We start from the raw sequence: 72089 nt of genomic DNA on the forward strand, positions 1-72089 counted from the left end.
GGTGGGGCTGTGGAAGAATACTCACCTGGAACTTCTTCCAAGGCTATTTAAGCCACGCCCGGACAGCCACACGTGCTTCGCGTTGTTCTGCATCCCAGCAGCTGAACGCTCACCGTGTCTGCTCCTGCACCTGGACTCCAGCCACGCCCACCTCGAACCTGGAACACCTGTAAGGAAAGAAGAGAAAGGTGAAAACCAAGAACTTATTCAACCTTCTTACCTGCATCCGGAATCTTCACGCCAGCATTCCTGAAGGAAGACTTCCATTTAAAAGCACCGCGTTGCTCGCTGTAGCGCCGCGCTTCACTCACCTGTTCCCGAGACGCCGCCCGGCTCCATCGCGGCTCTCAGCACCGGTCGCCACATCTCTGCACCTAGGGGAGAGAAGAAGAGACAAAAGGTGAGCAAGGGAACACAAGAGGAAAGCCGAATTGTCAGCCATATTACTTACCGGCTTTTCTTGGTGAACCATTCCACATCTCGGGTCGGCGCCGCATCTTTGGCAGGTACCGCACCCCGGCCCCTATGGGGAAAGGACAAAAGACATTACTGGGGAATTATAAAGACATTTAGAGGGGTCGCCCTCATCACTAACTCACCTGATTTTACCACCGGAAATTTAACCCCTCAACGCATCGCCTTTGTTCTGCACCTGAAATAAAGGACAGATCACAGGTTAGGAAAAACAACATAAAAGGAGGCTCACACTTGAACGTTTGCATCTTCATACTTACGGCGTATCGCTCAGAAAAGTCAAGTGGATTTGCCAGCGCCATTCTGAAAACCAGTGAAGTAACTGGACGAACGCGCGCCCCTGCACCAGAAGCAGGATGGAGAGTTCATCCTTCCAAACCATAAGGTGAGCTTAAACCGGGGGTTTTGGAGGAAGTCAGAGAAGAACGAAGGGGGAAAGGGGGGAGCAAGCACACTATTCAGCAGACAGTTAATCCCCTTTCTCATCTGCAGAAGGATATTCCTACGGGCCAGACAAGCAAGATTTGGGGGTCCTGTTCAATCGGTGGTCCGAATTTTGCGCATCACGCTTGAAGAGGCCACAGCAACCCAGACCAGACCAGCGCCTCCGTGGGAGCCAGGTGAGCGTTACAAAATGTATTACTACCGGTCTCCACAAGTGCCCCAGGAGAAGCAACCTGCTTCAAACAGCCCCATGAATTCACGAGATGCCTATCTCTTACAACAATGAGCTCTCCAGTTCACCAGGGATCATATCTTTTCTTGCCCTCTAGCACTTGAGCCATCTGCAAACTGACCACAGCTACCCCATTGATCAACTTGAAAATACTGTTCCCCAACTGCTAACGAAGGCTTTGCTAGCCTTTGCCATGATTGCGAAAACACCCTTCTGATTAATCCACAATGTGGAGAACTATGACACACAGAGCAATTGTCATGGTGCAGGCACCCAAAACCCTGAACCTGGTGGGGCCATCCCGGACTTTGGCCCCCCTGGGTGCTTATCAGGCCCCAACCAGGCTCACCTGGACTCAGTCCTGGCACCGCTGGCGCCAGGCTCATGGAGGTGTTAGTTACATGGTCCATTGACTTGGCTCTGAGAGGCTGAGCCATTCAGTTCAGGGTGTGGCCTGGAACTACTTAACCTGAGAGAAGGGATACAGAGAAGAGGACTATTTTCTTGGAACTACTTGCTAGGCTATTTAAACCGCACCCAACAATCTGAACACGCTTCGCGTTATTCTGCACTCCTGCAGTGTAACGCTCACCATGTCAGATCAGTTCTTGCTTCCTTCTTCCACGCCCGTCCAGAGTCTTCCATCCATCGGCACCTGCAAACAGAAAACAGGAGTTATTTAAGCATCGAAGGCCTTACCTGCAGTACATCCAGATCTCATCTCCTGCTTTCCCACGGACCGCCGCATCTGCAGAACAGAACGATAAGCACCCTCTCGGGTAACTACTCACCTGATCAGCTCGCTCCAGGAACCCAGGAACTTCATCGGACAGTTCTTCACTCAGCAGCGCGCTGCAGCTCGACACCGCCACACGGATCTTCTATTCTTCGTCCTGGACTTGCGCCCTACCTGCTGAACAGAAAAGGACAAACAGGTTAGTCGCACATAGCAAAGGAAAGCTACAGAGGTGAACATTCGCGCGCCCAGAGCAGCGCTATACTTACCAGCAGGAATCCTGAGCATCATTGTCAGGGGGGTCATCCATCATCCGAAGGTCGCTTAACGCCACACCTGTAAAACAATAGCGGACATTAGCTATCTTGAACAGAAAGACTTAAAGGCAGTCATTCCAAGCAGTTATTGGAATAGCGACTTACCTGCTTACTCCCGGGCCTTCTACTTCAGCAACTTCCTTTGAATCAGTGACGTAACTCGATCCAGGAAAGACTGTGAACCGCGCCCCTGCCAGAGTGTGCAGGACAGAGAGCTCGCCTATTACAAAACAGAGGTGAGCCAGAAGAAGTGAAGGATTGACCGGAAGGAGGTGAAACCACTGACCAGCTCCCTTCGGTAGCTAATATCTTGTTTCGACTTGCAGGCTATCATCTCCTGAAGCAAGGACTAAGGGGAGACGCAAGCTAGCATCACCAGCCAAGCAGAGCAGCATCAGGACATACAACACCCTACGCACACGAGCACCCCCTGGTGGAGACCAGGTGAGCGTGACAGAACGCGAAGCCTACATAAAATTCTCTACCTGGGCGTCATGGAAACCTCGAAACTGATCAGCTAGCTCAGCTTTTGGGGGAACTCAGGGCTGAGGTCCAATCGGCTAGACAGGAAACCAATGCCTTACGAAGAGAACTGATTGTAGCCAAGGAGCGCACCAACAATCTCGCCAGACAGCTGCTCCAGTCACAGGTGGGGCAGACGCCGCAACCCGGGGTGGGGTCAGCGGTACCCCCCGCATCAAGCAATCCGGTTCAGGTGGTCCTCCCAGGAACTGTACCCTTGGCACCCCCAGAACGATTCGCTGGGGATCCGAAAAGGTATGCAGTGTTTATGAACCAGTGCCGTCTACATTTTCTATGCAGGCCAGGAGCCTTTCCAAACGACCAGTCCAAAGTGGCTTTTGTACTTTCATATCTTAGCAGCAGTGCTGCTGACTGGTCTGTACCGCTGGTCAGTCGGGATGATCCCATTTTGCGAGACTTCCAAAGATTCCAATTGGATATGGAGAAGCTGTTTGCCCGGCGTTGTCAAGGTCAGGCAATAGATAATGAGCTCTAGTCTTTGCGTCAGGGCAATCAGGATTTGTTAACATACATTGCAACCTTCAACAGACTGGTTGTTTAAACTGATTGGCCGGACGACAAGAGAAAAACGCTTTTTTACCGTGGTCTGAGAGGGGAGTTAAAGGACGTTTTAGCTCAAGTAGTGAACCCGCCAAGGGACTGTGCTAAGTACATAGACTTGGTAGTCCAGCTCAATAACAGACTGCAGAACCGTAAGGCAGATCGTGCTAGAATTGATTCTAGAGTATTTGTGCGCCCCAAGGAGATTGCCTTCAGGACCACTGATGTGTCAGAACCCATGCAAATTGGGGGAGTACGGGGGCTGTTAACCAAGGCCGAAAGGGATAGGAGAAGACAACAACAGTTGTATTTATATTGTGGTTCAGCCAGCCATGTTCTCAGAGAATGCCCAGTGAAGCCACCCAAAAAGGCAGTAGGAGTCGCCGGTAAGGTTGAAACAGAGTCTGAACCGGAAAACTTCTCCGCCCGGCAGGCTTAGAGGTCCGCTTGCCGAATCCGAAGGTCACTTAATGCCGAGCGAAAAGAAGGACTCCCAGACCCCGCACCTAGTTTTGCCTATGGTCCTTATAAACCACGAGCAACCGTCTCGAATGCATGCAGTCAGAGCATACATCGACAGTGGAGCCATTGGAAATTATATGAATCAAGAATTGGCTTCAAGGATGAACCTTTCCCTTTGCGAAAAGGCAACAACAGACTTAGTCACCACAGTCGACAGAACTGAAATAGCTTTGGGTCCAGTAACACACTCTACGGCTGGGATGACTCTTTTGTGCCAAGACGGTCATCGGGAAACCATAGTGTTTGATATAATCAAGGCCCCACAATTTCAGATAATTCTGGGTATGCCTTGGTTGGAATCACACAATCCTTGCATAGACTGTCGTGCCAAGAGTCTGCCCTTCTCAGTCGACTGTGTTCAGACTTGTTATCCAACTAAAGGACCTTTGGTCACTGGAGCGACAACGATCATGAAACCAACCAACTCGCTACCTCTGGTATATCAAGACTATCAGGATGTATTCCAAAAGGATCAAGCCAACACACTGCCCCCTCGCAGGTCGTATGACTGCCAGATCGACCTAGTACCAGGAGCACCGATTCCGTGCGGTTGAATCTATGCTCTCACAGAACCAGAGAACCTGCATTTGAGAAAATATTTAGACCAGTATCTGGCAAACGGTTTCATCCGCCCATCCAAGTCCCCGGCGGCCTCACCGTTATTCTTCGTGCCTAAAAAGGAAGGTGACCTTAGGACTTGCATCAACTACCACGCATTGAATCAGGTCACTGTTAAAAACCGTTACCTGTTGCCTCTGATTCCTGACTTATTGGATCAAGTTAAAGATGCCCGGATTTACACCAAGTTAGACCTCCGTGGAGCTTACCACCTGGTGCGGATCAGGAAAGGGGACGAATGGAAGACCGCTTTCCGCACCAAATACAGACTATTTGAATACCAGGTGATGCCTTATGGCCTTTGCAACGCCCGAGCGGCGTTCCAATATTTCATGAACGATGTTTTGCGAGAAATGATTGATGTGTATGTCGTAGTATACTTCGACGACATTCTGGTATACTCCCGTTCAGAGCAAGAACATGTGAAACATGTCCAACAGTTTTGGACAAACTTCGACAACACAAGCTATTTGCAAAGTTGGAGAAATGTCTTTTCCATGTTACTGAGGTTGAGTTCCTCGGATTTGTTCCAACTCCTCATGGTGTGTGCATGGATTCACGAAAGGTGGATGCCATTCTCAACTGGCCATCGCCAACCTCGATTAAATGAGTTCAGAGTATGCTCGGATTTGCAAACTTCTATCAGCGCTTCATTCCAGGATTCTCACAACTATTGCACCCCATCACCACTCTGTTGCGCAAAAACAAGTGTTTTCAATGGTCCGAAGAAGCTGAAAAAGCCTTCCAGGAACTAAAACAAAGATTCATCTCAGCCCCGATCTTGAAACACCCTCGTCCAGATCTACCGTACGTGGTCGAAACGGATGCTTCCAGTTTGGCAATGGGCACAGTCCTTTCACAAAGGGATGCTGAAACGGGTCAACTGCACCCGGTAGCCTTTTGGTCACGGAAATGTACGGCTCCCGAGCTGAACTACGCAATTACGGACAAGGAACTGTTAGCCATCAAGGCCTTCAAAGCCTGGCGACATTACCTCCTCGGAGCTAGACACACCATCACAGTAATTATCGATCATCGCAATTTACAGTACTTGAAGGTGGCAAAAGCCCGATCATCTCGTCAACTCCGATGGGCATTATTTTTTGCGGAGTTTGACTTTGTAATTACCCACCGACTTGGCTGTCGAAATGGCAAGGCAGACACACTGTCCCGTATAGGAGTAGACGAGGAAAACGCCAATACCGACCCAGTGCCTATCATTCCTGGTGAGAAGATTCTTGGGATTACTACGTCTCTAACATTAGAAGACGTTCAAGAGAGTATCTCTCATCTCATGGATTCCAACACCCTAAAGGATTGGCCGACCAAAAGTCCTCACCATTCGGTCACTAACCAACTACGCTGTTTTCGAGGACGTCTCTATCTACCCAGCAGGGAACTTCAGGAAAAAGTCATCTCACATTACCATGACTCATTAGTAAAAGGTCACCCTGGAATTACAAAAACTGAGGGCAAGGTCAAATGACAATTTTGGTGGCCAACATAGCGTAAGGACATCAAGCAGTTTGTGCTATCCTGTGGAGTTTGCGCTCAAAACAAGGCCCAAAAGAAAAAATCACCAGGCCTGCTTCAGCCATTAGACATTCCACCAATGCCTTGGCATACACTATCTCTTGATTTTATAATAGACCTTCCTCCGAGTAACGGATTCAACACAATTTTAGTAGTGGTGGTTTTGTTTTCAAAAATGGCCCACTTCATTCCGTTAAAAGGACTACCCTCAGCTTCAATTCTAGCTAAAGTATTTCTGGAACAGATTGTCTGAATTCATGGATTCCCTTCCATTCTGATCTCAGACCGTGGCAGCCAGTTTATCTCACGCTTCTGGAAGAAGTGTTGCGAATTAGCTCAAATCGACATAAGACTTTCCACCAGTCCCATCTCCAAACCGATGGTTAAACAGAGAGAACAAACCAGACCTTGGAGCAATATATCAGGTGCATGTTACATCAAACTGAAGGCAGCTGGAAGGATGGTTTATGGATCACCGAGTATGCCTATAACAACTCACTCCATTCCAGCACAGGTCAAAGTCATTCTATACAATCTACGGGTTACACCCACAAACTTCCAACCTTGACCCGCCACAACTTCTGGAAATGCCAGCTGTGAAAAGTTTGTACTCTACCATCTCCCAAGCCTTCAAACAAGCAACAGATCATCTAAGGCAGGCTAAGGAAAGGTACAAGAAATCAGCCGACGCACATAGAAGTGAAGTTCCAAGTTATCAGGTTGGGGATGAAGTCTGGTTGGCGTCAAAGCACATACCCGTTAAAGGGCCTTGTACCTTCAATCCCAGATATTTGGGTCCGTATACCATCAAGGCCATAATCAATCCAGTAGCTATGAAATTGGACTTACCCCCGCACATGAAAATTCATCCAGTGTTCCACGTCTCACTTTTGAAACCGGTGCAACCTGGAACACGAGTTGTGAAACCACCAAAACCGGTCACAGTGAACGGAGAACCCGAGTTTGAGGTTAAAGAGATTCTGGACTCAAAAATCACCAAATCAAAACTCTTTTACTTGATAGACTGGAAAGGGTACGGACCGCATGAAAGGTCATGGGAACCTAGCGAGAATGTACATGCTCCACGGTTATTGAAAAGGTTCCACCGTAATCACCCAAACAAACAGGGACCAATGAGTGGTTCAGCCATTAAGGGGGATTTGCGGGGGAGTGCTGTCAGGGTGCAGGCACCCACAACCCTGAAACTGGCGGGGCCATCCCAGACTTTGGCCCCCTTGGGGGCTTATCAGGCCCCAGCCAGGCTCACCTGGACTCAGTCGTGGCACCGCTGGCGCCAGGCTCATGGAGGTGTTAGTTACATGGACCACTGACTTGGCTCTGAGAGGCTGAGCCATTCAGTTCAGGGTGTGGCCTGGAACTACTTTACCTGAGAGAAGGGATACGGAGAAGAGGACTATTTTCTTGGAACTACTTGCTATGCTATTTAAACCGCACCCAACAATCTGAACACGCTTCGCGTTATTCTGCACTCCTGCAGCGTAACGCTCACCGTGTCAGATCAGTTCTTGCTTCCTTCTTCCACGCCCGTCCAGAGTCTTCCATCCATCGGCACTTGTGAAAAGAAAACAGGAGTTATTTAAGCATCGAAGGCCTTACCTGCAGTACATCCAGATCTCATCTCCTGCTTTCCCACGGACCGCCGCATCTGCAGAACAGAACGAAAAGCACCCTCTCGGGTAACTACTCACCTGATCTGCCCGCTCCAGGAACTTAATTGGACAGTTCTTCACTCAGCAGCGCCCCGCAGCTCGACACCGCCAAACGGATCTTCTATTCTTCGTCCTAGACTCGCGCTGTACCTGCTGAACAGAAAAGGACAAACAGGTCAGTCGCACGTAGCAAAGGAAAGCTACAGAGGCAAACATTTGCACGCCCAGCACAGCGCTATACTTACCAACAGGAATCCTGAGCATCATTGTCAGGAGGGTCATCCATCCGAAGGTCACTTAATGCCGCACCTGTAAGACAATAATGGACATTAGTTATCTTGAACAGAAAGACTTAAAGGCAGTCATTCCAAGCAGTTATTGGAATAGCGACTTACCTGCTTACTCCCGGGCCTTCTACTTCAGCAACTTCCTTCGGATCAGTGTCGTAACTCGATCCAGGAAAGACTGTGAACTGCACCCCTGCCAGAGTGTGCAGGACAGAGAGCTCGCCCATTAAAAAACAGAGGTGAGCCAGAAGAAGTGAAGGATAGACCGGAAGGAGGTGAAACCACTGACCAGCTGCCTTCGGTAGCTAATATCTTGTTTCGACTTGCAGGCTATCATCTCCTGAAGCAAGGACTAAGGGGAGATGCAAGCTAGCATTGCCAGCCAAGCAGAGCAGCATCAGGACAGACGACACCCTACGCACACGAGCACGCCCCCGTGGAGACCAGGTGAGCGTGACAGCAATCGCACCTCATATATTTCATATCTTTTACAAAATTTGAAAAACACTTCTCATACATGTACATCCATTATGTGTGCATTTTATACCTATTATGATCTCCTATCATGAGCGCCATTCATACAGCTAAACTCCATGTGCACATATTGATTGCCTGCTTTACCTGAGTGTGGAGGGGCCGTCGGTGAGAAAAATGTTTCATAATTCTGTTTCAGCTCACGGGCAAACTTACAAATGTATCGCCTCTACACAAAATAACACAAAGTAACCTAAATGTAACACTTATCCCATTCACCATAAATAATGTATTATTTGTAGCAATTTGCGAAAGTGACAGAAATGACAATGATGACATGTCCTCTGTCAGTGCTATGGCGCGCAAAGTTCAAATTTTTCGAATTTCCCAACATTTCCCCCTTTAGTTAATCCATTAACTAACAAACCAATTTCCAAATTATCAATCTCATTATTTTTATGGAACAAATCTTAACATCCGTTTTTCCCCATAATCTTCCGCTAGACAACCACAATTTGACTCATCATTAGTTCGGCAATCTACCCATTGTTCTAAACATTTATTCCAACCTGGGGAAGGACAGAAACCCCCCTTCAATCATTCCAAAATCAGTTTGAGTGCCCATGTGAAGATAATTGGTCCTATACATAGCTTTAAAAGGGGTTACAAGAAACAATACAGTACTCCTAGGCATCAAAGACATAACTGATAAGGACAGAAAAGTGCTAGAGAAAAAACCAAAACAGGTCAAAGTACTTTTAAGATTATGTTAATCCACGACTGCATCCATCCAAGGGAAAAGAGAAACTTGTAAGTAACCGAATCTTAACAGGTTTCTCAAGCTCCTTGAGCCATGTCAAGAGATTCATATATTTTCTCCAAACTTTTCCACATGCCAAATTAGTGTGTGCCACCTTTTCTTCAGAGAGTACCACGATCACTCCAGCCTTGCAACTCATTACCCCTTGCTCCCATTTGTTGTTCGCGAGTATCAGACACTCAAGGTTAAGCTGCAGTCTTTGCATACAACAAGCATCTTGACGATCTTCCCAGTTGAATTTCAACATTCTTCATCGAACGGAAGGACAGAAGCTGCTACATATTGCCCCTGAAACTGCCCTCGAACCCTGCATAGGGATAGGTGCACCAGACAATGTGCATCTGCCACTTCTACCTCATCAGGAATAAATAATCTAGGAACACCAGAGGCATGTGGAGTGAGGGAGCAAATGTAACATGATTCAGTTACTCTCTCCCTTCCCACTCTCTTCATGTGCTGGTACTATATATTATCAGCTGCAAAACTGTGTGTGTCATTTACAGTTTCCAAAGTCCCATCAGAATCATCAGATGCAAAATCAATTTCGAAACTTTGTTGGATTTTGAATAGTACGTCCATTGTACCCAAATGTCCCAATGTTTCCCCGTACACATTTTTTGTCCAACACATATGACCCAAAAAGAAAAAAGAAAAGAACTCTATAAATTGCTGAACACATTGTCCTTCTACAACCAATTCCTATTAAAACAAGTCTAAATTTTAAGACAATTTATAAAAAAGACAATTTGTTCAAACAATTCTTAGGTTTTGTACGCTCTCCTCCCCCCTGTCAGCTGGAATGAACCGTGATTCCTTAGATTCTACTTAACTTAATTATTAGTCGCTTAATTATTAGTCGACTCCTATTCCTCCGGTGTCAGTGGTGGCATACGGGCGTCCCTCCGAATATCGTGGAGATGTACCCTAGATTTGATGCCTTTCACTCTTACAGCCGTAGGAGTGGAGAAGATGATTGTATGGGGTCTGTGAAATCGATGGTCGTTCCAGCGACGGGCAAAAGAGCGGACATACACCCTCACCCTAGGGAGTAACAATGGATGCTGATGCTTGTTTGGTCCCATGCCGCCTTCAATATTGTTTTGCTGATGAGATGCAGTTACCTGTCACTCTTGGTTAAAGCCTTAAGAGATTCCCCAAATTAATTTTCCTGAATTTATGCTGACTTATGTGCATCAGTCCCTATGCATGTGGGTGAGAGAGGTGTAAACATTGTACGACCTGTCACCACCTCATGGGGACTAAGTTGGTGATCCTTTCCAGGCTTATTCCATAAACAAAATAGTGCTAAGGGAAGGCAGTACAGCCATGACGTATGCAAATCATACACATGTTTGACAATTGAGTTTTCAACAAGCCATTGAGACACTCCACAATCTCATTGGCCTGAGGGTGGTACACCGAGCACAACCTTTGCCGTATTCCCAAAAGTGAAGTAATTCCAGTGAACAGAGCATTAAAGAAGTGAGTCCCATTATCGGACCTTAACACTTCACAAATATCCCATTGCTGAAATACGTCCATTACCAAGAATCGGCTGCTGATTTGGCATCAGTGTGCACGCAGGGTACAGCCTCAGGCCATAGTGAAAATGGACCCACAACCACAATTAAATAACTATAGGTGCCACACCTTTGTACCATATCTATGAAATCAACATTTCATTCCTTAAAAGGACCTATATTACTGATCTGATATATCCTGATATAACCTAATAAAGGAACTTCCTGAGAAAATGTAGGCTGCCTCCAGAAGTACAAGTTATTTCAGTTCCTCATCTCTATTAGGCAAGCCCGCTAACCTTGATTGATCAATTTACTCGCTTCTGTTGATCTGAATATCGATATCATGTTATTTCATGTTAAGGTCAGACTTCAGTAAGTTGGCTTTCTTACAAAAGCAGTACAACTATAGGCCAAGTAAATCTTTAGTATAGGGAAGTTGATCATCAAGGGAGAAACAAGTACACTGAGGAGGGGTGAAAATATTTCTGAAATAAAAGGACCTTCTTAAGGTGTTCTGAGTCTAAAATAAACATATTTTCATTGGTTGGAATCCCTATATCTGTGATCGCGTTGATCCTATCCCTGCTCACCAAACTTGTTAATTAAAGGAGGGAGTGGGGCCCCATGGACTCTTATCGTTCCAGAACATAGACATCAACATCCTCTGTATGATATTGTCTGGCAGGCTGACTGGAGTAGTATCTAGTTGAGTGAAAGGAGACCAAGCTGGTGGCATCAAACAGAAGAATGCATCTCTGTATACTATTCCCTACCATGACTGAATGAATAATAGTATTGGGCAGTATGCAGGAGCAAGTAAAAATGTAAAAATATCCAGAAAGGTTTGATCCAGCAGATTGGTATTATATGTTGAAGGGTTTTGGTTTAGGAAATAAGCGCCTCACCACAATGACCCGGTGTCAAGGTTTAGGGTCGACAAGGTTATTTTGCTGGAATGTTCAATAGAGTTGGCAGCAGAGTACTGCTGGGGCATAATAGACATATTTAACAATTTGTCATCAACATTCTCTTATATAGGCACGATTCCCCAGAAAAATATGACTCTAAATATTGAATGTTTTTCGATGGTTTCCCGGGCTGCTAACTTATTGTAAATAATTGTCAATGTACCCCTGTCTATTGTGGGACACTACACAATTAGATGACCTCTAAATTAGTCTCAGTTAGGACCATTACATATCTGGGGGTCTTGGTTAGATGACATTTGGAATGCAGCACTGCAGCAGCAGCAGCATTATTGTTTCCTATGCTAATGTTGGAGTACCCCGGCAACAAAGATGTAATTACTAAGTTTGGAACAATCTTACCACAGGTCACTTAAGTAAAAAAATCCCCTAAGTGCATGGGGTGAATCCACCCGAGGGTAAATCACATTATCACAACAGTGGATGGATATATCCTTTTCGTTCGCACCAATCGTACTTCTAAACTAAGGCAGTCCCACAGGAAGAACTTGAATACCCCTGTAATCAGCTGTCCTAGGTCACGCTGATGTTCCGCCTGTCTAATAATGTCAAAAATGTCCTCTGTAGAAGCACTATGCCCAACCAGTACTCCCTCCTCCTTCTCCTCACCTGACTCTTCAGTACTAAATAAATGCTTCTTTTCTTTCGTTCTTCGTGATATCTTCTTCTTTTGGAAGAGGTACGGCCTTCGCCGGATGGAAGCCACAGTGTCGCTGTACTAAGCACAGCTGACAGAGGACCCCCGCCCGGGAACGCCAGGGGCAAGAGGAAAAAGCCAAAGGCTGAAAAAACCTCTTGTACAAGTCTGGCAGCTTGGTAGTAGGTAGCAGTGAAGCAGAAGGATTCTGGGAGTTTGAGTCCAGTAATTCCAGTGGGAATCCTTAAGGTGAGTCGGGATTCTAAACAGACACAGCGAGGTTCCAAGAAGAAGTCCAAAGAAATGCAAAGGAGCTTGCTGGTAAGTGTAACAAAAGGACCGGTACTTGTAACGTGAGAAAACGCTACAATCAAGAGAGAAAGAAGACCACGGAGGGCCGAGGTTAGCGAGAGAAAGTAATAAATAAAGCCGCGTAGAAAAGCGGTAGCACAAACCCACTGACCGGAAAGAGCGGATCACCTCACAGAGTATAAGAGACCCGGAGGAAACGGAGAGGCAAGAAGAGGAAGATAAGTAAAGACCTGAAGCCGGAGAGACAGATAAACCGCAGTACCGAGCGGAAACCGAGGAGAGCACAAGGCGAGAAAAGAGAAAGCAAGGAGGACCGGCTGGGACTGGGTAAAGAGACTGTGGGGACGCGAGGGCATCCTGGAGGAAAGGAAAGACAGGAAAGAGAGGCGGCAGCTGCCGCAAGGGAAAAAAATAGCTAGCGTTGGACCCAAAGCAAAAGCGAAAGCACAGTGGTTGCAACATGCAGGAAAGGCAGGACTAAGAAGGTAAGTGCAGGCACCTGACCTCAAAAGACTAGAGCGTAGCGAGACAGAATGTATAAAGAAACGTGAAGGGAAAGTCAATGGCGGCGAAGTCTCCAGGTATGCCACAGGCACCAAGAAGGCAGGCACGTGACAAATAAGGATAGCTGGAGAGAAAACATCCTTACAACTAAACTGAACCAAAAAATCATATATTTCTTTTTTAAAAGCTTGTTGTACTGAACAAGAGCGCGGTAGAACTGAAATTGTTAAAAGGATACAGTCAAGAAGGGGTGCTTATTCAACTTTTATTCTGCCTTTTTGTCTACCACATCTTATATTTAAAAAGTCCCACTTTGCGGTGCCACCCCTTGTGGTTTGTCACTTCGTAACAAAGTATCCCACTTTTAAAAAAAAAAGATATCTGTAGAGTAGTCAATCGATTGGTTCCGGTGATCAAACAAACACTTTGGTGTCAACCTCTTCAGGACCTAAAACGGAGATCAACACTATGTTGTCTCTGAACACTGTTGGGGTGCTGCAGAAAATTATTGACTACCACCCTCTGCTGCTAATGGACTTAGAAGGGACCAAAACAAAAAGGGACAGGATTTCAACCCTTAACTGGTTGATCTACTCATAGTACCAGTGTTGCCATTTGCATGTCATGAGAACACTTACAGACAGACTACAACAGTCTAGAGCACTTTGGTAGGCTTACGCCGCCTACCTGCTATTATGTCAGATGGGGTCATTCCTATTTTTCAGCATGGCTTGCAGGATCTAGGTCTTATCACTGCCCTGAGTGTTGTCAGATGCCCCTGATTCTCACGGGGACTGTACAGGATCTACCAGTAACCTAAAATGTGAATGCACATAATTATAATCTAATGTGTGCACACAGAGGGAAAATTAGCCTTGAAACAGATTTGTACATTGCCAGTCTTCCAGATCGAGCCAATTGTACACTTATCTTGCCCCTTAAAACACCTTTAGTCATGGCCCAGGGATACAGTAACCTACTATCCCTTGTCACTGTGGTAAATATGCCACTGGCTAGTGGGTGTTTCCCAGGAACCACTTGCATTAGAATGGCTCACAGTTCAATTATTTGTTTTGTCATACATGTGTGCTGTTTAAGCTCCTCAGGCCCCTATTCGTACCGGTTGCCTATTAATCCTCATGTATTATTCTATACCCCTCAAAAGTGGCTGTGTTAGGTCGCTATGGATTGACCAGAGAGAAATCACATCTTGCCATAGGTGGCTTGATTGCCGGAGCCCCAGAACGTTACTCTTTGTGATGTATGGTGTCGCGTTAGTCAGGTAGAAGTCAGGCGAGCATTATATCTTGCATTGCTTTTGGAGGCGCGTGAGGGCGTTATGGACATGCTAGACGGCGGTAGTACGGCACCATCTTGGAATTAGTATGTAATTAGAGTGGTATATTCAATGGCAAGGGGAAAGGGAACACATTCCCATCTCGTATGCATGTGGATATATTGCCTAATAATTTTTATATAGATAATTCATAATCACCTAGCCCTCAGCCCTACAGGCTAGATTATGAATGGTCAATGATAACGTCATGTGGTCTTCGTCCCGTATGTCACAGTGTATTCTAAACAACATCATGTGCATTTGGGGTGCCTTCAAACACAGTTGGAACCAACTACACAACTCTCATGCGCACTTCTTTTGTGCCAGGCTCCCATGAGAGCGTGAACCCAATGGGCACACTAGTGGCAATACTGGTTTCAGCAGCACTCTAGTTATTCTCTGGGCATGCAGAGGCACCATCTTGGTATAGATGTGTCTAGCGTTACCACAATATACCAAGGTGCAACTGGGCTAGGCAACACTTGATTACAATGTTTGGCTAGCTGATCAACTATTTCTCAATGGGCTTGGAGGATAGCTCAGGGGCAACGTGTTTGTCTTGGAAGCAAGACAACGCATAGCAACATAGGTTTGAATCCCGGTCACACTCTTAGAAACTGGTCTTTGGTATTATCAGTGTTATAAAAGAACAATTATAATTATAATGGTAATCTCCCAAGTGCCCCTCTCTCTAGAGCCTGTAACTATTTTGAAGGTAGTGGGCCTCGTTAGGGGTCCGGCATTAACCATGCAAGTTCTACTGGCGGGTTGCTGCCGGACCCGTAATATTGTACCGGCGCCTGACTTCCTGGTGCCACCGGAAGATTACAACTCTGGCGGCCCAGGAAGTCAGGCGCCGGTAAAATGTAAGTCCCCATTCCCATAGAGTCCCATAGTTCTCTCTGGGAATGGGGACACAGAAGCACCTGCACCATTGCTAACGGTGTCAGTGCTTCCGTGACTGGTCTGCCTACCATGGCCGCTGCATCCTGCAGGGTCAGACCTGTCGGTCACAGCGGCCACGCTAGGCAGACTCAAGAGTTTGCCAATCCGGAAACAAGGGTGCCGGTAAGCCCACCAGCACCCTTGTTTCCATATTGGTAAGCTCCTATTGAGGCCAACACTGTCTCATGTTGAGAATCACCTGCCCAGTGTTGATAAATCATGACACTGTATATTCTTGTTCAGTCCATGAGTATCAATCTTTAAGTTGAAAATCCAGCATTGTTCTCGTTTTAACAATATTACTGCAAAATGTCCTCCTCTCATGGGGTTTTTCCAAAATAGTGCATTGCAGTGAATCGCCATAGGGTTGGCCACTAAAAAATGGCTAACAAGAGGGGTAGATGATTTCTTCATCCTGATACAGGATTCATGTGCCAAGATCCCTTTTCTTTTTAGGTCTTATTGTCACGGCCACATATTGCAGCTGGCATGCTCATGTGATCATGTAAATTACACCTGCTAGTTGCAATTAGTGAAAACCCCTTGAATCCAAGGGGTTTTGCATCTAATATTGAGTGTTTTCGATTGCTTGGTTTGTGGACAAGCTGCACATGATCCACATGGTGCATGTCCCGGCAGTCCCTTCTCACTGCACAATTCTCCTTGTGGCGATAACTGATGGTGGTCCAAGTCCGCTGTGTGTACCAGTCTGTCCCTAATGTTTTGTCTTTGCTTGATGATGAATCACGGTTTAGATAGCACAGATTTACCAGTATTTAATATCAGTCACAGGCACTCCTCTTTCCCTCAGAAAGTAGCCAAAGCTCACTCTGCCAGACCCACCAGGACACCATACTCTGACCGCTTACTCCTTCCGAAATTGAAAACTAACCGAATCTGGCAGCTCCAGCTTCCCCTGCCTAGCAGCCAAACAGTGGAACTCCCTCCCCCCGTCACTCAGGGCAGAAAAATCTTACTGGGCATTCCGTGAAGCGTTGAAAACACTGCTCTTTTCCTAAAATCTGTAACGCCTCCTGTACCTGCTCTTTTAACTCAAATGTACTTTATGTCAATGTGCTGATACTGTTACCCAAACTTTTGTATAACAGACCAATTGCTAATAACATGTACGTGTAGCAGAGCCTCGATGCCTCTGGGCTGTTTGTGCGCTATATAAATGAAATAAATAAATAACAATCTCTCTATCTGTATTCTTCCAAACACTGGTGAGAAGCTGAAGACCGCTGTTATCGTTTTGCCACCACTCTCCTTTGGTATTTGTTCAAGAGCAGTTTAACTTGGTATGTTTGGATCCCTTTTGGCAGCTCTTTTCAGTAACCTACGTGGACATCCTCTGTGCATGAGGTGATCTGTAAGTGCCTGGGCTTGCTGCTATACTGACTCACCCCGAACTGGTGCATCTGACCAAAGGTGAGGTGTTAGAACAGTTTTTCTGAAGTCCAACTAAGGGCCTAGTAAAACCATTCAACTGAGGCAGTACAAGACTCCACTCTTAGTATAAGGCTTTACCACCTGAGTTCAGGGTAGCGTAGACAGAGCAGCCAGGCTTATCTTAGGAGGGAGAGAGGGCAGTAGATACAGTACAAGTGAAATTGTAATACAAATGATCCAAAGAAACACTGAAACACTATGTATTGTAAAAATAAAGGATTTATTTATATACAGGTAGGCCCAGATACATCTAGGGGTTAAGTAAGTACTAACATGTTATTTGAAATCACAATAAAAAACACAACACTATACTTGAAAGCGCACAGGCCCAAGTATAAAGCTTATTTGGAACACCCAACAGTAGTTCTAGGGAAGTCAAAACCTTGTTATACACATTTAGTATAGGTCCAGCCTATTCTTTGGGAGTAAAAGAACAATGGTTACTTCAGATTACTTTTGGTAATACAAGGGCAGTAGGCAGTGACTCCTGGAACAAATCAAATAAACAGTCAACTGGACATACTTTTTGGGTGAATAGTGAAACACTTATTCTAGGTGCAGTAGAAACCTAATGAAGTAATATATAATTACAGATGTTTTGGAAATCAGGGAACCCCAGATTGAGGTAAGCAAAAAATCTGGTAACTTGTTTTGGATGGCACACAGCTAACACAAGGTAAGTAAAACGCACATACTTTAACTTCACAATGAAGGGGAAAGTAAAACCTAATGTCACACTTTACTGAATAGTTATTCTAGGTAGGCAACAACCTAATGTAGACTTATGAAGGACAGGCTAGCAGCAAGTCAGGGGAAGCAAGACCCAGTAGGGGGACACTCATACAGTTATCCTAGCAGGACTGACCTGGTGATACCAACAGTTGGAGGACACTCATACAATTAGCCTTCAGGAATTGTCTGGTGAAACCAACACATTACTTTTGTAAAAAGGCACAACCTAATCACAGGAGAGTAAAACACCTTTACATGTACTTTCTTTTAGACTGGCAAAACAGTAGCTAAGGAAGAAAAGATGTTAACCATACTTTTAAGAATAGTGCATCACACATTCAAGATCAGTAAGAACTTTTGTAACTGTTCACTCTTAGAATTACAGTTACCCACCAACTCTTTACAAGTAAGTAAAACACTTGATTTATTTTCTAGGCAGAAGTCCCAATCCCTTCAAAGTCTTTCCCTTATTCTTAGAGCAGGAGTGATCTCAGTGGAAGAAGGGGGGTCACTAGGACTAGTGACCAACAGGCAGTGTTAGAATAAGATATTTAGTAGCAAAAGTCAGAGTTCCTTAGGAAAACTGGGCAAACAGGTGAGTACTTTACTTCTAGGGTTAGAAGAGGGTCCAGGGGCTTCACAGAAGACACTCCAGCAGGATTCTAGCAGTGGGACTGGGTGCACTGGATGAGGGACCTCCCTATCACAGAAAACACCCCAGGACTACACAGAAATCCCAACAAACTTAAGGTAAGTATATACCCAAGCCAACACAGTACCTCAGCAATGAAGAAGAGATTGCAGCAGGAGAACTTCAGGGACTGCCGCCAAATACCCGGTCAGTGGATTCCTTGTTCTGGAGACTGAACACAAGACATCAGAAGGGACTTTGCAATAGGTATCGATGACGAAGGCTCTAGGCAAGATTTCTCTCACGGCTGAATGCGGTTCTGAGGGTTTGGCGCCTTTTCAAGGAGCACAGAAGAAGACTGAAAATCGCAGTTGAATTCTCGTCATTTAAAAGGTCCAGCACTCTTGTGAGGGGACTTTTCAGATTTGATTCTTGTCTATGGAGATACCCCAGGATGCCCACGAAGTTTCCGCGAGATTTGGAATTCGGAAGCCGATGCACCGCACAGTGGCTGGAGGTTCCAGGTTATTGGGGTATTGCAAGACCGCAAGGTCGCAGCAAACCGTGGGGTGGCTCAAAATGCAGGTCTTCTTCAGTCTAGTGGGTCTCACCAGGCTCTGGGTTCGGGTCGTCGTTTTCGTAGACCCCAGGTCGATTGGAAGGAAGGGCTGCAGCAGGCTCCGGTTACATAGCAGGCTCTCCGGTCGCTGGAAATCATTCCCACCGCTTTTCCTTTGTCATCCTCTTCGGTTTTCTGTTCCAATGGTCGACATTACTTCAGCTTCCAGGTTTCCAGTATTTATTAAGAACTACAGCACAACCTCTGCATTCTCTCCCTGCATTTTACAAGAAAGGGGTGTCAGGTTGTCCAATCAGGACAGCCAGCACACCACTGGGATTTGTCCCAGTTGAAGGAAGGTGTAAGACAAAGGATGAGGGAGTTTTGGACTCCTCCCCCACTTCCTGTGCTTACAGACTGACTGGAGCCTGGGTGGGGTGTCCAGGGGACTCCCGCCAAAGACAAAACTCAAGCAAAGGAATTTCCTGCTCTGGATGTCAGGGGAAGGAAAAAGAAACGACAAGAAACACTGAAATGGCAGAAAAAGAAGACAGGGGCCATTTTGGTAAAATGAGCACCCTTAGGTGCCTTTACTGCAGCTGTGATTACAGCCCGCGGTAAAGGTGCACCAAATTAGTAAAAGGTATCACTGCCACCAGCCATTAAAGGTAAGCATGTCACTATAACAGAATTGTTACCGTTTTAATTTGAAAGGGGATACATTGTATCTCCCCAGCACTCCACATAAGGTGGGGTGTGCTGGTTTCGCCGAATAAAATGTAAAAGGGATCCAAAGATGCTTTCTACCCTTGGGAACTGTAGTTCACTCAAGGTTAGCACAAGAAAGTTAAATGGGGAGCCCCTAGGGCAACCCAGCAACAACAGGCACTTATTGCCAATAAGTTGTTAGACATGATAACTTTAAAAAGGCACGATGGAGAGTCTTAAAAATGACACCCATAAAAAGAGTTAAAGATTAGGTGAGTGTGGAAAAAGGTTCCCACTCACTGAGGTATTAATGAAAAATATCCCACTAGAAAAGCAAAAAGTTCTGGAGTTGAACCAGGAAAGGCAGATTTAGCAGCTCTGTGGAAATCTTACCTAACAGGTTATCTCGTAAGACTTGAGGATGATAACTCATATAGTGGAGTAATGAAATTCAGTCTGTGGGTTTTCTGAAGACTGAAGTAGCCGGTGCTAAATCGACTGCTCTAACTTTTATATCTAGAACGTCAATCTCGACCTTACTGTACTGATGGGTGAACTTCAATAAAGGATTATGAACATTAATCCAAGTGAAAAATGTTAATGATTCCTCCAATGGGCCATCAAAGACTAGAAAGACGTCTTTGTAGCCATACCACATCACAATCTGCTGCAGGTAAGGGTTTATGGGTGGATAAATACATTGTCAAGGACTTGATCGCTAGGACACTGCTTACCAGATCCTGGTTGTGAAGAACCTTTCCCTTTCTTCTTGGAGACACTGGAACACGGGTCGTCCAGGATGAACCGAGGTCAGTGCAGGCAGGAGACTCAGACCCCTTCCGTCCCAGACAGGTGTTAACCTAGCAGGGTCAGGGGCTGGTTCCCCACACCACGGACTTTACTGCTTCACGGAATGAACGTGGTGGAAAGGCAATAGAACCGTGAGGGTCCCTCTCGGCCGGGAAGTGCTTGTCAGTCTCCCATGCCCCCTTTAACTTCCCCCATGCTTAAATAATGATGGGTTATACAGGCATTACAGTTAAATATGTGGACACTGTGGACACCATATGTGGCAATGAAGGAAATATTGCACACACTGCTGGTTCATTACCTATTGGTGTAGATAACATATCCAATCTCTGTAATAAAAGATTTTCAAGTTCCCTAAATCTGACTCTCTCTCTTTTACTCAAGCCGTATATAAATTGCATTTCCTCAAAAAGTATCATTTGCCCATCCCGCATTAGACCCCTACTTCCAGGATTTTTTTAGAAATCCAACTACGCCAGTTTAATGTCCTTTTCACAACTTGAAGATAAGGATTGTTCCCAAGAGAGGCTTTGTAATGTAAATGCAATCTCCCATTAAAGTTAGACAAACATGAGACAAGTAGTGGTGGGTAACTTCTCAACTATATTCTACATTTTCCCTATCAAGTAAATGTTATTTAGTTTAAATGGACAAAATATATTTCTTTCTATTGACAACCACATCGGTTCATAAAGTGCTTGAGGTAGCACATAATGAGCTGCTTTTTTTTAACACAAATCCTTTGTAATATTTGTTCAGATCCGGATAACCCAAACCCGCTTTCTGTACACTAGGGAGCAGAATAAACATAGGTATTTTCGGGTTCTTCTTCTCACCCCACAAAAAGTCCTGAAAAACCTGATCGATCATCTTTAAGAATTTTTGGGAAATACTTAGAGGCAATAACTGCATAAAATAAAGAGCTTTTGGTAAGAGCATCATCTTAATCGCGTTGACATTAGCCCAGATACTCAAAGTTAGACGCCCCATTTTCACACATCTCTTTTTAACATATCCATCAACTTATTCAAGTTAAACTCTACAATCTTCTTCAAATCTTTGATCCAATGAATACCTAAATATTTTACATGAGAATCAGACCATTTACAATTCCAATCTGCACAGTCCCCTCTTTTACAAGTGACTTGGGCCCTCATCATGAGTTGGGCGGTATCCCGTTTGAGACACCGCCCAACTTTATTAGCGTTAGCGCCCACCTGGGTAACACCACTGGCAGTAATTGCGCCAAAAATGGGGAATTTTTCCAGCGCGTTTACCCCCAGCTATTGGGGACCATTAAATGCAGCAGTAATACCGTTACCACCGCATTTAAGGGCTACCACCCAACTCGTGATGAGGCCCAGAGAGAGGAAACACATCTGTTTTATCCCAATTTACTTTGTGGCTCAAAAGGCTACCCACCTTTTCAAAAGCATTTTTCAGAGGCATCCTACCCTCTTCTGGATCCGAGAGAATCACCACCATATCATCCCCATAGGAGAGAGTTTTAATCTCCTTTGTTTCAAATCTCAGACCTCTAATTCCTTGCTCACATCATACACATGCCTCAAATGGCTCTAGTGTGATATTAAATAGAAACGGTGACAGAGGGCAGCCCTGTCTCGTGCCCCACCCAAGGATGAACTTCCCTACCTAGTCTAGAATCTAAGGGAAAAAATCCTAGCATGCATAAACTGGCCCTCAAACTAAAGAACAGAGCAATCAAAACAAAATATAAACAACATAAATACAAGATTACCAAATAACCATTTTCTTGGATGACTTTTCCTTTTCCTGGGTAGATCTTGCTCCCTCCAGGAATGTCCAAAGTCACTTTCTACCAAGGAAAAAGAAAGTCTTAAATTAGTTCTTGAAAAGTTCAAAGGAAACTAAGTTCACTCAAACACACAGCCACTCGTAACAATTCCTTCTGTTTGATGAAAAGATTCCCTTTCCAACTTCCACAAAGAAAACAGCACCAATTCCTGGATAACCGCCTTCCAGGAAAGAAGTAATAGACTTCACCACAAAAGTACTTCTGCTTAATACCAACTCCTCTTCTTGTAAACCCAGCAGTGTCTTTAATACAATTTGTCGGGATGCTTCTTCTTAAGGATTGCTCTCTTGTTACCAATTCCCTTCTGCAAATGATACTGTGAGAGCAGACTCCTTTGCCTCAAAGTCTACTACTGCTTCTACTAAATCCAAATAATAATGTTTTGACAAAATTATAGACAACAACAGTACTATTGCTTGTGCTGCAATTTGTGCTGCAACTTGATACCTGTAAAGTATTTAGGCAATTTAAACAAGACTCGTTGACCTCTATGGGTTGGCAAGGCACACTTCTTTCTTTTGTGATGAGAAAGGGCAGCCTCTTTGCCTTTCCTATCAATCTTGCAGCTACCACAAAATCTGTCTTGGCTTCCAGGCTGCTTCTCTCTCTTCAACTTTAACTGTCTCTGCTTCACAGATTAAAGATCAGTTTAGCAAGCACCCAAATCCCTTCCCCAGCTTCATGTACACCTTCTTGTTTCCAGTCGTTACCTCAGAGCTGTATTGCCACTCTTCCAGCCTTGGATAACCTTATCACCCTTGCATCAGAGGACTCTGGGTTCACAACTGAAGAGGAAAAGATCCTCCCCCTCGCTGGTAATAGACAGGTGTAAATGTAATTCTAGGGCATTTGTCCCGCTCTCAAGTCCAACATTGTAAAAGTCAGAAGCATTGTTCATTGAGGCAGCCAGGCTGCCCTTACTATAAGCAGGTATTTTAGAAAATAGGTGACACAACACACATTTATTTAGGACAAGCATAAAACATAAAGACATGCTTACATTGCGCACAACATAATTAACACAGAATATATCGATTTCTGATATAGAATATAGGTCAACAAAAGGCAGCCATTGCATTACAGATGGCTGCAGGCCTCAAAGCCCCATGAAGATTTAGAAGTGTTGAGCAAACAGAAAATATAGTGTCATGTTCAAAAAGTGAGTGCATTGGGCAGAAGCCAGTTTGTAGTGATTCAGCAGTTTAAATGATAGGAATACACAGTCTCTAACAGTGATGGTCAAAGGTTTTTTATAAATAGAATTAGGCAGTGGGTTGAAGCCAATAAGCAAGGCAGGACGACCTTGGGCAGAATTCATTTCCACAACCTGCTTTTTCCAGGTTTAAGGTTGTGAAATATACCTTGTGGTTTAGTGAAATTTGGAAAGCACCTATTCATGATGATTAGCATAAATTCAGCCATTGTGACAGAAAATGATCATGTGTTTCAGGAAGTGCTTATGCCCAATGGAAGTCAAGTGATGTATTTGGCCTTTAAGTAAAGTGACCTATCAAAATAGAAGGTTCATATTAGCATACAATTATTTTGTAATTTTTGCCACACTATAAGTGTTCTCTAAAATGTAAGAAAAGCTGAGACATAATTTTGTCAGCATGTTAGATGGGTGATTAAAACAACATACTCCGGGCTAGTTGGTATCCGTGTCTGTCTTTTGCACATCGTGGGTTCCCTCCCAGGGAGACTGGCAACAGGATACTATCCTAAAAATTGACTCTTTAACACAACAGTTTCAACAACCTTAAAACAATGGTGTTCAATTCTTAATTGGTTTGGTTTCACCTTAGGAAGGCTTTGTCTACTTGTTTGAGCAATTCTTGTTCTCTTTATGACTTCAGCAACTTCTAAAACTTTTAAATAAGTGTTCTGAATGATACAAAAAGCAAGTTTCTCTGTAGAAACACATTTAGGTACATGCAATTTTGTTTTGATGACAAACCTCCAATGTAAAGGTGTGCGTTATGCTTTTATAGGAATCGGGAAACACAGTTTCATATGCACAAACTCGCTTTGATGTTAGATAGCCTCATAACAGTACAGTAAGGTCAACTACTGTTTCTTAAGAGTTCATCAGCAACATTCTCCTCCTTAATAGAATACATGCGACCGTTCGACAACAGTTACAATATAACAATGGGGTAAAAAAGGCTTTCTCTTCATGCAAGCACTTTTGACTTCGGTGAAACAAGCGTGTGATATAATTTGCTTGTTATAGTGACTTCCCATGGCTGTGAAAAACTTTACATGCTTTTACTTAGACACAAGCATCAATTAAGCTAGTTACAGTTACCAGCAAGGTATTCCTGATGATTTGGAGTGCAGAGCTTCATTCACTGCCTCCACAATCACAGCGGGCTGCTTCTACTTCCCAACTCGGTTTCTTCTGCTACTACTGCTACAGGCACTCTTGGGACCCACACCCCTCTACAGCACTGGTGTCTTGATGATGGAGAGTCTTCCTTTCTCCAATTTCCCTCAGCTTGCTTCTGCACACAGGCCTCGGTGGATGCATGACTTCAGCTCTGCTTTGACAGAAATTGAGGCGCACATACAAAGACTGCCAGTTTCTCACAGTCTCTTACAATGCAGCCACAGCCAAACAGGTTTTATGAAGACAGGACCAACTCAGAGCCTGCAGGTGAAATCTGGTCTTCCTTTGCTCCAGCATCCCTTATGTGGTCACACCTCGGAGTAAACTGCCAGCCTCATGCTCTGTTTCTTCTTCTGCTACAACTGCCAATCTTCCAGCTCCTAGTCCAACTTCTTTCTACTGCTTCCTTCCTTTGCAGCCTTTTATGCCCCTGCGGTGGGTTAATTGGCTTTAGGTGCAGACCCTTAAAGCTAATTGCCTGACCTTGCCAAATGCTGTTAGGCCTGCCTGCCTGTCCTTGGCCTCTACATGCCTCTTCAGCCCTCTTCTTCTTCACCGTGCATGAGGGACTCTGGGACATGTAGTCAATTTTTGGGAAATTCAGTTTTCTTCTGAAAAAGTTTTAAGGATGATTCTTCTTCCCTCTATGATATTAGAAGAGGGATTATGGGGTTTAACCTTTTTAGATGGGACAGGAAAGGTTACATTTCCATCATTCCTTTTGGCATACCTTTGGCCTTAGGGAGGATATGGGATTTTATGGGCAAAAAAGACTAGTACTTTGTGTAAAACACTTTGTTGCATTATGCCTTTAGAGTTTACCCTCTCATCCTTGGAATAAGATTGAGATATACCAAAATGACAATACGACAATTCCTCCTCTTGTCTCCTGGCAGAGTACTCCTCTTCAAGGAGAAATACTGTGTCTCACCCAGCTAATTCTCCCCACCGCGCTGGGCCTTGTCTCCACCCAGGTGGCCCTCTGTCAGGGTTAGTTTCCGACCCTGGTCTGTCTGGGACAAGTGGAAAGGAATCAGATGCCGCTTGCCAACCACGATCAAAGCACTTTGTATGCCTGTCATTCGCAAACCCGAAGATGGCGCACAAGCTAATCCTGTTGATCATGTTGTGGCCACGTCCATTGGGCGGGGTGAGTCCGTAATCACAACAAAACACCATTGAATTAGGTAAGCTGCGCATCAAAACTTACTCTGTTGCCCCGATGCTGTGTTTTCATTGCTGTCCTGTGCCATCTCACCTTTCTAGCCTATTTCGCTAATGCTTGCCTTTTTCTTTTATTCTGTTCTTGTTCTCTGGGGCTCCTCTTTTTGTGGATACCTTACCGCTGCCAGATGCACTCATCTGCTATCTTCCTTACCATCATCGATTGGATCCCACGGACCACTGAATCTCAAAGGTTTTTCCCTTCTTTCAAAGGTTTTTTTCCTGGGCCTGGCCTTTCGGGCAGGCTTAGCGCTCTGGTTTCTCGAGAAGCTATGGCTTCCAGAGACGACCGGCCTTTCCTCCACAACTCGCGTTCAACTCACAATACTCAGGTAAGGCGTATGCCTGAAACCCTGCCACAATACACTACGCCCAGGATTGGGATCAGGAAACGTCGGCCATCTCCTGGCCCCCTAGGAGGGGACTTAAGCCAGGGTTTTAGTGGGAGATCTGCAGGATTCTTCACATTATGTTTTGCTTCAAAACCCTTCTCTCTTCATTAAGACAAACAAATCAATTCTCGAAACAATCCTCTTTTCTGTTTTTATTTATGTTCTCACTGAAACAAGTAGGCTGAGTCTTTGTTTGAATATTGCTCTTCTTGTTATCTTGCCAGTCACTGGGTCGAGTATGTTGAGCCGCTGACTGGTTAACACTCTTCTTATATTCTTGTTTTTCACTGGGATGAGTATGATAAGCCCCTGAGTGATTCCCACTTTTCCTATGATCTTTCCATTCACTGGGATGAGTAGGATTACGCCAAACATTATATTAGGTTTTCTGAAACACATAAGTATGACTGTCCCATTTATTTGTCATGCCTGTTTCCCTGGGTCTCCCGCTCTCCCCTTTACCTTTGATGAAATGGGGCTGCATTACTGGGTCAGCATTCTTCCTTGTTTCTGTTCTGTTTTCAGTCAGGACAGCTTCTCGTTTTTCTTCTGCTCTCTCTTGACATGCTTCTATGTCTGTGTGTGGTATAGGCAAAGAAAGGGTTCTTCACTCTCTCCCTTTTGACCACCACCGCTCGCGCTCTGTTCCTTCCTGAGATTCTCTTTGCATTGGCAAACCTGCCCTGCTCTGTTCTCAATGGATAACCTCTCTCCAGACTGTTCGCCAGGTAGTGCACTTCGGGCACTTTGTCTCTCCTGCTCTTTGCTGATGCTTAAAACAGTGTTCTCCCTGAGTTACCAACTTCCCTTTGCCAGCTGGTTTGAAACTCCTGGGTCTCTCCTCCTGGTTCTCCTGGCCTTCCTGCTCATATTACTCCATGTTGGGGCTTCCCCAGCTTCTCAAGATAGTGCTTCCTTTTGTTGATGCAATTTACAAATTATATATATCTACGGTGTCTGGATCACTCCATGCTCGATGCCGGGAACAAAAAATGGAGATTTCTATTTTTTTAAATTAAACCCAGAAGATAGACTTGCTTCTAGACAGGCCTGCATTTTATGCTAATGGGGCATCCTCATTATTTGTAGACTGCAAGCCTATGGGACACTATCACATGTTAAAGAACACATTTTCAATGTGGCAAGCCATCATATCAATATGCCTAAAGTTGCACAGACAGATGAGGCTATGGTATTCGCTGTATTACAATCAGTGTGAATATCTGTTCTCATATTTTCTAACCTTGTATCAGTTCTGGTGCTTATAGATTAAGAAGACACACACACAACTGGAGCCATAATTACTTAGTGATACACCCCAAAGTCTTCTTTGTTTGGTGTTGATCTCCAATTATGTCAGGCTTGAACCTGCTACCTCTATGTGTCCACTAAACAGTGATGTGCAACTTGGGTAAAGAGTTTGCACGCACATTCAGGATATTATACTGTTTAATCATATTTTATTAACTGTGTTAGAATGTAGGTAATAGATTGCACACAAATAAAACCCACATCTTGTCTTTTTGGTACTTCTGCAAAAGTGTCTCCCTAGGAAACGTTTTTGCACACTTACATGTCAGTCAAATTATCGAATGAGTTTTCATGTCCAGATTTTTAAATCGTCCATAGGCAAGGTTTTTCTTGAATGCCTTTGGATGGTACCACTCAAACCAAAGTGAGGCATTTAGGTCAGTAGCTTTTGTATGTACCTTTATTAGGAGGTCGTCATCCATTGTTGTCATTTGAAAATATGGGAAATGAATTTCAGAGTTAATCACAGAATCTGTCAAACTTAATTTGACTATTAACATACCCAACACACGTATTGCTCTCCTTCATATCTCCTGATCAAATCTGGAATATATCATCAATATATTTTTCCAACAGCCTATTTTTATCAGGCCTGCTGCCTGCTCAAAAGGCAATCCTGACTCTCTGTCTGCCCTAAGAAGAGAGCCCACATCCAAGCCTGCATCTCTGCAGCATCTAAAAAAACCGGCTGAACTCTTTAAAATCTGCAAGGAGCTGGCCAATCCTGCTGGCGTCTCTACCTCTCCTGTCCCCACCCAGGCTCTCTGCATGGCCCTGGCTTCTCATTTCATCTCTAAAACCCAGGACATCCTGTCCACTCTATCGTCCTCTCCTCCCTCTCTCTCTCCTCTACCACTGGCCACCCGTGGCCACCAATCCTCTCTCTTTCTCTTCCTTTCCTCTGTTCTCCCCTGATGAGGTTTCTAGACAAGTCTGATCTATGAAATTCTCATCAAAACAGGTTCTTCCCTGTTTTTCCAAAACCATCAAGGACCACATGGACACCCTTGCTTCTGCCCTGGCTGACTTCTGCAACCACTCCTTCCCCACTGGAGCCTTCCCTTCCCCCCTGAAGCACTCTCCTGTGCACTCTCTTCTTAAGAAAACCTCAGCCAACCACTCCTGCCCAGCTAATAATCGCCCGATCTCCACCACTCCTTTCCTGGGCAAACTCCTGGAAAAGCTGGCCATCTCCCAGCTTAATCTTCACACTGAATCTGTCGGTTGTCTCCATGACCATCAGTCTGGTTTCAGAGCAGCCAGAAGAACGGAAACTGCTCTCCTGAAAATCTGTGAAGACCAGCTCTAACTTTGATTCTAATCTCCCTCTGTCCTAATCTTACTCGTTCTCTCTTCTGCCTTTGATACGGTCAACCATGCCATCCTGCTCGATTGTCTCTGTGATAACCTGGGTATCACCGATCAGGCCCTGGCCTGGCTGACCTTGTGTGTTTCTGATCGACCCTCCCAGGTCCAACTTCGGTCCTTCCTTTCCCCTATCTCACTCTCTACCTGTGGTGTTCCCCAGGAGTCTAACCTCTCTCCCTGGCTGTTCAACCAATACCTGTCACCTCTCGCCCACCACATTGCCGCTCTCTGCTCCCACTTTCAGTGCTGTGCGGATGACACTCAGCTCGTTTTCAGGCACCCCTCTGCCACCTCTTCTCTTTCTCTCATCTCTGACTGTCTGTTTGCTGTCCAGGAGTGGTGTGCCGCCAACGATCTCTGCCTTAATGCCAGTAAGACAGAGATTCCCCTCCTTTTCTGTCACTCTCTGGCCGGCCTCCCTTGTCCCTCTCCCTGCTCCCACCTGTGAGGCTAAGAACCTCAGGGTCATCTTCGACTCCACACTCTCCTTTTCTCCTCACATCTCTGACGTTTCTAAGAAGTCAAACTACCAACTGCACATCCTCAGAGGTATTCTTCCTTTCCTCTCCTTCCCCCAGAAGCTCACTGTCTCTTGAGCTCTGGTTCTCTCTAGGCTGGACCACTGCAACTGCCTCTTTCTAAATTTGCCTGCTTCTACTCTCCGTCATCTGCAACTCATCCAGAACAGGACTGCAAGACTTGCCCTTGGCCTCAAGCCCAGGGTTTGTATCTCTCCAGCACTGACATTTCTGCACTGGCTCCCAGTGCGCGATCTCAATGTCACTTGGCCTAGTTGTCTCTGTCCCCCCTTCCTTGCCTCGTCGCACCTTGAAACACTTGTGTATAGGCGCGTTACAAATGCCATATCATATCATATCGTAGAACAGATTCCCTATCATATGAATGTGCTTAGCTTTGAAGCTGCCAACATACATTCTAACCAGACTTAGAGCAAACAGCCCCCTTCGAATTCCAAAATCTGGGGATATCCAGAGAATATCTGTAGATCCATAATAATGGCACAAGACACTTTACTTGCTTAGCTGTACGGTAAATGAAACATTTTTAAGTGAGTCCATTTCTATCCTTTTTAGAATAACTGATGTTACGCCTCCAGATCAATATGGGTTTTTCTTAGCATCTCTAGCTGGAGTAATATCATATGATTTGATTTGATTTGATTTGAGGAACTTGTATAGCACACATGGACGAACCTTATCGTATAGAGGCATAGATGGTAAAGTCAACAAACAATAAGGCATGACAACAAACAGTTAAGAGGGGCCATGTTCTCAAACGGGGAGAAATCACAGAGGCCTTAAGCGGTTCCTCATTCATAAAGAAAGGTTTTGAGAGCACTTTGGAACTGCTGAAGAGAATCAAGGGCTCCGATTTCTCTGCGAATGCTGTTCCACAGCTTTGGGCCACATACAGAAAATCGCCTGTCTCCCCTTGTTACAAAGCGAGATCGAGCAATTTGCAATAACAATTGGTCCCCTGACCATAGCACCCTGGACAGTTGATACCAACTGAGTTTGTTCACTAAATGATGAAGCTTAGCCCTTTAGGCTCTTAAAGCCACCTTAAAGTTTATTCTAGTGGAGGGACTTGCCGAAGCATGGGCAGACCTATTCAGATGACAGACAAGTCTAACGGCTGCATTTTGGGCCTTTTGCAATCTCTGACGCTGCTTTGCCGGAATTCCAGAAAGGAGGCTGTTGCAGTGGTCCAAATGTGAATATACTAATGAACCCATTGCAATAGCATGATCACTACTAGGAATCAATGGCAAGACTTGTCGTAGCAAACGCAGGGAGTAAAACACTGTTCACACTTTGGCACTAACCTGGCTTTCGCTGCCTAGGTTATCCTGCCATATACAGCCCACGTTTTTGATTTTGGGGATGAATTTAATATTGTTCCCCATAAAGTTTGGATTTTGAGGGTTCTTCCCTACGGCAATAAGATGTTTCGGCCCAAATAGGGCGACCTCAGTCTTAGCCGGATTAACCTGCAATTGATTTTCTGACATCCAGAGACTGACTTCTTCAGGACACTGAGGAATGTTTAATCAATATTCCCTATATTGACAAACATCTGGGTGTCATCGGCATAGGAGTAAAAGTTAATTGGATAATTCCTCGGAATGTTCATCAAAGGTCGTAGATAAAGATTAAAGAGCAAAGGGGACAGGGAAGATCCCTGCAGACCACCACAACCCAAGAGAACAGGATCTGACTGATATGCTCCTGTAATATTGCAGGCATATTTAGATTTCTAATGGCTAGTATACTCTAAGTGAAGCATTTTAGACTGTGTATATGATTAATTCTTTCAAATATTGATTTTCGTCGTGTGTTACTTTGTTTGCCTGAAGTGAAGTATTACACGTAGTGGTAGTGTGTGACTGCCGCTCAACCTTACATATATTTTATTGTGATTTTACTTACCTTCTTTACGCCCGCACCCCGACACGTTGCAGGCAGAGTTCTATTGCTGCCTACATTTCCCACGGCACCCTGCGATGCGCTCCCGACTGACATCAGCGGAGTGCACCGCAAGCTATAACTGGCCTGCGTTAGCGTGGTAGAGTGATTATGCCCCTGTAATATTGCAGGCATATGCAGATTTCTAATGGCTAGTATACTCTTAGTGAAGCATTTTAGGCTGTGTATATGATTAATTCTTTTAAATATTGATTTTCGTCGAGTGTTACTTTGTTTGCCTGAAGTAAAGTATTACACTTAGTGGGAGTGTGTGACTGCCACTCAACCTTCCATATATTTTATTGTGATTTTACTTACCTTCTTTTCGCCCGCACGCCGACACGTTGCAGGTACAGTTCTATTGCTGGCTACATTTCCCACGGCACCCTGCGACGTGCTCCCGACTGACATCAGCGGGGCGCGCCGCAGGATGTAACTGGCCCATGTCAGCGTGGTCGAGTGATTATGCTCCTGTAACATTGCAGGCATATTTAGATTTCTAATGACTAGTATACTCTTAATGAAGCATTTTAGACTTTGTATATGATTCATTCTTTTAAATACTGATTTTCGTCGTGTGTAACTTTGTTTGCCTGAAGTGAAGTATTACAATTAGTGGGAGTGTGTGACTGCCGCTCAACTTTCCTTATATTTTATTGTGATTTTACTTATCTTCTTTTTGCCCGCTTGCCGACAGGTTGCAGGCACATTTCTATTACTGCCTACATTTCCCACAGCACCCTGCAACGCGCTCCTGACTGACATCAGCGGGGCGTGCCGCAGGCTATAACTGGCCTACTAGATCTGCAGACTGAAATGCTGGGTATCCTCGAAAAGGGTAAAACAGGTCTACTGATTTTATTAGACCTCTCTGCAGCCTTTGATCTGCTTGATCATAAGAGGCTCCGAGAGGCCTTGGAACTTTCAGGAAACTGCTCACAGGAGGCCAATGAGTGGGTGTCTTCCTTTTTACAAGATGGACAATCCAGGATCATCTGGAGTAACCACGCCTCTTAAACCAAACCAGTGGATTGTGGAGTTCCACAGGGATCCAGCTTCTCTCCCCTGTTATTCAACCTTTATATGCGTTGCCTATGTATGCTGACCCATCTTGGCATATTCTTTACTAATTTCGCTGACGACTCTCAATTAGTCTTTGAACTTAGTGGAGATTATAGGCAAGACAGCGAAAAACTCACAACTATATATAACATCATTGAAGATTGGATGAAGGCTAACTGGATGTGCCTAAATGATACTAAAACAGAGTTAATGATTTTTGGGTCTCCATATGCCAGAAAAAAACTGAGCCCATCATATTCCGCATTTGATATAAAAAATGCACAAATTGTAATATCAGAAAAGGTGAAGACACTTGGAGTCTACCTGCAGGCCTCACTAGGAGCAGAGGACCACACTGCTTACTTGAAAAGAAACTGACAATACCACCAAAAACTTCTCAAAAAAATCAGACCTTTACTGGATCAGAAAAATAGCACCACCATAGCCAGAGCTACGATGCTCTCTCGACTAGACTATGGCAACTGGCAACTCCTTACTCTTGGGCGCAAACAGCAAATGCCTGAAGAAATGCCAAGTGATTTAGAACAATGCCATTAGGGCTATCACGGGCAAATCACGAAGGGAGCATATTACGAGTGACAGAAGAGACCTGCATTGGTTTGCCGTCGAGGAGAGAATCATATTCAAGTCTCTCACTCGAGTCCATCGATGCCTATATGGCAAAGCCCCTGCATACTTAAAAAAGCACTTCCAACGGCATGAACCAATCAGAAACCTGAGATCTTCTGATAAAGGCCTTCTCCAAATAATTCCAGCAAAAAAGATGAAAGGACTAGGCAAGGCCTTCACGAGCAGAAGTGTCCTTAAATGGAACGAACTACCCATGACCTTGCGACTGGAAACAAATTATCCACACTTCAGAAAGCAACTAAAGACTTTCTTATTTAAATAATTTACGGTTAGGTCCCCTTAAACCGTGCATTCTGCCTGAATGGACTTATATGTGTGGTCCGCCACTGTCCCGTACACTGTCTTCTCATGTCCTGTCTTCATGGAATGCGCTCTGATGCCCGTGGGCTGCAGCGCTATACAAATAAATAAATAAATACATGTTTTCTAGAACTATAGACCAATAGCCAGCCCCTCCTGGACCGCAAAGTTTCTGGAAAAAGTAGTTACACGTCAACTGCAGAATTTTGTAGAGCAAGAGCTGATATTAGATACATTTCAGTCTGTCTTTAGACCGAACTTTGGGACAAAAACAGCCTTACTCCCTGTACAGGATGACCTACGAAAGACCACGGACCTGGGTGAGCTCTCCTGATTGGTGATGCTAGACCTGTCTGCGGCCTTTGATATGGTTAATCATACTGCTCTTTTAAGATGTCTACAAGAGGTTGGAAGGATATCTGAACATGCTACACACTGGTTCAGATCTTTCTTGACCGATCGTTATCAGCAAGTAAGGTTGGACGGCTTCTTATCAGATGCCATCACACTGATTTGTGGGGTACCACAGGGGTCATCACTCTCCCCACTGTTGTTTAACTTGTACATTCGTCCCCTGTTAGAGATTCTGACGCGTCATGGAATTAATTTTCATTCCTACGCCGATGACACTCAGATCTTTATCAGAATTACCAACTTTGACGATGTATTTAGCAGACTGGCCCAGTGCTTGGATGAGTTGAGTAGTTGGATGTCTGATAATGAACTCCAATTGAACGCGGCCAAAACGGAGATGATTTTATTTGGACCTACACACTGCTTATTAGCGATCAAGAGCTGTTCTATTCCGACACTGCTGGGGACGAATATTAAATTAATCTCGAAGGTAAAAAATCTATGCTGCCTTTGGCAGGATGATCTGGGAAGTGAAGCTCAGGTGGGGGCAAAGATCCAGGCGGTACGTTTTGAGGCTTCTCCGACGGGTATTACCTTATATCTCCAGGGAGGATCATACTGTTCTAGTAGGTGCCCTGGCCAATGCACACTTGGACTATTGTAGTAGCCAGCTGCTCAACATTCTGCTTAAACAAATGCAACGCCTTCAAAAAGCAGAATGCAGCAGTGAGAACTATCTTTGGCCTAGGTAGAGCAACACATGTCTCACCATCACGGCGTGCTTTACACTGGCTAGCTGTTGAAGATCGGATCAGATTTAAGGTGGCATGCCTTATCTTCAAATGTGTTAATGGCATTGCCCCAGCATATCTAAGAGATTTGATCCAACCCTACCAGTCCTCAAGATGCCTACGATCTAGTGATCAGCATCTCCTGGCGGTGCCCCTTTCAATGTACATCTCAGGAGAAGACAGGAGATTTTCTGTGCTCGGCCCAAAGTTATGGAATTCTCTTCCTTTTGAACTGAGGACCATTAAATCACTGCCTCAATTTCGGAAAGGCATTAAATACCTTTCTGTTTAGATAGGCCATTGCTGCTCTTCTCTTTACCTCTCATTTTAAGTTGTTTCACTTTCTGGAGCTAGTCTTTACCTCATATTAATGATTATTACATCTGCGTCTTTATACGGTTAACTCTGTCATGTACGCGTTAGAAATAAAAATTAAAAGAAGAAAAATAAAAAAAATGTTTACCTGCTGCATTCGGTCAGAAAGGAAAGTCATAAACCATTTAATAGCATGTTCAGAGACATTTCCAAACTCTTTACGATGACTAAGCAAAATCGAGTGATCAGCTGTGTCAAAGGCCGCTGAAAGATCCAACATCACCAGTAGGGACAGATCTTCTTCATGCACGGCCTCCAACAAATCATCCTGAACTGCCAGAAGGATTTTTTTCATTCCAAACCGTGGTCTAAATTCTGACTAAAGAGGGTCTAACAAGGATTCCTTCTCTACATCACCCTGCAGTTGATTATTGACTACCGTTTCCAATAGATTACCTGGCCATGGAAGACCAGCAATAGATAGGTAATTCTGCAAAAAAGATGGATTCAATATGTAGACATTCAAAACTGAGAGTTATGTGTAATGGTTTCCTTGGATCACATATGATCTACTTAAGAAAGACTAGCATGCTGGAGATGTTCTTAAAATAGGACTCCATTGACAGCACCTTCCCATAAGGAGAAAGGCTACACATTGAGGCTTTAGTTGTAAAATCATTCCAATACAAGAGATGATCGCTCTCCCACGTGATGGAAGATGGCACACATAGATTGTGCAGATGATGTTGAACATTGGGAGTCAAGGAAATGGTTGGGTAAGTGTTCAGTCAGTTTGATAAATAATCAGACTAGCCATTCTTGATGACTCTTTAATTTCTTGAAATACTTTGATGAGCATATGCAAACAGGAAAAGAAAAAGACATTTAAAAATGAAAAAATAGGAAAACAGAACAAAAGCGCTGATTGCCAGAAAAAGGGAAATGTAAGGAGAGTCAAATGTTGTGGGGGAGCGGAGGACAACCCATCTTGTTATAACAAAGCATTTCATCAAAAAAGAAGGCTCGGCATAGAAAGCACATTTTCAACACATCAAAATTATAATTGTCATAGAAATGGCTGTATAAGGAATTCAGGTTCTTTTTAGAGATCCATTTGTTTCTCCACCTCCGCAGCAATGAGCATCTCAGTCCCCCTATTTCTCCTTGGCCACTCAAAATGTGCTAGAGCTCTTTATCATAATCTACTTTATTATGAATGAGCATGGCATGCCACGTGTCAGCTGGTTTTATTAACAGGTTGTGATTGTCAGATACATTCTGGAAGGCCTTACATTCTCTTTTTTTAAGATAATTAAAGCCAGGCTGGTTTTCAAATCTGTTTCTCCTGATACTTCACAAGTGGCTCCTTAAACATGATAGATTTGAGGATAAAAGAGAGAGGTCAATGATCAAAAGTAGAGGGGTGGTGAGAACTGATTTTGCCTGGTATCTTGATGGTGGCCAAGTTCCAAAATAATTGATTTAGTCAAGCCGTTTCACATAGTGAGTGTATCCTGTGTTTAATTCCACAAAAATCCCAAGCCATTAACATGGCTTCAAAGTGCCATCAAAAGGCTAATCTTGAAGGATGAACCTCCCATGACTGGATGATGTGGTAGGAGTTTCCTCTGGATTCTGGGCGAGGATTCTTGATGTATTCAGGGTGTTCCTTCAGCCATAAGCTGACTTTAAATAGGAAGAGACTGATTAGATGTCTTACATCTGACTTGTTGGCCTTTTCCTCTTTTTATTTGTCCATGAGGTGTGACTGCTGTGGGGGGGCTGTTGTCCTCCCCACTGCATCTGCTACACAAGGATCAGTCTTGTGGATGTCTGCAGATGTTTTCCTGTTCTGATATACGTTCGGAGTGTACCAGGGATATTTTTGTGGGTTTTCCTCTTTGCAACATTTATCTGTAATGTTTGATAGTATCTTTTGATAACAGAAGTTCATTAAATCCTTTAATTTAGCTATTTTTGTTTACAAAATATGTTAATTGAAATCTTTGATGGACTTGTTTAGCTCGCCCAAACATTTTGCACTAAGGGCGATACCAATTTGGCTGTCAGAGTGTTTTTTTTCCTGAGAATTTGTATAAATTAATCTGATGTGTTCTGAGCTGTATTGGTTCTCAAAATAATCACGTAACCAGTACATGTATTATTAGCAAGATATAGCCACTCGTTTCTAAATTGTATTTCATTTATAAACATTTTTCTGTCAGTTCTTACGATTGAGTCTTACAGGCTGCCTTCCAATGCAAATGTTCAATCATCCTAGCTCCATGCAGCTCAGTCCTAACTAATTCAAATGTTGCATTTCATTTATTTCCTCTACGTTAGAGAACCTAGTTTATGTTCAGATCCGACAGCAATGAGTGGTTAGCGGCACTGTGCTCAATAAGCTCAGACACACGCCAAACAGTTTTGTTCTGCTGTGTTTCAAATATGTCTTCACTAGTGTAAGGAGGGATTAGAAGGTAGCTGTTTTTTTATTTATCTTCGTATTAGGACGGGTTTATGAATGGGGCACAGTATTAATCTGGTCATTGAGAAGCGAGACAGCGGCAGGGGATCCTAGAAGAAATATGGTTTAACCATTCATCCCTATTAATAAGACCCAGGGAGTGGATGGGGAGGAATTCTTTGCCATATGTTTCCGTGGGTAGGCCTTTTTAGAGGAAGATGTTGTAATAATGTTGGAATTTAAAAATATCTCAGGTTGTTTGGCTCTCTTCTTTAAAAGAACTGGCTTAATTTATCAACAAGTTTATGGGATGAAGGGAAATAATACGTAAATTGATTTGAGAAAGTGAGCTCCTTCTTGATATTGAAGAGTTTTTTGTTTTGTTTGAAGCCTCTGAGATACACCTCCGATAGGAAGTGTTTCTGAAATGTACCGGTGGTTTCCTGGGACATGGACTTTGCAGGCTATATCATCCTCCTCGGAATAGATATGTTCCATTTGCATCCAGTTTATTGCCATTTTTCTAAATTATCACCACACCCTGAGCACACTCGCTGCTCTTGTGATATTGTAAAAGTTAGACCCACTACATCAGAAAAAAAACCAAATATATCTTTCTTTCCTCTCTTGTATCTGCTGTTTTTCAAGATACTTAATAGAGGAAGACTAAGAGGTGTCATTGCCATACAGATCTTGCTACACAAAACTCATAAAACAATAGGGTTTACGTGCAGTGAGTCACTTGAAAGTCTTGTGTATGTGTTGCAACGTGGAACAGAGGTGACATCAAGACTAGTAATACAGAATGATTGGCTGCTGCAGTAGCAAAACAATCATTTGCTGGCATAATTCCATCCATTTACCATCGTTAGCCTTACCTATGCATACCCAGGGGTCCTGAACACTAAATTTCGTTTAACCCAAACATGGACCAAAATGTCAAAACCTAAGTAGCGTTAACGCCGTAAAATATTGTGGATATTTGTACCCCCTCTAGAGTGTCCCTCGAAATTCATGTAAAGATCAGAATGGGGACCCCTACACTGTTAAAAGATGTTACAAGTAAAATGCATTTGTATGTGGTCAAAAATAAATGCTGTAATATTTGGAATGATAACCCCTAGAGTACTAAATGATCTTACAAATATATCCTGATTTGGTCAAAACCCACCCAATATATGTACTAGAGCACCCTGCTTACAAAGCAAATAAAAAGTCTGAGATCAAACCCCAATATTCATATGTGGTCATCTGAACACAAGAAGACCAGTAAAAATGCAAGTGGTTTCCCTTACCAAACTCCCATTTATTTGCCATTGCAGAAAGCCAAACTTCCCAATATAATTCGGCAAGCATATACATGGGATAGTAAAATGTATTTGAAGATGCTATTGTAAAGATACCCAAATAGACAGGACTCAGCTTTTATTAATGACACAATCTATTCTCCGCTTTCTAATACATTTAGGAAAACTATTATTAAACACTAGGATATATGCAATATGGGTGTACACTCTTTACTTAAGTTGCATTTCAATGTTGCCACAAACCTAGGGATAGCAACTTCATATCAGTGCCAAACTACACATCAGTGCCAAAACAACCACATTTTGTGGTTTCCCTGCTTCTATAGTGATCCACATCTCGAGCTAATGTAACACCTCATTATTTGAAGGCTGCAAGCTTAAGTCCGACCAGAGGTGTTCAAACGGAAAAATGCATGTTTGTTTTTTTCAATGTCCCCTCCACTGAAGTTGGGTATACGTTTTTCAGTTATTGTCCAGTAAAAATAACCCGCTCCATGTCCCATCCTTGCAAAATGTTATATCAGAAGAGCCATCAGCACAGCATGCCTTACACAACTATGATGTTTTGTTATTTTTTTTATATGATCCATTGTAATCTTGATATAGATCTAAGGTTGCATGGACTGCATTTCAGTTAGTGAGGTTTTCGGATAGTGGTAATTTTAGGACAAAAGTATGCTTTTTCTGAAAAAGAGACCATGAAGGAGAAATGACAGAAGAATGTTCAAAATTGACGTATTGTCTCACTAAGTTCTTTGATTTGTAAAGTGTTTTTTTATATAAAAACATTGGCCTTTTTGGCAAACTTTTAACAGTAGCAATGAAGAAGAAATCTGAATTGTAGCACTGTGCTGACTATATGGCAGTAAATCATATTACAGCAAAGGATTGCATTCTATTCATTGGAATCCTGGAATCTTTTTGAGATGTAGTGATTTTTTACAACGTTGGATCTGCCGGAGTCTTATCTCCTGACCTTACTCAAATTAAATGATAAGAGCGAAATATTCTTTATGACACTTACAAAGGTGTGTGGGCCCTTCTCCTGAGAACAAACATGACTCAAATAACCAGTTCTATGGGATGTACCCCACCCAGGAGAGCCTACATCCACATTTTAGCTCACTGCACTCTTCACAGAGCAGAAATAGCCATTTGCATGCCAGTCTGGTCCCACCCGCAGCGGCAGTCCAGCACCAAAATGCTAGGCAGTTCGCTTCAGAACAACACATTACATCCCTGAGCTGCAACTGAGCCTCCCTAGGGCACAGTGAGCAAAGGGCCCACATCTGGATTGCCATTAGCAACGTAGGGTAAAACTCCAACTTTAACAAAAATGTAGGTTGCCATTTGCAAAGGCCCATAGCAAACACAAAAGACACATTGCAACACAACGCTTTAATGTATAGGTACACTTTTATGCGTGTTGGAGTCGGATGTTTTAAGAAGGAAATAGAATATAACTTTTTTCTGCATTCTATTTTTGGTTCAAACAGATACATATTGAACGTTATACAGTTAAACATGTAGTCGCATGCATAATAAAGGCTTAATTCTTACAGAATCAAAAATGGATAAAATTCTATTTCGAATCAAGAAATTGCAAAAATTGTCATGGTACAACAAGAAAATTGAAGATTTGAAAAAGTATTAAGGTGCTTCATTGACTATCATTATATGAATGTGACTGCAGGAGAAAAACGATTCTCCTTTCTTGGATAGGTGAAAGTATAACACGGATCAAAACAGTAAGGGCCTGTTCATGGAACGTTTTCCTATGGGATTGCGCCATTATAAAACACTTCCATGAATCAGGCCCTAAATGTTCAGCTCTAACTTCTAACAAGACATATCCAATTGTTCGATCAAACGTGTCGGTGTCAATGGTAAAATGCTAACATTTTACAAAACAGCTCCTCCTAAAAGCCGTAAAAGCTAATTCAGCACTTCTATCCCCATGAAGACCATTAACCAAATTCATCTTTTCCAATAAACTAGAAACTCAGAATCATATTTCTTTGTTTACTGTATTAGGACTACTATGGTGAGTCCTAACCAAGAGGCTGTAGAGCATTTCAGATCAAAGTAAAGATAAATAGTACGAATGTATAAGAGGAGTTCTTGTTGCATTATTGGATCTTTTTCTTCCTTTATTTAAACAGTCACATTTTTTAAGTAAAGTCTGTGGTGACATGAACGTGATGCTAACTTTAACTTACTATCACTTCTTGTGAGCATAAGTGTTCTGTGATTGAAGAAGAATTGTTGGCAACAAAGAAGAGTTGTTCAGAATGGATACATTCATTGTGAGATGTTTGATTTCCTTTTGAAATCCAAACCAACCACTGAAACTTAGAACTGCTCTGGAAGGTGTGATATCACAATCTTGGTAAGTGTGCTCATCATATCTTTTCTTCAGTGTGATTTTATCATCACCCAGGCTCCAGGATCTGGCAATGTTTAAGGGGACTTCTTGACGAGAAGTTATTTGGAGTTGATTGTGGACAATATTGAAGCTCTGAAAATACTTAATTGAGAGCTGGAAGTAAGAGTATTGTGCCTTGCTTTTTAAGGGTAAGCATCTGTTGAGGGCAGATGCTAGGGTGCTGTTAAGGAACTGTTTGTTAAGAATGATGCATTTTACATTTGGGGTCCTTTCGTGTTATTACCTGGTCAGGGATTACAGACTGATATTTTAAGAGTATGTAACGATTCAGTCCATGCAGGACATACAAGTATAAGTTTATTCTGGAGTTCATTCAGAGATCATTTTGATGGCCCACTATGGAGAAGATGTTTAGAAGTAAGCAAAGTATGTTTTTCAATAAATAACTGTGAGGAATCCCCAGATGTTGTCACTTTTCCCCTGGGGGAGGTGAGGCTGCTACCCGATAGCCCCCCTCAGGGTGGTACTCAATGGGTGGATCTCATGGGGAGGTAAACCCCCTATGGGACTAGTGACAACTTGGGGAGAATATGGTATTCCCAGCACACACAGACACATCTCCTTCCTACCTCCTCTTCCTTGCCTTCCTCTAATCAAGAATCTTCTCCTATAAATGTTTTTAAGATCTGTGAAAACCACATTACTTTGACAAGGAAGAGTAGGGTTGAATCCAGTGAATGCCCATTGCAATATACTGAGACGAGAAGGAGGCGCAGAGCCAACATGAATCATCATCAGAAAGCGGATTGAACATTCTAGCTTTCGAATGCCCAGTGGCTTTAAGATGGAGGAAGGACTGACACAGTTGTCAGACCCTCCTTGGAGGCACCACGAGCGAAGTACCTACACTGCAAGTGAGGCTGAAGCTGCTGACCGGGACACACTCAGACGAATTATGGCATCCCTCACTGATCTGCCAGGCACTGGCAGACCGAGAACAGAAGAAGAAAATCCAGGCCTGAGAACCTGCCAAGCCACTCGGTCGAACAGAGAGGCGCAGCCCAGCTCAAGTGAAGTAATGCAGAGCTGCCAGAGGCAGCGCGAGGAATGAAGAACCCGCCAAACCACACAGTCAAGCAGAGGCCGGCTCCAGTGAAGTGCTGCAGATCCGAAGAAGGTAGCATGAGGCCGAAGAACCAGAGATGGAAGACACAAACTGACGGAGACGACCGGGAGCTCCTATTGAAGGTACGAGGGCTGCCCGGGTCCACAGAGGTAACACCAGAAACCATTTTGAGAAGGCCCAGGGACCCAGAATTAAAATATAAGAACTTTTGGGCAAAGTGCTATATCTGGCAGGATAGTGAATCGGAGATAGTAGAAGTTGAACAGAGTGAAAGAGACCAGGTCAGGCACCTGCAGCTGAATGAGGAGGAGTTCCTCAAATGTGCATCTTTTTGTGGCAGTATCTGTCAGGGAAGTGTACATGGTCTGCCTACCCGAGCCACTGGAAAGGCTCAGACCAAATAGAGTGTCTGATAAAGGCCAGGGGAAGGGACACATTCCACCTGGCGTGTTGAACTGCCATATCAATCCTGATAAAGGCTAGTGGAAGGGAGACACTCCCCCTGGTGTGTGGAACTGTCAAGTAAGGCCTGAGAAGGACAGGGGGAAGGGAGTCATGCCCCCAACATCTGTTTAGTGTGACAAAAACCTGAGTGGGCCCAGCGTCTGTGTACTGTGAAACCAAGAGAAATCAGGGGAAAAAAGCCATACCCACTGGTGTTGTGTATGGTAAAGCCAAGAGAGATCAGGGGAAGAGAGCCATACACCCTAGCGTTGTGTGCCGGGAAATCAAGATGAAGAAATCCCAGGGAAGGGAGTCATTCCTCTGGCACAGCAGAAGTGTTGAGAGTAAGATACATGGAGAAGGGAGGCGTTCTTCAGGAAGCCAATAGTGAGGAAAACTATGGGCAAGAAGCAATGATGTTTGAGTTGGAACTTTTGAGCTTGAACTGAGAACTTTACAACACCTCCAGCTGGAATTGTGTGTTATATCCTGGAAAGGAACTGAGACCTGGATAAGGGAGTCATTCTTCAAGCGGAGTTCCCACCTGCCAATTGGAACTATAAACCAATGTCCAGAAGAAGGGAGCTATTCTTCTGGACCAAGAAGACCCAGTATCTCTTTTGTTTAATTAATAGTGTAAAAGATAGAAGTAGGTATTTTGACACACAACGGTGGACTCTTTTTCTTTTACTTGGACATTCTGAACGGTTCCTTAGCTCCTATTTTAGGCTGAGACACCCCTCTTAGAGTTAGGGGGAGATAGGTTTCCTCTTTATCTTTGAACAAAATAAAAGTATGTGGCAACAATCATGTCACTTGTGTTTCATTCTCCTCTGTCTACACTCTTACACAACCTACACATTTATTAAGCTCTTTTGCGATGGCACTGAAACTGTATAATATTGCAGCCACAGTTTTCATTGTCTATGAAGGTTGTACTCTGGTTATGGTGACAGTGGACATTTTTCTAAGATGTCACATTCTACTCCTTTGTAGGAGTTGCCTACTACTGTTGAGTTGGCTTGCTTGTTTTTGATTGTAGTATTCTGCCCACATGTTCTTCATCGTAAGGTCAGTTCTACTACAGGTTCCCAAAATATTACTATGTTTTTGGGAGATATATGTAAGGGTGTAGGTGCCCAATGGGCGCGCTCCTCTCGTTATTATCCTCAAACAAATGGGAAGATGGAGGGGTAAGTCAGACCATTGACCAATATTTGAAGGTATTAGGTAATAATATCCCTATATATATGGTTGCCGTATATAATGTCGCCGGGAAAAAGTTGTGGCAACATTATATAGGTGACCATATGTATAGGGACAGAGGCAGCGGGGATTGCGGGGGTGTCCCATGTAATAATGTCCCCACATGGCGATATTTTTGACGGGAAATTATTACATGGAACCTATTTAAATTGCTCTATCCAGTATACTCTGACTAATTGGAAGGAGGTTCTATCCACTGCAGACCTTTCCCATTATATCTCTATGCATTCAGTGACTCGGGTATCTCCATTATTCTGTTTGCATGGTATGCACTGAAAGGTTTCCGTAGACAAGGGACATCTTCAACGCATGGCTTCTGTATCTGACTCTTTCTTCAAGAGTTAAAACAGACATTCATTTGGCTGCTGAAAGTTTGCATGCAACTATGAAGTTGTTAAAAGGAGCATTGATTGATTGAGACCTGATACTCTTAATTACTCTTTAGTTTGATGAGCTTTTCCTGCCCTGAACTTTTCTTCCGTTACATTCTTTAAATATGTAGTTAGGTCCTCATTTTGGGGCCTTTTTGGATGAGCACGTGTCAATCCTAACCACTTTCTCAATCAAATTCACCTTTTTTCCTATCTGTCCGTTCATGTGTTGAAGGCCCACCTAATAGGTGTGTTTAGAGAGTCACTGTCTCAGAGCCGCAGGTGCTTCCCTCCACTCTACTTCTGTCTACCTATTAATGCTTTTTTCCCAAATCCACAGAGGAATGACCCGGATGTCACCAAATAAAAGTGAAATGAGATCCCTGGTTAGATCGATTAATATCTCCTAAATTTTGTCATCAATTTTAAAACAATCACAGATAAATAAAAGTTATGTTGATTTATAAAAGATGGCTGAGGGGGAACCGTGCTCTTTGGAGCTAGGGGATGCTGAATCTATGCTTGAAGCCCTGTGTAACAAAAATTCCCAGTGCTTTTGGAAGCTGATAAGTGACCTTGGGAAATCACAGCCATATTCACATTTAAATCCAATCACTGAACAGACTTGGGTGTCCAATTGCACTTCATTATTTGCCTTATCAGCTAATGGTTTAACTGATGAAATCAATGAATTGCACCTGTCTGATGATAGTTGGAAACTGTCTGTTGACTATTCTCAGACATTGGAAACACTTAAGAACAGTAGTGCCTCACGAGCCCTGGGCCCCAATAAACAGTCTAATGTATGAATTAAGGGTAATCCCGAAGTTTGGGCTCATATTTTATATACCCTGTTCGAGCATGTTGCTCAGACTAATCGATTTCGCACTTCTTGGTCAACAGCATACGTTCTGCCTATATACTGTAAGGAAGGAATGGTATCAACAGTAAGACAGTTCAAGGGTGTTTATTTTGCTTCAAAAAGGGTTTGAAAAACACCTATCTAATCCTAAATCTACAGATGGGAGCAAGCTACGACCATCAAATAATAATAACGTTGTCCTAGTAATGTCTTGTCAAAATAAAAGGGCCTATACTAATAAACCTATTTCCAATCCTTACCTCTAAATACAAATAGTGTGGGAAACAATCTTACAAAAAAGAAAGAAGTGCTCACAAAATGATATGTCAGGATATTCAGGACGTTGTTTCAGTACGGGACAACTTCGTACACTCAAGCTTAGTACAGTCTCTGGCTTCTCTAGCACGAGGATACGGTTCAATCATTAGCATCACAGCCTTCCGTGCCCAAGTCTCTTTGTCTTTCAAAGTCTCATCATTCAGATGACCTGATGCGACAAACAAACGATAAGTTCTTTTCCTCTTACAGATTTTAACAAGTACTCAATTTCTTAGGCGATTCACTATTCAACTCAGATCCCGCTCAGCCAGGCTCCGATCCCCTCAACACAATGTTCGTGAATTATTTATGCATCCAATTTTTCGTAGAATATTCTTTTCTCGGGTGACTCACTGTTCACCCTGGATCCCCCTCAGTCGGGCTCAGGTCTCGGATCCCTCTCAGTCGAGCTCAACACAATGTTCGTGAATTATTTATGCATCCAATTTTTCGTAGAATATTCTTTTCTCGGGTGACTCACTGTTCACCCTGGATCCCCCTCAGTCGGGCTCAGGTCTCGGATCCCTCTCAGTCGAGCTCAGATCTTGGATCCCCTTCACTCGGACTCAGATCCCTTTTAACACAATGTTCAATTAGTCTCCCTCCACTGGGCTCGGACCAACTTCATATACTTTTCATCAGTTATCGAAGACTTTTCGAATGTGCACAAGGTTTTGCTTGACCCGTTGCAGGACCACTTCGATATCACAATTCTTTATAACTCTTCACATTTGCCACCTTTCAGCTGGATACCTAACAGAGACTTACGAATGAGTACCCACGTGGTGCCGTACCACTCTGTCTACCGTATTGTATCTTGGATTCAAAGTTCAATCACTCATCTGCTGTTTAATTGTGTTTGTGTCGCTTGCCACATACGCTTGATACACTGTTCTCTTCAGTTTTCACTGTACAATGTTGCTGCTTGCAACCTTGGCTTCAACGCAGATCGTTCTGGTATCAGTCTCCCAAACTCACCGGCTTTGCTGACTTCACTGGCACTGCTTTTTTTTAGGAGCCAAGGACAGTACCACTGCGGCAAATGATTCTCCCTGACTTGACTATCGACACACAATGCAAGATTCTTCATCCTTGATTCCTGGTCTCACATTTCCTATTCTCAGAGGTTCATGAAAGTAACAGTCTTTTTGTTTTGCCGTCTTCCACCTTGTATTAAACTGCCACCTTGGAACTGCTGCTGCCTCGTGTGCTTTACCTTGCTCAGAGTGTGCTTTCGTGCTCCGCCTTTTATCCATATGGGGAAGTGTAGTGGAAGTCAGGTGTGTGTAATAGTCAGCAGTAATTGCCTGATCCTGCCTGACCATTGTATTGGGACATGTCAGATATGCGGATCGGGTGTTTTCTCTTGTAGTGAGCTGTCTGTGAGAAAATGTTTATGTTGGGAATGCGGGGGGGTTGAGTTCCTAAGTATCCTACTTGGTAGAATGGGGTAAAGGTGTTACAGAGAAGGGGATGCCGCTGCTCGCCATTTTGTGTTCCACTTCCACTCCCCGAAGACCCATCACACAGGTGATCCTCCTGTACTGGTCCACCCCCAGGATCCAAAAGCGATGGCCATGTCCTGGCCACCTGGATGACAGCTCCCCGTGGACTAGCGGGCGAGACACCTTCAGGTTTCTCACATACCCTTCTCCTATGCAATGTAGCCGCATCTGTTTCACAAGGGATCCAAGAAAGGAAATCCATGTTCCCTTGGTCTTTAACTTTTCGGTGCTCCACAGTGAAACAGTAGGGTTGCAGGTCTAAGAACCATTGCATGACTTCAAGGTTAGAATATTTTAGCTGGCTAATCCAAACTAGTGGAGAATGACCTGTGACAAGTGTGAACTTCCTTCCTAGGAGATCATATCTAAGTTGGGTAACTTCACTGAATAAGTAACATAAAATGTGGCTTGCATATGCTGATGATTTTCTCATCTTTGACTGGTGCCGGTTGGGTTTACAGAGACTGATTACTGCCTTCTCTGCATTTGCTACAACACACCATCTGAATGTTAACCCTGCAAAAACACAAGTTATGCACTGTACCAATCAGAGGAAGGCAGAGCACCGTACCTGGCGAGTGGGTTTGGAAGATATCGTTCAGGTTACCAGTTTTGTTTATTTGGGATTTCCCATTAATGCTGAATCCGAATTGATTCAACTAAAACACTGGCTTGGGTATCGCACTATTGCACGTTTGAACCAGCTGCTCAGAGTGGACTCTGCATTTGGCAAGTATACCTTGATTCCTGCTTTAAAGTTTTAGCAAGCAAAGGTAATCCCTAAGCTGTTATATGGGATACAAATGTTGCTGATTGAGATCTTGGACAGTCTAGCGGCATAATATGGCAAAAGATCATTCACTTACCAAGTAGTGTACCCTTATCGGTGATAAGATACGAACTTGGTATACAGTCCTTATTAGCCATGGCACAATGGACATTTTTAATGTTGTTTCATAGAATACTCTTTCCAAAAAAGGATTCATTATATGCCGATATTCAGGCTTTAAGGATAAAAAAGTCAATTGTTTCATTGTTAAATTTAAATTTTCTAATTTTTGTACCACCTTGCTTAACGGAATTAGCCTATCTGTGCAGGATCTTCCCCTCAACCCTGTGAAAGTCAAACTCCATCTGTTTCAGCACGATTGGTCTACTACCATTGACAGAATGCACACATCTAAATCACTACTCCTTATTTATCAATTTACACTGATAGAGGTATCAGATTTTGCTTTTTGCTCTTTAAACTAAATCCGCTTTATACACTGGAAATATTGCTTAAATATTGTCATCTCCAACCTGAATTCGCTAAGTAATAATAATAATAATTTCTGTAACAAAGAAGGTATTATTGAAACCTTAAAGCATCTGTTTATTTCTTGTTTAGCAATCCAAGGCCAAAGGTTGATGTATTTTAATAGATTCACTAACCTTCTTCATATTGGCGATGTTGAATCAGTTTTACAATGTTGGTTGGTGGGATGGTTGACTTCAGCTGTGATAGCTGTGACTGGATTTTTTGAAATTCTTAAAACTGTATATATCTCCTATCGCCTCGATATCATAAGGGTATTGTTTTCGAATTGTATAAATGGTTGTCTTGTTTTAGTACAAATGACCTTTTTTCTTTGTAATGAATTAGTCTATACGCTTTTATTTTTGTATTAATTTAAAGATTTTATCAGTGTTAATCAATGTATTTTCGGTTTTATTTGTTTGGTATGGATTGTGTAATTTTTATAAACTTGATGTACACTAATTGTGGTGCATGAATTGTTAAAGGGTTAAAGGCTATTACTATAGCCATATAACAAATAAAAACAAATCAATGCTTTTTTCCCAAATCCAGGGAGGAATCACTCTTTTGACCTGATTTGTTGAAGCCAATTTCTATGAGAAAAGATGCCTCTACCTTATGATTATTGACCTTTCTGTTTCAACTGATGCACATGAAGGGTCCTTGAAGGCAAGAGAAATTGTTCCTCTGTAACCTAACAAAACTTTACAGATCAGAAGACTGAGGTTAAATGACTGATTGTTTACAAAAGGTTATGCAACCTCTGATGCACCAACCTTTGCTACAGCACCCCTGGAAGACCAAAATGTTTAGCCTCCTCATCCAACACTCACTTATTTACATTTTAATTTTTTTATTTCAGGTTTTTTTCCCCCTTGACTTCCTCAGAGAGCTAACATAAGGCATGGAATCAAACTGAAATGTATCTGGTGCACATGTTGACAGGCTCACTGTTGCCTTTTCACACTTTTTCTGAATTTCAAGAGATCTAACTCTGTGCAAACTAGAGAATGGAGAGCATTCGAGGGAAGAACACTATTTTGTGTGGGATTTTATAACCCTATCTGGGAATTTGTCAGGCTGCAGAGATTATAACCGCCCAGCCAAAGGTTTCACAAGGATACACACTTATTTATTTGACACTGGTGTCGTTTCAGCTACCACCAGTGTCTAGGCTAGAGCCCCGAGCAGGCTACTCTCAAGATTCTCCTTCTCTAGACATGGGTTCTGTCAACCTTTTGGTACAAGGCTTTTTATTATAGCATTTCCTCTAAGACCTGTTTGTTCTACAGTGTGGCTCACTTGGTTTAGCCACATCCTGTTCTGTGCTCCTCTCAAGCTCATAAATTGGCCTTATTGGCGTGATGACCTCTGGTTATATCGCGTTGTCTCTGCGCATGCTTCTGTCTCTGCTATACAACAGTAACTCTGGAATGCTCTGCTAACATCGAAAACGTGTAAAATCTTCTGGCTCTTTTTAAAGTTCGGTTTTGTTAATGATTGTCTCATGAGTGGTCTGGTTGGTGTGTCAGTTTCCCCATTAGTTGGATTTTTGCGATTGGTACAATCCTAATGGTTTCCACCTCCACCTACAGTGAATGGCCCTTCGATAAATGTATGCTCATGTGTTTTGCGTGTTTCAGTATGCCTTGTTCCAATTCTCATGTCCCATGTTTCTCAAATAGCATGTTTACCATCTTGAGGTCAGGAAATCGTGTCATCACAGTAGAGCTTTCCAGGTTTCCCGCTGGCAACACTGCAATTGGATTTATTCATTTGCAAGCACATATGTTGACGGTATGCGTTTACCCATTCTGCTGTGTTCATTTTCCGGATGGCTCTCCTCTTTGGTCTGTTAGTGTCTCCATTGGTGTTTGCAGACTGAGTTGCAATAATCCCAAAACCCTTTTCAATGCGTGGATCTGTAATTGAGGGGCAGCGGATTGTGCATTTTGTCTGCATGGTGTGCTTTTACAGAAAACCTTTCTTAGGAAAGATTGTCCCTGTGTTTCGCTCCTCCGCTTGTTTTCATCTCCTCCCACCAGAATACACTAATGCACACTCTCCTTCCCTCTCCATGAAAGGAAGTATCTTTCAGGTGGAATTATGGGTATTTCCTTCACTGGGTAATGACAGGGCATGCACCAGGCACGCGAGTTAGGACTAGAACACTTTGGGGATCCACCATATACTGCAAAGGTAGTCTCATTTAGTTGGCAGCATCACCTGGCCCTCAGAGTGACTTTGCCACAACAGTCGCCAGGTCACTTTTTTGCAACATCCACCCCAGCTTACTATTCTTTCTACTAAGAAATCCCCCAAATCCATAAAGCAAGTTTGCATATTTTTCTAATCCAAGAGAATCAGAACAATCTCTGTATTGTTTCTCACAATGTGCTTAGTCCTTGGAATTATGTTCTAAATGCCATCTTGATTTCAAGACCCATGTGGGGAAGAAGGCATGTTTTGATTATTAACTGTACTTTCTCAGGAGGCTCAAGCCATATGTTCTCCAGCTCATAAAATTCAATCAGTGGTCCAGTCTTTCACTACCAGCTGTTATGTTATGTTATGTTAACTTATAGAGCGCACAGTTGCCGAGGAAGCATGGCGCTAGAGAGAGAAAAGCCACACATAGAACACCACACAATAGCCAGGAAGCAGACAGCTCACAACAAATATGCTTTACGAAAAGCAAGATGATTTGACAGCAGCTTCATAGGAGAAGGGAGAGTGTTCCACAATTGTGCTGCTGCAATCGAAAAGGCGCAGCCCCCCACCGAGTCAATCGAAAGGAAGGCACACACAGCATGCACGCCACTGCAGACCGCAGGGGGCGGTTTGGATCATAGCAATCAAATTTGGCACGCAGATACTCTGCACCCAGATCATGTAAGGCGTGATGTACAATGCCCAGCGCCTTAAACTGGATGCACTGGGCCACTGGGAGCCAGTGAAAGGCACGCAGGACAGGGGATGTGTGGGACCCATACGGGGTACCTGTTGCCACCTTGGCAGCCAAATTCTGGAGACATTCTAGATGGGCTACCAACCCCTTAGGCTGCACTAAGTACAAGGAGTTGTAATAGTCCAGCCTGCTCAGAATCATAGCTTGCACCTCCGGGGGCGTAGCCTTGTTGGAATCAGGTGGAGCACCTTTCGTAGGATTTTCAACTGAAAATGCCACATCTGACAAACCGCAGAAACCTGTGCTGTCATGGACAGGTCAGCAGACATAATAACCCCCACATTTTTTACCTTGGTCGAAGGTACTGGAAGCAGACCCAAGGAAGATGGCCAGAAAGAGGAAACACAAGGTGAGGGATCAGGAGGAGAACCCACCACCAGCACCTCCATTTTATCCCCATTCAGTTTCAACTAGTTGTGCCCCATTCACTCCCCCACAGCCATCAGGCACTTATGCAGGCACTCTGACACCTCAGGCTGATTAAGGTCGAGACGAATCAGTAATTGGGTGTCGTCGGCGTACGAATAGCATCTGACGCCAAAGGAGCGGATGAGGTGAAGCAGCAGAAAGATGTAAATGTTGAAAAGAATGGGGGACAGAGCAGACCCCTGGGGAACACCACAGGTAATATGACAGGGAGGGGACATGAATGGGGGGAGAGAAAAAGTTTGGGATCTATTGGCTAAGAAGGAGCCGAACCAGGCCATTAACTGACCCGAAACACTAATCTGGGCCAGGCAGGCGAGCAGGGTAGCATGGTCGACGGTGTCAAACGCCGCTGAAAGATCTAAAAGAATCAGGGCGCTGGCACCCCCCATCCACCAGCCTGGCCATATCATCCCGCACCGAGACAAGACCACACTCTGTGCCCCTGCCAGGACAGAAGCCAGATTGGGCTGAAGAGGACAGAATATGAGAGACCGGTGACTTCAAGAGTTTCATCCAGAAAGGAAGAAGATAAATAGAGGGAAATTAGAAGGAAGAGAGGGATCCAAAGTGGGTTTCTTCAGAAGAGGATTAACCAAGGCAGGCTTCCCTGACTGGCAGGAGGTGTTTACAGCAGCCTTGATCTCACTCAGGAGATCAACTGATATCTCTTACTTCACTCCCAGAGGTAAGGGTTCTGAAGGAGCGCAGGATTTGATCTTTTGCATTGCATTACAAACCATGTCCTCTAAGAATAGAGGGAAGCAAGACCAGCTGGATTAAACATTATTAACATCATCCTTGAGGGACAAGTTACAAGGCAGTGAAATGTGGGCCTGGGAATCCAAAGTCTCTACAATATTTGTACGAATGGTTGCAACCTTAGCGATGAAAAACTCTGATAAGGAGTCACACAGCTCTTGAGCTGTGACTGCATCATGAAGCAAGACACAGTCAACAGACTTAAAATTCAATCAAAAGATGCTTTATTAAATCAAATGTCAGGATGGTGGGATTTCCTTACCTGAATGAAACTAAGGAAAGTCTGAGTCAAAGAGTTCAACTTTGGACACCGTCTGTGTCCAAACCTATTATTGCCCTCACATCTAAAGCTAACCAGTGTGTAGGGATGTCAATAATAAAAGAAATTGCGCTCAACTTCAGAGTTCTGAGCTTCTTCCAGCTCCCAGCTTTCTTTCAGCTCCCTTCCCCAAGTGCAAGATAGTTCCACAAAAGTCTCAAGATTACCTTTCTCACATTCAAGGCAATACAGTTCCAAATAATCCTCAGGTTTCCCTTCCCCAATTTCCAAGAAACACAGTTAAAAAGCAAAGAGGTCTTGAGGCTTTGTTCTCAAGACAACACTTGCAGTTCCTCAAGTCTCAGGGTTCCCTTCCCCAAGACTCTAACTCTACCACTTATATTTGTCAAAAGTTCACCATCATTTAAGGTCAACCTGACCTCCTTCTGGCTCGCCTCACCAGTTCACTTACAGTGCTACTCCTTGGTTTGTTTTACAATGTCTTTGATTTTCCTCGTTCTGGGTTCACTGGTCTAGGCACAGTTGTCATACCACACGGTTCACCCATCACAGGACACGCAACCAGGACCACTAGGTTCTCCAGCCCACACATGTTCTCCAGCACTTGCCCCTGGGTACCAAGTCACCTTCACTTAGTTGCTCTTTGTCGGCCTCTTGGCTCTAGGTGCAGTTTTACAATTCTCTGGCTTCTCCTTGTTAGTCTCTTTGTTCTGCCATCATGTATCATACACCTCTTGCCAGTTTTTGGTCTTGCCACTCTGCGTTCACTCATAAAAGTTCACTTTAGGGGGGTTTGTTCATACCGCACCTTCCTATGGCCCTCTTTCACACTTGTGCCCATTTCCGTGGTTGGTTTTCACATGGGCACTTCGAATGTCCTCTGATATTTGCTTTGTCCATAACATTTTATTCCATTCAGTATTTAATATGTTTAACTTCAAAGTTTCATTCAATTCGGTGTTCAATATTTATTCAACAAGTTTAATTTCAAGGTTCCATTCTGTTCGGTATTCAATATGCATCTGTTATGGTTAATTTAAAATGTCTCTTCAGTTCAGTATTTAAGATGCATTTGTGATGCTTAGTTTCAAGTTTCCATTCAGTTTGGTATTTAAGATGTATTCATTATGCTTAATCTAAAATGTCTATTCAGTTCGGTATTCAATATGCATTTGTTGGGTTTAGGAATGCCCCAGTGCTCAAGTAGTCTTCCCGACACTCACCGGCTTTATGCATCCCTTTCCGATGACTCCCGTTGCATCCTCTTTGCTTGCAAGGCCGACAGGCCAACCTTTTGCGAGCCCTGCCCATATGCCGGGTATTTTCTTCTTTTTTAAATTTGTCTACTTGTGTTTTGTGTTAAAATATAAAGGAAACAGAAGAGATTCTTTCACAATTAATCAGAAAAAACAAGAGATCAAACAGGATACATAAAACTGATATGTAAATAGTTAAGAAATGTAACTGTTCTTTTACATTTGTTACACACTTAAAAAATATACATTTTGTGTGAGGAGAGTGAAAACAAAAAAGAGAAGAACAAAAAGAAAAAAGAGAAAGGAAAGAGAAAAACCCCCCAAAAGAATACAGGCAGAAAGGAAAGCAGGAAAGCACAGAGGGGAAACATACAATCAAGTTATACCATTGCAAGCTAAGCCGGATTGGGGGTTTCTACTTCCAATGCTGCCTTTCCTAACTTCTCCAAGTATTTTCTTCTGCATGCCGGCAGTTCAAAATGCTTCTCTCCGAAAGCGGATGGTGTCCTGTCTTTTCCTGGCTCAATCAGCTCCTGCTACTTGCTCTCTGTGGTGGGTGGTCCCACACCTGTGGCAACATCACGGGCCACTTGTCTTGGTCCCCACAAGTCCTCTGGGATATCTGACGCCGTCCTGGTTCCTTCTCTGTTCCCACCACGGCTGCCTCCTCCTGGAAAGAGTCCCCTGCTGGTCTCACCCCATAGGCCTCCCTGTTGCTCTCACTCTTGCTGTTCTTTAGCCTGCTTTCAGTGTATGTGCGAATATCTTTACATGGATGCGAAGCAGCGGAAACTCACCTGAAGAAGCTCACCTGAAACGAGGATCCACACCCCTGCGATGTATGTGCCTGCAGCAAGACACCTAAAACCAAACCTTCAGGGTTGCTCCACCCCTTACCTATACCGAGGGCCCCATGGCACACCATTTCTCTGGACTTCATCACAGAATACCCCCCTGTGTAATGGGTACAATACCATCATGGTGGGCATGGACCTGCCTACGAAGATGGCGCACTTCATAGCCCTGAAAGGCCTACCAAATGCAGGAACCCTTGCGCATACCTTCTTAACCAACATAGTGCGAGTACATGGCTTCCCTTCAGTCATCATTTTGGATCGAGGAAGCCAATTTATATTGAAATTTTGCAAGCACCAAGGCCCAAATTGATATCCGGATGTCCACCAGTCACCACCTGCAAACGGATGGACAGACCGAGAAAACAAACCAAACCCTGGAAAAGTATTTGTGGTGTATGTTTCCTCAAGCTGACGATGGGTGGGTAGATCTTCTCTGAGCGGCAGAATATGCCTACAACAACAGCATCCATAGTTCCACTGGGTTCTCAGCTTTCTACGTCCTCTATGGATGAAACCCACGGACCACAGCCCTCGATCCACCCACAGCTCTGGAAATGCCTGCAGTCACATTGTTACATACAACATCCAAGAAACCTTACAAAAGGTCATCCAAACAAAGAACGCCCAAAAATTCTTTGCAGACAAATGAAGAAAGGAAGCACCCGAGTACCAAGTGGGCGAAAGGGTTTGGATCTTCACCAAGTATATTCGATGAAAAGGCCTGAAAATATTCCACCCCAAGTTTATCAGTCCCTACCCAGTGACCGCTGTCATTAATCCTGTTGCACTCAAACTTGAACTCCCATCGGCAATGACAATTCACCCAGTCTTTCATGTATCGCTGCTCAAGCCTGTACACCCAGGCACATGAAATTCCTTAACTAACCCTACTCCAATAGAAGTCCTAGGGGGGGAAAAGGAATCTGAAGTAAAAGACATCCTAGATTCCAAAATGAGCAGACAGGGTTTATATTACCTAGTGGATTAGAAAGGGTATAGTGGCCAAGATAGGACATGGGAACCCAAAGCAAACATTAATGCCCCACGATTAGTAGCCTGATTTCACCGCAACCATCCCAGAAAGCCAGGACCCGGGGTGGCCCTCCTTGGAGGTGCTTTGGAGGGGAGTGCTGTCACGATCCCATTATGGGCCCAGCATGGTCGGGCCCAGGGGAGAGGGGTGGTCCCCCATGCTAGAGTAGGGAGTGGTGGACAGGTGTGGTGGCCGGCTGGCATAAGCGTGTAGAATGGAGCAAGGCCGCAATCTGCACCAGCGCACCTACCAAGGGAGAGGGAACGCCCGGCACGTGCAAAGGAGCGCCAAGCAAGTGTGAGGAACCAACACCCCTGTCAGTCTAATGCTGACAGGGCGTGGCCCAAAGCTATAAAACTACACCACAGACCGCACCCTGTGCTTAGCGTTTCTTCTGCTCTTTGCCAGAGCAGTATCTCGCTTACCACTCCTGCTCTCAGTGGATCTGCAAACAACTTTACATGGATGGGAAGCAGTGGAAACTCACCTGAGGAAGCGCACCTGAAATGAGGATCCACGCCCCGCGTAAAGACTTTGGGCCTCATTCCGAGTATGGCGGTAAGGGATAGCGGCCACCGCTAACGAGAGCGGTGGCGGTAATCCCTTACCGCCATACTCCGAGTTCCCTTAGCGCCATGGTGCTTTTAACACCTGCTTTTAGCAGGCGTTAAATACCATGGCGCTAAGGGACCTTGATGTTAATTACGCCACCGTAATTTACGGTGGCGTAATTGACGCCTTCCCCACTCCCATTATGCCCTATGGGGCAAGAATGGGAATGGGGAAGGGTAAATGGGGATTGGGGAATTACCGCCCGCCAACCTTGGAATGGGGCGGTAATTCCGCCAACCACCAAGGCGCTGCCGTTCCGGGTTCGGCGTCAACCAAGGCGTTAATAGCGCCATTGGTTAGCGCCGTACTCGGAATGAGGCCCTTTGTCTCTGCATTCATTTTTTTGATTTTTCCCAAACTGCACCCGGAGTCGACCGGTGGGACTGCTCATCTTGGACATTGGTTCTTCGTCGCCTGCTTATCTTGGACATTGGTTCTTCATCGCCGGCTCATTTTGGTTCTTCCTCGTTTCTCCGACTGTTGTCATTCCCAAAGTATCCAAGGACCTGAATAGCAAAGCAACAGTGTGAGATTTCCCATTCCGTTCTTCGACCGTCGCCCACCCCATTGCCTACTGTGCTCACCAGCGCATTGATTCCAGCTCTGTTCCTTCAGCATCTCATTGCGGTATCAGCCTTCAGTTGCTCCTGTGAAGAAGAAAGACAACAACATTGTGAAAGTAAGCTCAGTCACGGTATAGAATAAGTTTGCAAGCACAGCAAATTTGACACCCGTGTTTAACCAAGACTTACCTGTTCACCACGTTTAATCAAGACTTACCTGCTCACCGTCGTATAATGTGTGTCACAGCTGGCCTGGAACATGCACCTTTAGTGAAGTAACTGGAGGACAATAGGTACCCGAGCACCGCGTCCATATTCGCAAACATTACGGTGAGCAACGCTCGCTTCTGGCCAGCCAGCCAACCCAGGCTCTGAAGGGGAGGGCAAGAAGGGAAGGCCCTGTGCTTATACTTACCCTGTATTTACCTTTAGGTCACCCTGACCCCCAGAATGATACATCCCAAAAGTCCCGAAACCACCCAGGTCCCTCCCAACCTCACGGTCCCCTGGGAATTAACCCCCAGTCGACCAGTGGGGGAAGGAGTGGCTGGGGCGGGCGTTAGGGTGAAGGCAACCAGCGAGGGGGCTACCCATCACTACAGACCGGACCAGGCACTCCTGCAGGACACCAGGTAAGCGTGACAATTGTAATATTAGCCTTAGCGTTCATCTTGAAGAAATGTCTGCCAAAACCACTGAGACAAAGAAGAGAAATGAGCAAGTAACAATAGAGGCGGGAGACCTGGATAGGTGTACGGGGAGCAGGGACACACACAGCCAACTCATCCCAGTGACACAATCAGTGGTTATAAGAGTGAGAATAACTACGAGACTCAGCCTATTCATCCGAGTGAAACAACCAGTTTTTATAAGAGTGAGAATAACTATGGGACTCTGCCTACTCATCCTAGTGATCAAATACTAAACTTATTTGATATACAAATAGCCACTAAGAATAAAGAATTCCACAGAGCAATACATAGTATACAGCGAAGTAAAGTATATGCTTTAGGACAAAAAGTAGGTAGTGCTTCTCACCTGTGTACATGCTATAAGAACTGGCTGAGAAATCATAAAACTAGTTTAACTAATGTGAACTGGACATTTTTGTTAACCTTATTAAAATCTAATGACAACCGTAAATTTTGGTACACTAACAGAAAATATTTAACGGACAAAACCCCTCAGATTCTTAATTCGGTGTCAGAAGAGGCATGGGCCAAATATATTACGGAAAATTATTTAATTTCACAGAATGACAGACACCAATAAACATCAATATCTAGGAGAAACTAACATAGAGGGCTTTGAAGAGATAGATATATTAATGGCTAGTAATAGAATCAATGGGTCAAGGGCTCCTGGTCCGGACTGCCTGGCAAATGTGTTTTTTTAAGAACAATCCAGAATATTGGTCTTGGGTGCTGACAGTATTTTTTGTCAAAATCTTAGAAACTGGTCAATTACCTTCTAGTTGGGGGAAATCTATAATCATAACCGTCTTTAAAAAGGGAAATAGGTCAATGCCAGGATGCTATAGATTTCTGGCGATGCTTGACTCCAGCTACAAGGTTTTTGCGTGTCTAATACTGAGAAAATTAAATGTGTGTATAGAGGAGAAGAGTGTCCCGCTTAGTTACCAAACTGGGTTTAGAAGCACCTTCAGCACAGCACATAACATCTGGGCCCTCAATTGCATTATAGCTGATATAACTCGACATGTGGGAATTACACTGTATCAATGCTACGATTATTCCTGCACATTTGATAGAGTCTCCCAACCACGACTCTGAGGTAAACTAGAGAGCTGGAAAATAGATCCCTTCCTGCTCCATTTCATCAAACTTCTCTACACTAACAATTGAGTATCAGTTTGTTTTGATGCCTACGGTCTCCACACTAAATCTCTGAAAACCAACATAGGATTGAAACAGGGATATGTTTTGTCGCCTGTACTTTACAATCTATACACGGCAGAAATGGACCCCATCATACGATCACTGCGAAACTTTCCCCCTCATGTGGGGGAGGTGGCAGTGCCTTGGCTAGCCTATGATACTATATTGTTGGATTTAACACCCAGAGGTCTCCAACGATCTGTAGATGCTTTGGTAGGCTATGCGATTAAAAACAACATGAAAATAAATATTAGCAAAACCAAGGTAATGGTGGTCAGCAAGGGGGGACACAGAGGCACTCACTTTGGTTGGAAAATAAAGAGAAGCTAGAAATAGTAAGAATGTATATTTACCTCGGAATCCCGAGTGTTTCTATTCCTAACTCCACCCATGTGGGTAACTATGTTCTTGTGAAAGTTATGAGGAAATGGAGAGTAATCTGCAACTTCATTAATAGAAAGGGAGTTTTTGACATTGAAGGCTTCCGATAAATGTATAGAACTGGTATTATTTCCTGCATTTTGAATGGATTAGAGATTCTCCCATCGAAAATGTAACTTAGTTGGATAGCCTGGAGGGAAACCTCCTACATTCTATGCTGGGAGTTTCAGAGGCGGTTCCTGTAGAAGTTCTCAGATGTGAACTGGGCTGTTTGTTAACTGGGACCATGGAGGACCATCTCCCAGAAAACCTGGGCATTCCTACTGGATGCAGCTCAAATGTGACTATTTTAAGGCTGTCAACCAGCTATTATTTCTTTTTATCAACACACACCCGCACCTGAAGCCAAGAGAACACAGGCTATGAGTGTATCTGAACGGCTGCCGATGTTCTCAGACAGGAAGGCTACCAATGAGTGATTAAAGCATTTCTAAAATGAAACAGTTGAATGTTAGCATGTAGCACATATCAGGTACAGGAAACTGTCGAAACAACATGTGTGATGCACTTGACTGTTTTTCTACATAGTGCCTGGTACAGCGACCAATGGAAAAGATTGTGAACAGATAGATACATCCAAGGCTTACACAACAATGACTTCATGGTGAAGCAGTTTATCATGACACAATCAGAATGGAAAGCCTCATAATGTATACTTGCTATGTCACACATGAAATGTCTTGCTGGCTCTCTAAATAAATGGCACATTTATAAAACGTTGATGCTTTGTAGGTAAAACCCAGTCTCTGTACTATATGGTTTAACATGTGGATGCTTTGCTACTCTGGGGATTTGTAATATTTAACATGTGTGCAAGGTCACACACACACACGCAACATGTGCTGTCTGCCGAGTATTAAAACATCGAGTATCGTTGTCTCTGCTCATGAGCCGAGAGAAAGGATCACAGTTGTTTAAAAAAGTAAAGGAAAAAACTGAGCAATTCTTTTGAATTTCTTTTATTGTGCATTTCTCATTCAACAAGCATTAAGCACATAATGTATCAATACAGTCAGGCATAAATGTGCTCATTAATTACACATGGATTATAGATTTAAACTACATATCATTTTAAGAGAATCAAGTAGAAGTAGCACCATACACAATATTGCAAAATAAAAAAATCCACCAATAAAATACGAATGCAACTTTTTGTGAGATCATGAATACAATATAAAACAATACATCCACTAAATACAATCCAAAGTATGCTCTAGTCTAAAATGTAACCCGGATTAGCAGCAACACATTTAAAAGTGTCATGTGCATAATATAAAAACGTCCATTCATATCGTTCCCTAGCATGCTAGTAGTGCCATTACATAAAAGGGAAATCAAAAAGAATAGTTTATATGAACAATACAATTTACCTACATGCCTAATCTTCTACAGCAGGGTTACATGCTGCATGAAAATGAGACCAAGCCTCCTTCAACACATGGAAGGCAGCAGCAGTGACTACAAGTGACTTAGCACTATAGATGTTACTCCAAAATTGGACAGACTCAATAAACTCAGCATTAGTTGTAAGATGGACATAGTTTTTTAAATACTGTGTTCTCAATTTAGGGCATGCAATTAAAATGTGTCCTGCTGTTTGCACTGTCTTTATGGAGCATACCAGGCCATCTACCCGTGTGCTCTCGATTGGGTCCAATGTTAAAAAGCTAGTAATACATCTTTGAACTTACAAAGAATGTCATTTTGTAATGTAAGCACAAAGAGCTTTCACTCGGAAACTATGGGTACAATTTCTCTGGTACATCTTTTTCATGGAGAGTTCAGCTATATTAGAAACAATGTCCATGTCCTTAGATTTCTTTTTTAATATCAAAGCAGCATTAGGAGTATCAATCAGATGTGCTACCGTGGTATTGATTTGTGAAAGATGGTTAAAATCTGTATTACATAATTCACCGAAAAAGGGCTTCAGACATGCTCGCTCATATTGACTAGCTAAGAAGACCATGAGAGTTTTCATGGTTACCAGGGAGACAGAGAGAAAAGCTTGCAGCGCTGCACTAACCAGGAGGAATGAATCGAGGAGACACCAAGTTCGCACCACAACGCCTCAACTGGGATGGTGCAAGGGGTGCCTTATATACAGCGCACAAGCTGTCCCTCAAATCTTTCCAGCCAGGTGATTTTAGACTCAGGAAGTACTGCCTAACCATATCATATTCCCAGAACTATGCTAGTATGATAGATCGTCACAGGATCCTCAATATTGTTACAACCTTTTTTTATTAATATATCTTTTTAATGCCAGCTACTTTTTAAGTATACTTTATGAATAACAAAATCACCATAAAAGTTTCTATCGGGACAATTTTTAATCTGGACACCTGAATAGATATATCTATCTATAATTTCTAAAGGTCGACTCAATTGAAAAGAAATGTTCTTAATAATACTGCCAATAATACGAATTTTCGTTTTAGCAGTATTAACTACAAGCTGATTTTTCTCAGAATAAGAACAATGGGCATTGATAGAACGCTGCAAACCTATTGGAGTAAAATCCAGCAAGACGGTATTGTCTGCGTAACCTATCCTGGAAATCGGTGTTCTACCAATCGAGGGGGGGGGGAATCGCAAGCAGAACTGATCTCTGGGCCCATATCAGCAACATATAGATTATACAACAGGGGCGCTAAAACGCATCACTGCTTAAGTCCTCGGCTGGTAGCAATGCATTCAGTAATAGTCCCTTTCTGACTTATGCGTATAACAACCAAGGTATCTGTGTGCAGAGCTTTGAGAATATATAACAGAAGAGGATTGATATCCCATTTACTTAATTTATTCCATAATAGCAGCCCATACTTTGATGTCAAAAGCCTTATTTATTATTTATTTATTAACTTTTACATTTGTAGAGCGCACTTAACCATTAGGCATCTAGGCTCATAGATTTAGGTTTACGGTGACAGTTCTTAGTGAGGTTACTTAGTTACAGTCAGCCATGTTTAACTTATTCTGTAATCTGAGCTGTGTATCTCCTTGTAACGCAACAAATAGATTCACAGTATAGAAAAAACGGGGAACAAACTGGGGCACAGCAATCAGCAAAAAGACATATCTAATTGTTTGCAAACCTTTTGAATTAAATTCATTCAAACTTTAGAATTCAGGTAAGTAAGAAAAAAGTGTCCAAATCATTTTACATAAAAGTAAATGCATAAAAACCCATGAAAAAAATATGCCACCCTAAAACAATAAAAACACAGCTAAAACCAGACAAGGAATCGGGCAAGAATACAACATAGGCAAAACTAAAAAAGTAGAATCAAACCTGGCAAGTGGGAAGGCAAACTGTTCTAGAGATCTGGTGCAAGAAAGTTAAAAGCACATCTGTTTGCTCTCTCTAGTTTAAAACGCAGCACAGAAAGCAGATTGCTATGGCTTGATCTTAAAACACTAGCTTGCTCTTTTACACTCAGTCTCTGCCTAAGATAGACTGCATTCTTACCCAACAGGCATTTATGCGTGATGGTGAGTTGCGTAAACATTAGCCTCTCCCTTACAGGCAGCCAATGCGGGCCCCTTCTTGCCATGGTAACGTGATCTCTGTGCTTTAAGAAAGCCACTGTCCTCCACCACGTTGTTCTGCACTACCTGCAACTTTGTGAGATTCTTCTGGGAGGTCCCTACAAGCAGGCTAACAAAATAATCCAATATTGCTCCCACAAATCCACGAGCCAAGATTGCAGTGTTACTTTCTGATGTGTAAGGCTGAATCCAGCCCAACATTCTCCAATGACACTCATATCTTCTCCTTTCCCTCCTTATCTGACAAGCTATGGTAAAAAATGTTTAACGGTCTCTCTGGCATCAAATACCAGATGACATCTCGCTTTCTCAGGGTTAACTTGGCTAAGACTGACGTTTTCTACTTTCCATTCAAACAGACTATCTCTTCCTCTCCCTCTGACAACCTTCCCTACTCTGCTTCTGCTCGTAACCTTGGTGTCATCTACGACCCATCTCACAACTTCTTGCTCTTCTCCAAATCTGCCATTGAGGCCAGATTTAATCTCCCCAACATCAGAAAAATAAAACATCTTCTTCCCTTCAGCACTGCTAAGTACCTAATCTCCTCTTTAGTACTTTCTCGATCTGAGTACTGTGCCAGTCTCCTCTATGGCCTTACCAACTATGCTTTTCCCCTTATTGACAAAGTCCTCAACTTTGCTGTACGTACACTCTTCAACCTTCCCTGCTTCACCTCTACCACCCAGTCCATCATCAGTTAGCTGGTTATCTCTGAGGCAGAGGGTAAAGTAGAAACTCATTCTCATCATCTTCAAGACTATACATGGATTTGCCCCACCCTACCTATCGGCCTATCTCACTCCCTACTCTCCCTCTTGATCCCTACAATCTTTCTTGGCTCTTCTCCTTGCTGCCTCTCGTGCCCCTTGCACTCTCTCTCATTTCTGCTCTCTCCCTCTTCTCGCTCTGTTACTATGAAACGATCCTCCTCTCTCCCTCTCTGCACTACTCTGACTCTATCACTATTTAAATCCAACCTCTTAGCTTTTCTCCTTTCTGAAGAACCACTTGCATAGCATTGTACTACATCACATCTCCCTGTTCTCCTCTCCCTCTACCTCTCTAGGACAAGCCAACAGCACTTTTCCCTCACCCCATCATCCTAAATGTAGCAATTCCTCCACTATCCCGTCCCTTCATGCTCTACTGTCCTCGTCGCTGGTGCATGTTTTTGGCTCGTCTGCATCATCTAGTCTTATTTCCACATTCTCTAACCCATTGTTAAGGACACTGGTCCTCCACTCTGGACATCAACGTGAAAAACTATATAAGCATTTTTGTGCCGAAAATACATTGCTTTACCTGTAATTTCCATAAATAAATAAAATAAAATAAATACTTTAATTAGGATCACCGTGCCCGTCTGACTTCTTCTCTCCGTTGCCCTCTTTCTATCTATTTACCCCTCTTTCTCTCTATATGCTCTTTATCTTTCTCTACGTATGACTCTCTGACTTTCTCTCCCTCATTCATCGGGGATAGCATGTCTCTGGTTAAAATACTATTTTTTAATTTCTTTTTTATATTAAAATATTAATTTTTTAATTTCAATATATGTTCACATTTCTTTTATTGCGATATAGTATTCCTTACTTCAATTTAATTTCTTTTGTTTTGTAATATCATTTTTTAAATTTCAAGATGGTTTTAATATATAGTTTTATTTCTTTTCATGTATCATTCTTTTTATTTCATTTAACATTTTGTATTTGTTAATTTTTTTCAGAAGCACCAAAGAGCACACTATTTTGATGTACAGTCAGTCACAATCTTTATTTTGGGAGTGAAGCACATCCAATAAAACATTTTTTGTATACAACAACAACAAAGACAATCTAAAATGAAACCCACATTTTTCAAAACTATGCACATTTAAACTGCCCAATTCATCAGTTCATCAGCTCAAACATCAGCCCTGCAAGTCAATAACATTGCAATTAATACAAATTACATCACTATCCAATTAGAAGGTAGGCAGACCACACCCTTTGAAATGACCTATATGACAAAATCAAAATTACTAATACCTGTCACTTTCCTTATACCAATTGCCCTTCTTGCGAAGCACAAAGATACTCCTAGGTCCTTCACTGTAATTGCCTGCAATAACACCTAAAAGTATCTCTTGATTATTCTCTTCCTTCTATCTTTGGGCCTATACCTCTTCTGATCACCAGGAAAATATTGTTTTCTATATCTCTTCTTGCCCATCTCCCAAGCCTTCTAAAGTGCTTGGTTTATTCTCAGGTCTCTTCCTTAATTTCTGACACTTCTATTCTTCCTCGTTTTCAATCTGGTTTTCCTTCACTTCTCTCTACCGAAAATGCTTTCTTTTCCATCTGTGACTTGTTACTTTCAGCTCTGTATTCAAAACATTCCTCTCTCCTAATTTGACTTGACTTGTCTGCTGCTTTCGATACCATCGATCGTGGGATGCTTCTGCCTTCTCTCTCTTCATTTGGATTTTCTGGTTTTGTTCTTACTTGGTTTTCTTTCATACTTATCTGATCACACTTATTCGGTGTCTTGGATTGGCAAATCCTCTGCGTCTATCCCGCTTTTGCATGGGGTTCCCCAAGTCTCAGTCTTGGGTGCCTTCCTCTTTCCTCTCTATAGTTCTGATCTTGTTTCTATAATTTTGTATTTTGGAATGTCTCACCATTTGTATGCTGTTAACACCCAACTCTTTCTTTCCTTTTCTTGTTTTACTCATGAAATCCATGATACCTTGTATCTTGCCTTTCGGCGATTAAATCATGGAAGGCTGATCATTATCTTGTCTTAAATTCTTCTAAGATGGAACTTCTATTCTTTCCTGCTACTACTATTCCTCTGCCCTCTCCACCTGCTTCTATTTATGTTCCTCCTTCCTTCCTTCCTTTCTGTTTCTTCTTCTGCTCGGAATGTAGGTCTTTACCTTGATTCTGATCTTTCATTCTCTTACCATATTTCTTTGCTTTCGCATTCTTGTCATTTTCATCTCTTCAATATTCGCAAGGCTACACCATTTCTTACTTTCAATGCTGCTAAACCTTTAATCTAAACCTTTAATCTCATTGCTCATCTTTTCTCACTTATTCTATTGTTCTTGTATTCTCTTAGCTCTTCCTGCTCTGCGACTAGCTCCTCTTAAATTGATATTTAATTCTTCTGTTCGTCTTCTCTGTTCGCTTTCATTGCAAGACTCTATTCCTTCGTCATTATTATATCTTGGTTGGCTTGGTTTTATTCTCATCTTACATTTAATTTCCTTTGTATAGTTTTTATAATCTCTTTATAATCTAATCCCTCCCCATTTATCTCTCCTTCTTGGTTTCTTTTTATGTTCCTTCGCGATCGCTTGGCTCGCAGTCACATTTTCTGCTAACTATGCCACGTCCACCTTGTACTCAGTCTTGTTTCCGCTCTTTTTTTCTTCTTGCTCCATTACATTGAAATGCTCTTCCCCTCTCTTTACGTTCTATGACTTCCTAGGCACTTTTGAGTACTACTTTTTAAACCCACATTCGTTGATTTCATGAAATTTTAATTGCTTTTAATTTACCGTGATGTGGCAATGTACAGCACTTTGGCGTATAGCACTAAAAAAATGCAAAATAAAGACAAAATACAAATGAAAGTTAAGGTTGTGGACCCTTCCCAGAAAAGATATAATGGTCAGAGCCCTGTTAGATTGTTTTAATAGTTCTCGCGCATCTGCTACCTAAGAGGTGGTGCTGAAATCAGATTTAGTGCATTGATCTTCACCATTTCGACTGCAATATATTTTGACCATGGCATCATTAAGACCCTGTCACTATCCCAGTGGTCTTTCTTCAGGGCACATCAGGGAAGCTTTTTGGTTAGTCTATACATTCAATAATAAGGTAGTCAGGCGCAGGTTCACTTGGTCCCTGAGCTGGGGCAGCCCCAACTCAGTATGAACTGCATAAACTAGGCTGACAATGGGAGCCCTAGCAGTCTTTTGCTGAAAATGTTCTGCACCTGTTGCAAAGCTTCCCCATCCCTCAACCCCCATAGTCCCCTCCCATAACAGAGCACTGATTTCACCTTTGTCTGGTAGACTTGGCTCATAGCGTCCAATGGCTGAGCTTTGAAATTCAGGGCAAATACAGACTTGCCTAGCAATACGTGGTTTGTCTGTAAGAGGTTGGGCAACATGTACACATATGTAATCAAATTATCCCTGTTTATACTTACTCGTTAGAATAAAATCCTCAGACAACTGTCGCTTGATCCCTTTTAAATACCATTACCATTGACCGTTGTGCATTATCGTTGAGCTCTAAGTCTCTCATATAGTTGATATAAGTAAATGGAGTAATTCTGAGGTCCTTGCAATTAATACACTGTCACATGGGAGTAATAATTGATGATAAGCTGTTGTGGAACACTCATTTGGATAAAGTTTCTGCTCAGGTACTCAGCAGCTTGTCTACATGTGGCAGTTTGCAAATGCCAACTCTGGATATACTCTTAATTCATTGATAGATATATACAAGATTAATCTGTTACCCCTAATACTTCATGGCCATCCAATATGGGGAGATAACAGAGCTGCGGCACTGTACAGTATTGATACCTTTTTGTCTAAAGATGATGCTTAGCTGCCCGCAAAGGGTACCGGTTTAATTTTTGCGTGCAGAATTTGGTATTCGTGGCATCTAATTTCAACTATAGTAGTGTCTTAATTTCAGTATAAAAATACCAATGACACAAAAGCACCACAGGGCACACTGGAAGCCTGTTTTCCGGTCATAAGTGCACATAATAAAGCTGTATTTTGGAAACGTTTTGGTGACTATTGTCTGAAACAGTTTAAGTTGAACCCAGCTGTTTATAATATTGTCAACATCAAAAAGCTAATTAAAGGAGCCATGGGAGCTTTGGCTCATGAACAAAACCTAAACGATCTGGCATCGAAATCACACTCATGAGAGTACATGCCACTTGCACAGTTGGTCGGGAAGATGCCTACAGACGTGTACCTATTTCCTAATCCTAGGATTTGACATGATTTTTTACGTCGAAAATGTAAGCAATTATCAACATTTGAAATTATAGGTTCATGTGCTATACTCCCTAAAAATAACAGGAGCTGCCAGCTGTGCTGTGAAACGCTTATCAAAACGTGTAAACCTTTACTATTATACTGCAGCAAAACCACTTATTTACGTGACAACTACCTTAGCGGTTTTCCAGTAGCAAACAATGATCCTGCTGCCAGAGAATCATTATGTGACATGGTGATGACAGGAGATGATTCATGTGTTATGACAAGTGCCATTAGATTATGGAATTAAGCTGAAATTGTATTGAATTAAATTGCTGTTTGTGTACCTATTCTGAGCGTATATACGTTGCCGTACATCGAAAATGGCTTTTAAATTGTAGGTAATTTCATGTTCCTTGCATTTATGTTTTTCAGCTTGAGCACAAATATATAGTTACGTATTTTGAATTGGGACATGTAAAAAAGCGAAGTATTTAGACAGCTGTGTTATCCCAATAAAAACATGTATAATAATAACAGGTTTTTCATTCCCGCAAATTTCGGCACATCAAGTAACAAGTTAACAGTAATGTGTGAAGGGATTTGGTTAATAGATTAAACATTTGTTTCTAATTCCCTGCCTGATTTCAAAAGGCAGAATACCCATCCCTGCCCTGCAATACCTCACCACAGCAGAGTTGTTCAAATGAGCTGCCACAATTACTTGTAATACATTGGGTGGGAGTGCCATCTCTCATTGTGTCACCCGTAGGGTATTGTAGCCAGCGCAGCTGAAAGCACCTGCCACGTCCATAAATATAGCATAGTGTATTCCCTTCTTCAAAAAGGGGGATTTTGATATTACCAGGCAGGAATCCAGCAGCTGGTGGGCTGATGGACTGTACCAAACCCTTCCTGAAAGCCTGAATAAGCAGAAGCAACCATGTTAGGGTAATTTAGCCAACCCAGCAACCTACCCAAACGAAACATCCGAAAAATGTTTATGGTGTTATCTAAAAGAGTAATCCTCCTATAACTTCCAGGGCATGATCTATCACCCTCTTATAACGTGGGCAGATATCCGCCTTGGTCTCCCACAGTAATGATGCCCAAACCAAAGGGTACATTTTAAACAGATCTGATGGAAATACATCAGGGCGGGCGCTCGTGTTCACCTTTAAGGTGGAGCTCGCCATCAGGACCTCTTTTGGGGTTTGGTTTGCTAGCGGTCTATATTGTGATACCACCAGGCAACATAGTCCTGGTTACAGAATTCTTCTCATCCAAAATGGCATTGATACTGTATGAAGGACAGAAGTGTAATAACCATTTCTCAACCTGGAGATTTGTTTGCAGTGTAGCAGCTGCTGGATAACTGGGACCATGGATGACCATTTCCCAGAAAACCTATGAATTCCTACCAGGTACACCTGAAATTTAACCATTTTAAGCTGTTTTAGTCAATTATTTTCTGCATTGATTTGTCTCATCCTTCTACTGTTTTACACAATAGGGACTAGTTATGTCTAAATCCTACATTGCTTTTATATCTTGGAGGCATTTTTTTCTTGCTATTTTGTACTTCTCATCTAAACAGTTGTTTGAATAAGTCATTTCTACCTGGTCAAATACTTGCGAGAACGCTTTACCCAGCTTATCCATCAGGCTACCAAACAGGAATAAAATCTTGTCAGTACCCACACATTGTGAAAGTCACTTTTCAATCAAACATAGGTTGTCATTAAATAGTTCACTTATTTCGGCTTCACAGAATACTCTATCAGACCTGATTCATCTTCTATCGGGCCAAACTCCTCCTTCTCGGATTTTCGTTTCCAGTAGGGTGGTATCTCTATTAAGATTTAGTAGTTTCTCGGTGTAAGGCACAACACTGAACAATCAATTTAAGGCCTTTTTTGGATTTCAAGCTGGCCTGTTAATTGCCAATCGCCCTCATTATCAGTTTGCCAGTATCCCATCGGTAATTCTGGCAGGATACTGAAAACGGACCTACCGTTACCGGCACCTGATGTGCTGGAATCACCAGCATGTTACAGGTGCTGGCAATGGCAGGTTAATCCCCATTCCATTGAGTCTAATCCCCATTCCATAGGACCCCATGGAAGGATTGCTGGTATAACCAGCACTGGTAATACCGGTCCCACTAATACCAGCTTCTTTTTGCCAGTGGGGTGCCTGAGTTACCGCCCCCTCTTGACTGGAGGTAGATCAGCCCACCCCACCGGGAAACTTGTAGTTTGCCATTCTGGAAATGTGCCAGTAAATGGAATTACCGGCATATTAATTTTTGGGGAGGCAAACTGATAATGAGTCCCAATGTGTATAATGTCAATACTAAAAAACTTGAGGTGTGCCGGTGTGGTGAGGCGCTGGGTTAGAACTAAATTTGAAAAGGTAAACTAAAGTCAATGCGACCCTTACAAACCAAATAAGATTGGTTTGCTGCACGAAAGAGGGACCAACAGTCACCTCAAAAACTGCTAATAGATACAAACACTTGAAAAATGTCACCTCTAAATGATTGCGCAGCCCTAAGCGAATGGTAAATATCTTATTCAAATTGAATGTGTAACTGGACAACAAATACAGTGAAACAAAGGGTCCAAAGCAATAGATTCTTCAGTCAAAAAACGCTGTTGAAACAGATTTTATGAGTTCATGCAAAAACAAGACTGCCGACACGTGTTTCGACCCAAAACAACGGGTCCTTTTCAAGGCAAGACTGTGGTGTTGTTATGATTCGTATACATTCCAATACAGCAAAATATTATATAATATATTGCTTTGGACTCTTTGTTTCACTGTATTTGTTGTCCAGTTACACATTCAATTTGAATAGGATATTTACCATTCGCTTAGGGCTGCGCAATCGTTTAGAGGTGACATTTTTCAAGTGTTAATGTCAATACTAATCTAATCAATTGTCCTGGACCCATGCTGGCCGTTAAATGTAGCTTTACCTGCTATGTGTGGTAATGCCCTGCCATTTACAGACCTCCTACCCAACAAGGATACAATCTATGAAAATACGTACTGGCTAGTTGCTGCATCCATGAAACTGCCACCAGCATGGGCTGCTGGTATACCCACGGTCACCTCCTCATTTGGATTGAACAGGCTGTCGGAGCCCTTTAACGGTTGTCAGATCTACAATTTTGAGAACATTCTTATTTAAAGGTCCAAAAATATCAGCAGTTAATCAACCAGTATACTTGCCACTTGAAAAGGCTACATTCATTATTTTTTAATATTGTAATTAAAGAACTACTTCAAAATTCTTACACACAGACAGTGATAGAAGACAGCACAGACCCCTGGAATTTTCCCTTTTGGGCTTCTTTTTGCTGGTTTGAAAATTGTGGCATGACCAGTGTTATGTAGAGATGTCAGTAACCAGGTCTCTTGCACCATAACTATGTCATTTGAACCCATTAATGAGAGAGAACTTGAAATCCTATAATTTGTGGAAAATACAGCCACATTTCATGATGTGATATTTAAAAATTCCATTAGTGTATCAGGCCCAAAAAATTATTGATTAAAATCCCCAGAGCCACCAAATAGCTGCTGCTTCTGAATTGTTATCTATATCATTCAAGGATCATAATCCAATTGTCCATGCCTGCTATTAGAAAAAGCATTTGTTGAAATATCAGAGTGCATTCAATGAACATCCTCTGAAGCAAAGCCTCAAAATAAATGTTTTCTTCTTCAAACTTTCTTTTTTGGTACACTTGGAATCACATACCACACCGTTACACATTAACAAGATAGCATTACAGTTTTCCTACATTATGGGATCAAACCTGTTGAATCCTGGGCCTCATATGTTACAGTATAGTGTAGAGGGGGTCATGTAGATTAAAGCTATTTAATCATGTGGTAGACGCAGCCCAGGTCATATAGTATGTAAGCAGTTCACCTCTGTATTGGGGACTCCGGTGTATCAAGTTCCACAGTTGTAGGCCAGGGTTACAATTTGAGTGGCCCCTAAATATCCTTCGGCCTGGATTCAGGAGGCTGCATGTGCATCCATTGTTCCTCCATATCATTGGCCATATCACATCCTTTAGCCAATGGTCTATGTTTGGGGCATTCTCACTTGTCCAGCGTAGAAGGATGCAGGGCTTAGCCAGTAAGAGGCACAGTCGCACACATCTACCCACACTCCCCAATGGAGGATCCGAAGTATGAGATAAGCAGTGGGAGAGGGGCAACAGTTGTGTCAGTTATTGCCGACAGCGTCT

The sequence above is a fragment of the Ambystoma mexicanum genome, chromosome 4p, assembly GCF_040938575.1.
Source record: "Ambystoma mexicanum isolate Mex_15411 chromosome 4p, UKY_AmexF1_1, whole genome shotgun sequence".
Classification (NCBI taxonomy): Eukaryota; Metazoa; Chordata; class Amphibia; order Caudata; family Ambystomatidae; genus Ambystoma; species Ambystoma mexicanum.